A 72,089-nucleotide genomic window follows, 5' to 3' on the forward strand; every position below is an offset into this window, starting at 1 on the left:
TGCAGCTGAAACTTTCCTAGCCCAAGAAAGATGACTAAGGACATTGCAAAGAAAACATAAGAAAAATAACAACTTTATTCAACAATTTTTGTCTTCCGTGTCAGTTGCAAAGATAAACGAGGGTCTTACAGGTTTGGAATGACATAAGGGTGAGTAATTAATGACGGAATTTTTGGGAGAACTAACCCTTTAAGAAAATCATTGTTATGATTCTGATTCTTGTTCAAGATTCTCTGATGAATAGAAAGTTCAGAAAAATAACATGTATTTATAATATAAATCTTCTGTAACATTATAAAAAATCGTGTAGCACTTTATATACAGTCCTGTTCCTCATGTACATACTATGTACTTGTTATAGTAATTACAAAAACTATGTAAAAACTAGGTACTAACCCTGAACCTATCCCTAAACCTAACCCTACCCCATGTAGTAACCTTGTATTACCAGAACTTTCTTAGGAAAGTACATTGTAAGTTCATGTAAGTACTGTAAATTATTATGTATTGTAAAATAAAGTGCAACTACTGTCACTTATGATCAAATTTAATGCATCTTTGCAAAATAAAGTGCAACTGGTATTTTTACTGTCACTTATGATCACATTTGATGCATCTTTGCCATTTGCCATTATTTTTAAATATTACTGACCCCAAACTGTAAGTGTACATTAGGTATAAGCTTTATCTCAAAAGTTTCCCCAGGACAGTGTTAGTGGTACTTGCCAGTGCAAAATTGGTCAGAATGTTAAATGGCTAATTGATTGTTGTTCTGACTATTAGATCTTTTTGCTCACTAGTCCAAGTCAAAAGATCCCAAGTCTCTAACATAATCCTGGCCCATAGTTTCAGTGTGGTTCTGACTGTTGAAATGTTTTTGGTCCCTTCTGGTTTTCTGTAGACTGGGGTAATATTCTCTAGACAAATCTGAGAAGACTGAAGTCACCAAAACTCTCAATTTGTCCTCTACATAATCTGATTTCTCAGAGGAACTATGTTAAAGAGATCGGTGATATTTCTTGTCCAGATTGAATGACAGGTCTCGCTGCATTTATTCAAACCCAGAATGAAGAATGTCAGCTCATTTGCCCCAAGTCTCATAACCTTCACAGAGGACAATCTGAAAACAGCTCCCACACTCCAACATTTATTCACTCCAGTGTCAATTACACGCCGACTAGAACTGTGCCTGACCGACAACTGACATCAGATCTGTTAACTGGCTTTTTCTGGGTTCACACTCTATTTCATTATATTTTATCAATATAAATTTGTCAGTGGGATTTCACATTGATTCAGCGATGTTCCCATCTAGAGCAGGACTTAAAGACAGAAACAGAGAGGACAAAAGCGGCACAGATTTGTATTGCTTGATTAAAGTCTCAAAGGTTGAGGTGTTTCTTACTTAATTCAAAGATAATGAATATGAAGTCAATATGAAATCAAAACCAACAGTATTTACTTTCTTAATGCATGCACTTGGCATATTTAGAACAGTTTCATGTTGTGCATTATTCCAAAGAAATATTTTGCAATCTTTTATCAAAATCTAATAACTTTTTACACCTTAGCAAGTCCTATTACAAACTTGTTTTTTTTATTATCCCATTGTCATGTGTCAGATTATGGTAAATAAAGTATATCCCACTGTGATTTTTATGTCTAAATCTTTTTATGTGGTGACGTTTTCCAATCCCTTTGTTTCCTTGTATCCTGATCTTTTCCAGTCATCTTGAGAACCATTCAAACGCAACTCCTGCATGAATAGGAAAAGATCAAAAACTCTCAAATTGTTGGTCAAGATTACATTCAAATCACATACTTCAAATGAGAAACCAATCAAACTGACCTTGACTTACTGTTTTACTGCTAATGAAAAGCTGTAAGCTTTTCCCCAGACCACATTAACAGAAACAACATGGGAGCTCAGGTTAACCTTGAAATTCAGTTCAGCAGCGAAGTGAACTTTCCGTCCACTGTATCTGTGTGTCCACAGTCGGTGAAACAATCACATTCTGTGAGTTTTAATTTCTAACATCCCTCACTGTCCGAGACTCATGGAGTGAGCGGAGAGATCCATAATAAAAACTTTATTGCTCGTTGCTAAGGAAGGAAAGTCATTACAGGCTTTATAAGGTTATCAATTCCTTGGACCTGATCTTCATCGATCGCTCTGAGGAACATTTTACACTCTGACAGATATTAGGCAGGGCCTCGAGGGTGTGTGTTTGTGAGCGTGTGTGTGTGTGTGCAGACATCTTCTCACATAGAAATAAAGAACTCTTGGCTTTAATCTTTTTTTCTTGACACAGCACTTTTCCTAAGCAGGTGTTACAAATCTCAGCCGTTAATGACTCCAGAGCAGATATAAAAATGTCTGGGACTCTTTAGGTGATTATATCTCAATTAGATAACTGCGATTCAACATCATTCATACAGAAACCTGTGCAACCCGAGGTAAGACTCGTTTACTAAGAATCTAATAACTCCATAATCTTAATAGATGGACTTTTTAAGACATTAAAGGTGAGGTTACACCAGACTTTAAGTCTGTGAATTGTTACACACTAGGAATTCTGCTTTTCATAATAGTATACAAAAGGTTACAAAATATACAAAATAAAATACAAAACCCTGAGCTGGAACCGAACTGTAAAAGCATATGTAACTTGATGACTTACTGTATAACTGTAGAACAAGCGCAGAGTCCATAGTCATTACATTGACGCGCACATAAAAATTTTTCCCTTGACCTTTCTTTTCAATAACTGTGATTTCCAAGATGGAAAAGAAAGACTCTTCTTTGAATTCTGCCACATACATGGTGGTAGTTTTAAACCGTAGTATTAAAAAAAATAAAAATAAAAAATTCATCAAAACCCTAGAGAGTTTTAGCCTTCATAGCTTGGCTTATTTTTGCATTATGAAAGGTATATGCAGTGTCCTCAAAAGACAGAGAGAGAAACAGCAACTCAACTGTTGTTCTTTCAAACTGCACAACACCTTTCCATTTCAAATGACATTTTGAAAATCCCATAAAGGATCGAAAGCAAAAAATTTCAGCAACATAAAGCACTGCACGTGGGGGAAATCACATTTTTCTTTTCTTTTTCTGGCAAACCATGCACTTGGGAGTGTATATATATATATATATATATATATATATATATATATATATATATATTAGGGCTGCTCCGATCACGATCGGCCGATCATTAATGCGCATCTCGTCAGTAAAGCCGGTTCTCTAATCAGCGGTAAATTCCATCAGGAGCGTGATTTCACATAGAGCAGCTGTTACTACACAGAGCCATTGTTAACTGAGAAGATGTGCAAATAAACGCTGAAAATGAACGTGGATTTGCGCAGCTTCTCAGTTAACAATGGCTCTGTGTAGTAACAGCTGCTCTATGTGAAATCACGCTCCTGATGGTATTTACCGCTGATTAGAGAACCGGCTTTACTGACGAGATGCGCATTAATGATCGGCCGATCGTGATCGGAGCAGCCCTAATATATATAGGAGTTTATAATTTATTTATTTGTTTTTCACCCAACAGTGAACAGTCTGTCATCATTTATTCACCATAATGTCTTTCAAAACCTGCATGAACATTTCGTCTGTGAAGCAAAAAAGTAAAAAATTCTTAAAATCTGTTCTGATGAAGAAACAAACTCATATATATCTTGGATGGCCTGAGGGTGAATACATTTTCAGCAAATTTTTCAAAGCAAATAATTCATCAACCACTGACAATACTGAATCACTGAGTCAGGGAGATGAACTGGTTAGATGAACACTAAATGGAAAAAAACTTGGTTTCCGATATCATCATTAGTTCTTACAAGGCTTTTACATCATTTCTTTTGGGGTCACGTCATAAAAAGTTTGCCAGAAAGAGGTAAACCTGAATTTCTGTCACATCAGAGCATCGCCAGAGACCCGTCAGCGATCCTGAAGGTTCTCCTGGAGATCAATGGGATTTGACATGCTGTCTGCGGAATCAAACACTCATGATGGATGACTCCGTTTGGTTTATTGTTTCCAGCTGACGTAAGGCTGAGCGGCTCTCCTCTAGCCCACTTCTTCAAACCCTTAGGGCAACCAAAAATATGAAACAGAACTCTTTCCTTGTCTCTTTTTTTCACCTTATGTTAAGTGTATGAAATCAGCTTTTGTAAAGATGACAGTCTCAGAAGACTTGAGTCATTAAAGACATTTTTGCATTATACTTCATTCATTATACAGTCATTATACTGTACTGTGCTTTCATTTAAAAATGACCATAAATACTTTTATATTCATATATACAATTTATAAATAAATTGGGTGAAAAAATAAAATGGGGTGAGATATGACCCAGATACATTCTTGCCAAGGCACCTTTTCATTTCCAGCCAATGATTTTGAATCAAAGTTCTCATACTGTAAGTTGGAGAATGTTTAAAAAAAGGCTGGAAATAACCAATAATCATTTTCACAAAGCAGCTAAGAAGTTTCCATGGTGGCCTATGCTAATTCTGGCTATCCCATTTAGAAGAGGATATATGGCCCCCTTGACCCTGGAGTGGGACAGAGGACGGTGCAAATTTTAGAACATGGGAATACTAATGGCAATTGATCAAATAATGAAACAATAAAGGAATTACCACATTTTTACTCACCCCCAACCTGTCCTAATTTCTCATTAGCATAAACTCCCATGACAGGAAGAGATCGTTTTGGGGTGAGTTACGCCTGGCTCCAGAGCGCTGGAGATGGAGAAATTGGATTAAATTCATGCCACTCACAACTGCCCTCTGGACTTATGAACACACACACATGCAACTCTGGCATCATGAAAATAGAAAAGACTCAAAACCATGTTAAGCTGCTTTGCTAAATCACATTAACTCATTATTTAAGGCTAAAAACCTTTACCCTTATCAACAGCCCAAACATCCAGATGTTCTGATGAATAAACTAACTTCTTCCCTCAGTAAACTGAAGATTTAAACATATTTGCAGATGCACAACACCTAGCATAGTACACAAACAAATCCTTATTATTTTTATTAACAAAACCTTATGAAAATGTATCATGGCTTTTATTATAGTAACAGTAGAAACCAAACTAGTTTTTGGCATATTGATTACCATTTGTACAACCACAGTTTTACTACAAATACCATAGCTAAACTAGCAAAACCATGCTTAATTTGTAGTTAGTATGGTTACAATATAATAACCAAATAGTGTCCCAAACTCAGAATTTTTGCTCTGCATTTAACCCATCCTAGTGCACACAAATAAATATTTTTGGCCAGTTTGGACCTTGGCAAAAAAGGATACTATTAACAGCCAATAGTGAAAAATGCAAATAATGCGCAAAAAAACATCTTTTTCTGCATCCAGTTGAAAAAAAAGGGTGAGTGAATGATACAGTATAGACAGATAGACTGTTGTTCCCTACACAGCTATTGATGTGCGCCATTATGCATCTCCCAGTCTTATCCTGCTACATTTACATGATATTTGAGAGATGATGGCCTTGGTTCAGACTCCCCTGACAAAGGTCGACCTCTATAAAGAGGGCTGAAAGTCGCTCTGTCATATCTGTAATTTTTATTCCCTGTAAATTATTCCCCTGAGATGAGAAATCAATGCGAATTGACGCTTTTGATGGTGATCTACGTCCAAATAGAGCTCAATCAAACTGGCCCTATTGTGTCATCTTCTCATGGAGAAAAAAAAGGCATCTTTCTGGTTCGTTTGCTGCATGTCCGCAGCAGAAAATTGGGGGAAATTACTTTGAGGATGTTATTAACCTACTTAATACAAATAAACAAATTGGTAGCTAACACCTCGGAAAAGTAAATTTTCGCATCTTGCGAAGCTATTACATTTCTGACATGTTTTTGAGGCATCACATCACCCAGCTGTATCAAACATGAGTTGTCATGATAAGATGCTGATTTTGGCTTAAGGTTTAGTGGTGGTTTGAATGCTGTACATCATAGCATCTCTGGAGAGCCTCAGAAATAACCCGTTTAGTTTGATGTATTTGCCCATCCACTCTTTGTTTGAGCTTCTAAATGCTAAATTGTATTTTGCATGGTCGTATAATAGTTGCAAGCTCGGCTACAGGCTAATTCCCCTAGCGCATATGCTATATTGGAGTTTTTCGTTGAAAGTTTCCTGCTGTTGTTGAGACTTTATTTCAGCTCAACTCTCCGAGGGGGTGACGCTGCTCACCGTTAATTAAAAACTGTTTTCATCTAGTCCTAATCAGGTCACTGGCTTCTGTCGTATAGCGAGATGTACCAGTTTCCACAAATTGCTTTAGACTAAGGGAGAGCTGTGCTTTCGGGGTGTTTGGTTTGTTTTTTGGCTTCTGTGTCGGTACTGAGATGTGGCTTTTGATTTGCGTAGTCGGCTATTTTTGAAACTGTTCGTTTGTTTGCCTTTTGTTTCCTGCATGGACTGTGGTGCACTGTTTACATTAGCATTAGCGGTTCCTCTTAAACATGTATTTTTAGAGCTCTAGCAGGATACTACTGTATCCATATGACATTCAGGTCAGCAAACAGATATCACAGCCTCAGCTATGTGGTTCAAGATTGTGTAAATATCAAGCTAGATTTAAAATGAAGCAAGTTTTATTTCCTTGGATTCTTCTTTGCAATACCCTGAAACTTTTAGAATTTGAGAGTCTATAAAATGAGTGCTCTGTGTACAATCACACACAACTATATGACAAATATAAGATAGCATGGTCTCTGTTTTTAGCCTTATTTAAACTTTACTGGTGTCAGCAGCAAGATCTGTCAAGGATTTCTACAATAAATATTACAAGAATGTTAATATGCATTTACTTATATCTGTTCACATGCAAAATGTTTCAAGAATTAATTTAAATCAATCATTTGCTGCATCACTCATTTTATTCATAACTGAAGCAAAACATACTGTAGCCTAAAATAAAGTGTAAATAGATGGACAAACAAACCACAAAGATAATAAAAAAGTTGTTACTTGGTTTGAATCGGAGAAGGAAGAAAAGAAAACTCACAGTTCAAAAGCTTGAAGTTGGTAAGATTTTTTTCTTTTTCTTTTATGAAGTCTCTTATGCTAACCAAGGGTGTATTTACTTTATCAAAAATATTAAATATTTGTTGGAAACAGTTGTGCTGCTGAATATTTTTGTGGAAATTGTGGGACTTTTTTCCCCAGGAATTTTTGAAGAATAGGAAATTCAAATGAACAGCATTTATTTGCAAACGCAAATCTTTTTTAACATTATAAATGCCTTCACTGTCACTTTTAATCAATTTAAAGCAAACATTTAAAGAAAATTAATATGCATGTATATTTATGTCCTTATTTAATATCTCTCATATTGTTTTTATTTCCATTTTTGGAACTTTATATACATGTTATATTGAACCAAGCAGAATAAAAATTCTGCTGAACGTCTAATGTTGTGTTCCACAGAAAAAGAGAGGAATTGGAATGACATGGGTGCATAAAAAAATGACAGAATTTTCACTGAGTGAAATATGGACAGTTGCCGAAGGCTCTCTCACTCTTCTTCCACCTGTGAATATTTTTTTAATTACTACAGATGTTCCAAAACAACTGGCATATGTGATGACAACCTTCGGAGTAGCTATTGACAACCACCTGGATAATGAATCAAGTGGAGGTGTTTGATTCAATTCTGGTGTCTTAATCTTTGCAAAGGAGATTCTACAAAGAGATACACGTGAACCAGTCACTAAAGTTAGCGTAAATTAACTAATTCATGAAAAACACACTTAATATTCGCAAAGAACTTCACAGTATGTAAATATAAAAGATTCTACATGTGTTCATTCATAAGGCTAAAAGTTTACAGTATAAAAACCCCTCACATTTTAATATAATTTAAGTACTCTTTAAAACACAAAGTTAGCACACAAGTGCTTCTTCACATGGAAATCTGTTTTATTTTAGTAGTGGTTGAGTGTGAAGCTGTCCGAAAAAGGACATCTGTTGGAAAAGGCATATGTAATTGGAGAGCAAAAATGAAGAAGAACCAAGACAGATCCTTCTGTCGCACACAGTGATACATTTCACACAGGAAACGTCCCAAAAGGCTTCCCGCCAGAAGATACTAAGGCTCCTCTGCAAAACAGATTTTTGACACTGTTATGAGAAGTACAACTGCTGTCATTTACAAAAAGTTATTAATAAGTTTTTAGCACGCAGTGTTCAGTTTTCAGTCCAAGCAAGAGTGGGATAATAAGGAAAGTTGAGCAGCCTTTTACCTTTTTCTGGATCTTCCAGGTCTTCCGGATCTTCCGGGTCTTGCTGATTTTCTGGATCTTCCGGATCTTCTGAATTTTTCAGATCTTCCGGATCTTCTGAAGCTTCCAGATCTTCTGGATCTCCCAGATTTTCTGGATCTTCTGGAGCTTCTGAAGCTTCCGGATCTTCTGAAGCTTCCAGATCTTCTGGATCTCCCAGATTTTCTGGATCTTCTGGAGCTTCTGAAGCTTCCGGATCTTCTGAAGCTTCCGGATCTTCTGGATCTTCTGAAGCTTCCGGATCTTCTGGAGCTTCTGAAGCTTCCGGATCTTCCAGATCTTCTGGAGCTTCTGAAGCTTCCGGATCTTCTGGAGCTTCTGAAGCTTCCGGATCTTCTGGAGCTTCTGAAGCTTCCGGATCTTCGGTGACCTCCTGCACCTCAGGGTCACTCTTAAATGCTAAAGCCTCCTCATGGGTGTAATATGTACCTTTCTGATGGGCCATGAAGCGGAGAACCACTGTTATAATTAGCAGTATTATCACAACAACTGCTATTACAGACACTCCTGGGTGAGAGAACAATCACAAGAAGACCAGAAACAAATGAAATCAAGTTGATAATAGTCATGAAGTCCATAAAAAACAGCGTCCACTTTAGAAAGGGTGGGACATGAAGACCAGTTGTGACCCTGGACCACAAAAACAAGTCTTAAGCAGTGTTGGGGGTAACACATTACAAGTCATCAGATTACTTTTTTTCAAGTAACTAATACAGTAAAGCATTACTTTTTAATTTAAAAAGAAAATATCTGAGTTACATTTTCAAAAAAGTAAAGCCAGTTACTTTGTTTACTCATTTATTGACTGACAAGTCTTCTGTCCCCATATTGGGAGAAATATGTACAGAGGCGTTGTGTGCAGTGTGTGAACATGATGTAGTTCTAGACTAAATGTGAAGATGCATTAATTCATCCCACTCGCAAAAAAACAGATTTAGGGTCATCAAAATGAATTCAAACAGTGAATGCCAACTCCGCATATGACACAAACCTGCAATAATTAAATATGTTAAATAACACAAATGTATCTAATCCCATTTTATTAACTAATGTCTTTGCTGCTGACCTTTGATGATCCAGTTCAACCATTCTAATGAGCAAAAATGACTTAAGATAAACTAACTATTGTGCTTCATTCTTTTGTTATTGCTGAAGAGTGTTGAAGCTTCTTCTCCTGCGTTCTACTGTACAGACATGAATTTACTTTTCCTTCAGCCCGAGGTGTATTCATTTCACTTTTTGGTGTTAAAGTGCTTTAACATTTGCAATAAATAGAACTTCTTATAATAAAAACAGTCAAGACCTGCTCATATTTAAAAAGTAACACAAAAGTAACATAACGCATTACTTTCCATAAAAAGTAACTAACATAATTAGTTACATTTTTAGCGAGTAACATAATATTGTAATGCATTACTTTTAAAAGTTATTTCCCCCAACACTGGTCTTTTGTGTGTCAATTTTGAATGTCAATTTTTCTAAATTGAGATTTATACATCATCTGAAAGCTGAATAAATGAACTTTTTGTGGTCCAGGGAAACAATTGGTTGATGGAAAGTGGGCATGGCTGTGAGGCTGACTTTACTATAAAGCTAATTCATCTTCCATCAAGATGCTTATATAATAAGTGTGGCCTTGTAAAGAGTTGTAGATGAATAGATCATCTTTTGAATATGATTGCATTCTTACCCAGTATAATGGTGTCCACTGATTCAATACTGGAAGCCATACCTGAAACAAAACCACAGTTAACAACATTCAGGAAGGTTTTTTTTGTTGTTTGTTTTTGCCCACTGAACTGATGCAATGGTTTTTCTCCCTCTCCGTCCAGAAACCTGCTTTACATGAAAGTCTCACATGCTGCACTTGAAAACACTCCTAGTGTTGTATTCTTAATGGAGGGAGCACAGATCTTGGAGAGGTGCCATGAAGAGGATAATTTGGGTGATGAAGACATTCCATGTAGTGGAGAGCAGCTGTTTGCATTCGGATTTAGATAGACGCCACCTTTCCTTATTGCAGGGCTTACCATAGGACACAAAACACACAAATGTGAACCCTCTAAAGGGATAGTTTACCTAATACTAATTTATTCAGCCTCTTGTCGTTCAAAGGCCATATGACTCGTTTTCTTTGAAATAGTCTTTTCCATAATGTAGATAGGAGAAGTTCATACCACTTGTGCACTACATTCAAGGTCTTCTGAAGTCATATAATAGCTTTGTGAGAAAAACAAGATAAAATTTCAGGTATAATTTACTTTGAAATAATTTTCACTCAGAAACTGCTAGTAAATTTAATGAATAATTGTAAAGAAATTACAAGCACACATTAAACATAAAATGTTGATGTATACTTTAAAAAGAGTGAAATATTTTATTATAAAACTTCAATAACATTAATTATATATATTTTATATTCTACCTTTTTAGTTTTATTTAAACATGGCACATCAGGGACACCAAACTAACCAAAGACGTTTGACAACAAGATGGCAAAAATGGTGCTGATTTGACTTAAACATCTTTTATTCATGCAAGATTACCATATGGCTTGAGCTTACTTGAAAATGTAATATTTGGGTGAACCAACCTCAGTTGTTTCTTCTAGACAGCAATGAGACTGAATGGAAAACTCGTGGAAAAGTGCCCTGATTTTGAGATTTTTTCTTTAGAATATGCATCTACCACAAAGTTCAAGAACAAATCTCAATAATGCCTATGCCCAGATACCAGTCAAAGGTCTCAAAATTAGCTCCAACATTTCTCATCATATTCTTCTACCACCAAATTATCCAAAGTAAGCCGTTAACATTCATTTTAGAGCTCTATATTCTTAAGATGCAGTCACATTTAAGGCCTGTTCACACCAATAATAACTAAGGGTACGTTTAAACGCCAACAATATACTTAAAACGGAAATGTTTTTCCTTCGCATTTTTGTGTACAGGTCACAAAGTTGTCTAAATGATACCTGTTCACAATGCGACTTTGTAAAGAAACACTATGTGCATGTTCACATACCTATAGATTGAACACATAATTTGTGCGAGCATGATGTCACGGTTTTCACAAATTCGAGATTTTGTAGTTTACATTGATTCGATAACGACATCATTTTCAAACCCTGCACTTTGGAACCCATTTTCAAAAGTTTGCATTTTAAGGCCCCACAAAACATCACTGTCATGTAAATGAACAGTTCAGAAAATGGAAAAACGATTATTATTAGTTATTATTAGTTGAATATGATCTTCACACCTGTGTACAATAATGTTCTTTTTATTATAAATGCGCTCTGCAGTTTTGTTGTCTGCCACTTTAAATGCTCCAGATCTTTAAAGTCAGATGGATTCTGATTGGTTGTCAATGTTTTTATCATTCATCAGATTCTAACTGTACATCCCTGTGTTCCTGTGTCATTATAGTTATAGTTGTGGTGTGGGCTTCACTATTCTCATGGTTTTAGAACAAACTTTATGGATATCATCCTTGCTGTGAAAGGGTCTTTACAATTGGCCCTTTGCTGGGATTTGATTGACAGGCAATCTGACCAATCATAACGCAGAATCTGCCATTTTGTCCGACAAACAAGAATATATAGATTAACGTCTGTGGACTTGAACTTGAAAAATGGTGTGTATTGACGTCTTTCCGCGTTTGAATTAAGATAACTTCTGATGTTCATTCAAATTTATTTGGTGCTATAACTATTAAAGGGAAAGAGATGATCGGTTTACGTGCTGCTTGAACTGAGGCAGAATTCCATGACTGTTATGGTGAAAGATTTCCCTCTGCAGATTTGGTTACACAAATTTTCTGCTTTTGGAATGCATTGCTACACTGGTGACAAAAGACAACATACTTTTAGTTTTGGCAACAAAGTTTGGCCAAAATTCCTCTAATTTGACTACACTTTTACTCTACATAGACTATGGTCCTGTTTCTCATATTCTTTTGGTCCAAAGCAATTTTAGGAGAAACATCTGAGACAAGTTTCATGAATGAACCACCAGTGAGATCTCAATTAAGCCTCCTGAGCAATGAAGGAGCAACCTTTGAGCAATTAAAGCCCTCGGCGGTGATGTGTTGTTAAGTGTGATGGAGTCTCTATGTGTCTGAATGCTTTTGCACAGCTCATTAATGCTTAATTACCTGCTACATTTAGGTGTTAGCCTATCATTACTGCTTCATTAATCAGAGCTTAAAATGCACTGACCACTCAAAGCCATTAAACAAAAAACGTCAAAAAGAGACAGAAAGGGGCGGCTAGGAGAGGACATTATGGTAAGCTCCTTAAATTGAAGAGGAGAGAGAGAGTGGCCGTATCTATTTTAATGATAATTTAATGTCATCATTTTGATAAAATAAAGAGAAAGTAAAATTAAATGGTATATTTTTGCTACAAAATCATTCTAGTGATAATCTTGGAATAATTTTAGACTGGAAATGCATCTGTTTTATATTATTTAAATGAAAAAAAAAAAAAAAAAAAAAAAAAAAATATATATATATATATATAAAATATCATTATATATATATATATATATTATGATAATATTTTACTTCGATTCATAATCACTTTTTAAATACTGAAGACACGCCAAAAGTCACCATACATCACTTCAAATCTCCAGCTGTCGTTGAAAACAAACAGCTTCTAGGAACTTAATAAAAAAAAAAAAATTACTGCAAAAGAGCTTTAAAGGGCAGCTGCCTAAATATGCATTAGGCAAGCAGACACATTAGGTTTTGTGTATGTGTGTGTGTTTGAAAGAGGAAACTCTCAAGCTGATTAATTCTGTGAATAAAGAGCACAAATGCAATTCTAAGTGAGATGTTTTTGCCCTCCGTCCACCTCTCTTCCTTCGTTTATCTGTGTATCCTTTTCTCTTCTTCTCTGCTCTCTGTACCCCCCCCCCCTCGATTCCAAGCCTCATTAAAGCTCTCGTCAGCAGCTCTACATCTCATCAGTCACTGCCTCATTTACACACGTCCATCTGTTGGATGCGAGATCACACACACACTCTCTCTCTCTGTCTCACTGCAGAGATGCATTGCAGACTCTGTGAATTGTTCCTGTTCCTTTGGTGTTTATGTTCTGCTAAATTAGTTAAAACTCAGCTGTGTTCAGTTGGGCTGAATGTGAGCTGAATAAATTGCTAAAAAAGGATTTCTTACCGACTGTGGGGTGCTCCATGGTGGCTGTGATGTTACTGGCTGAAAAACACAAGTACACACACACACATTCTGGTTAATTAATAGTCTAATAATTTCTATATGATAAAAATGTATGATAAAATGTATATGATAAAAATTCTTAAATAACAAAAATGTAATAAAAAAATGCCAGAGTTACAAATTATTCCTATATTAATCTGTTTAATTCAACTGTATAATGTAATGAAATGTAATATAATATAATACAATCCATCATAATTCATTTATTAAAATAAACATTTAATAACAATAAAAATGTTATAAATTAATAATTCAACTCTCGTGCTCTATGGTAATATAACAGAATAACTTATTTATTCAAATAAAAATGTTACAAATTAATTCTAAATTAATACTTTGAATTAAACTCTCACTCTTTTTCTCTTTGTGATAATATCCTATAATAATTCATTTATTTAAAAAAAAAATGTAATACAAGTAAAAATGTTAGAAATAAGTCCTATATTAATATTTTTTTAATCAACTCTCACTCTTTCTCTGTCTGTAATAAATATGATCTATAAAAATTAAATTAATAAATTTTATAGTAACAAAATTTACTATTTTAAAATGTTTAATTCAACTAGTTTCCATGAAAAGAACTATAAGCGATAATATAACATAACATAATATAATATAATTACAGCTTATTAAATAAAAAATTTAATAAAGAAATGTCCGAATAAATAAAAGGGTTACAAATTATTCCTAACTTAATCTGTTTAAGAATAGAATAGAATAGAATGGAATGGAATAATACAAAAAGACCTAAATGAAATATGTAGGAATTAGTTTCAAGTTAACCTACAGTAGCAAAACTTATAGTGTATTTTGTTAGCACGCACACACACTCAAACTAAAAAAAAAATCACACATGAAAGCATCAAATCCATGCTGACTTTGAATCAAAGCAAGGCATGACTTTACATATAGAACGTTTGTAATTCAAGTGTTGACTTAAGTTGTTTTGGGAGCCTTTCTTTGATGCGGAGTGACAAACATGGCTCCCCTTGATCTTTCCATGTCCCCTAAAGAGCCGGGGTCCCTCGCTCTGTCAGTCGCTCCATCACTCCAGCCCTGCCCCACATTCAGCCCGAGTTAAACAAACAAACAAACACCTGGAGCAGTTTCGCTCCCGGCTCACCTCTAGGGGCCCCCACTTTCAAAGAGGTCCCTAATCTGTGGGCAATTTGTCAAAATAACATCTTTTGTTTGTCAGGCCCAAACAGCGCTTGTCTCTTTAAGACAGGCGTGCTGACAGACGGCTCGCTTGGGTCCTGATGAACGCTCTCTGATGGATTTTGCCAGATTAATGGAGCTGAGAGGTGGTTCTGTTTGGACGGCCGACAGACAGTTTTCTGATTGCAAAGCCTTTTGGTGGTAATGGACCGGATTTCAAGTGTTTAACTAGGAGGAAAAACAAGCTCTCCCCTTTTTGTGACCCTCCTGTTCTATCCGAATTAAATCAGTATTTGGTTTTAATGCAAACGTTTGCATTGAATCCTGCATTGGTAGGGTGGCCATATGTGCCGTTCATAGGGGAAACGTTGTGGCCAGGATTTTTATATTGCATAAAACATCCAAAGTAGTTTGACCAATAACATGCAGGTATTGTATATAATTGACCAATTGTGACATGTGAGATGTTGAGTTCTACAGAGAACGATCAAAGTGATGCAAATACGCACACGTGTTTGTTCATTCGTTTTGACTTAAAGCGTTGCTGCGCACCGATCATTAAATGACACCAAAGTACCGCGAGAGCGATTCGAAATCATAAGAATCAAAGGCTGCTCTGCTCTTTATAGCTCTCGTGAATGTCTTCCAATGATTGATCTGCACAACTGCAACAGCCAAAATCTGGATATTTTAGGCAATATAAAAATCCTGGCAAGGGTGCGTCCCATAAAAATGGCCAGTATGGCCACCCTATTTTAGGGCAATCAGAATTAACACACACCCTGAGTAGCGGGCAGCTATTTATGCTGAGGCGCCCGGGGAGCAGTTAGGGTTTTAGTGCCTTGCTTAATGGCACCTCAGTCTTGGTATTGAGAGTGAAGAGAGCGCTGTACATTCAGTTCCTCCACCTATAATTCCTGCCGACCCGAGACTCGAACTTACAACCTTTGGATTGCAAGTCTGAATCTCTAACCTTTAGGCCATGACGTCCTTTTTAATTTGTTTTTTATTTATGTTGTCAGTGTTGGCGGTAACGCAATATAAGTAACATGCGAGTTACCTTATCAGATTACTTTTTTCAAGTAACTAGTACAGTAACGCATTACTTTTACAAGAAAATATCTGAGTTACTTTTTAAAATAAGTAACACGTTACTTTGTTTTTCCGTTTATTCAATGACAGCTCTCTTGTCCCCATGTTGAGAGAAATTAAGAGTGAGGTACAAGCACTTCCTTCAGCCTGAGGCTTACTAATTTCCCTTTTGGTGTGAAAGGGCCTTTAGTTGCCAAAAATATAATGTTTGGGCTTTTTGTTATTAAAAATAAATAAGCAAGTCCATCTCAGGTGACAAAAAGTAGCACAGAAGTAACATAATACACTACATTACTTTCCATAAACTGTAGCTAAGTAATGTAAATAGTTACTTTATTTATTGAGTAACGCAATATTGTAATGCATTAATTTTAAAAGTAGCTTTCCCCAAAACTGCACGTCAACCTCACAAGAAAATATATAAATAAATAAAATAAAATATAAATATATATATATATATATATATAGATATATATATATTAGTAAATATATAAAAATAAATAAATACACAAATAACAGAAACAATAGAAAACAAAACAAAAAGCAAAGCAAAACATAACTGAATGGCAAAACTGAATACACACCACAACATAAATAATAATAATAGTAATAAATTGTGTAATATATATATATATATATATATATATCTAACTATATCTATATATATATATATCTAACTATATTAGAATATTTTTTAAAGATACAAAAAAATCAAGAGAGAGAAATAAAATAAACAAGACAAAAACAAATCAAAGCAAAACAAAACAAAAAACAAAGGTAAAGCAAAACAAAGCTAAACAAAAACAAAACAACCCGATGGCCAAAATGGAAATAAGGGATAAGAAAATATATATAATTATAATAATAATAAAATCTATATAAATTATTTAGCAATTTTCTTTCAATTAACATTAAATACATGCTAAACCATAATAAAAAAAATCTAAAAATTATCATATTTAAAAATGCATTAATAAAAAGAGATAAATAAAACAAACAAAAACAATGTGAGTCTAAGCAAATTATTAAATAAAAAGCATAGAAAAAAATTCAAAAGCAAAGAAAACAAAAATAAACAACAGAATGGCCAGAATGGGAAGAAAGGACGGCAAACAAACCTAATTTAGGTACATCAAATTAACACGGAACAACTAACAAATCTAACTAGTTTTCAAGGTAGGTTAATTGAATGTTAAAATAGTTTAGCAAACATATTTAACAGGTCTACCAGCAAATAACATGGGTATGTTTGTCACATACAGAACATACTCTGTGCAGCCCAGTTTATGATGACTGAGAGATGATACTGACAAGCTAAAGACAAACTAGCGTGTGTTTCTGTCCTTACAATACATCCCTAATGAAAAACCCCCATACATCCTTATAAATCGTCTACAAACCCAGGCCTCCAGTGTGCATCGTATTGTTTTATCCTTGTGTTTCATTCCTAGGAAGTTAGATTTTTTTCCCTCAAGTTCTGGGTTGGTTTTTAACGGCCCATCAATATAAAATGCCCCAACATTTACAGAATTTGAATCCTCTGCGCTGAAACTGGTTGTATTGGTTTTTTAAGGCTTTGTTGTATTATTGATGTATTTTTTCCCCGTTTTTCCACTTTTAAGCCCCGCTGTCTTTCCATTTCTGGTTATTCCATTTCTTACATAAGAGTTGAAATGGAAAGATGAGAAAAACATATCTCTTATTTATAAAGTGAAGTAGGAATTGATAGATGTAAGAAATGCGAACGACAGTGGCTGTATAGCAAGTACACACACACACGGCCGGAGTTTCTGTCACTTAACAGAGGTTGGCTAACATAAAAATATCATGTTCCGGGACCGCTGAGCCGTATGCAATCCAAACCTGCTGGGAAAAACCAAAAGAGAGCTTCTTTCCTCGTTAGTTTTTCTTGCTAAATGCACTATTTGGATATATCTGAGAACTTTCCCATTCAACCTTGTTTTTATTACTAGCTAGTCATTTGAGGTTGCAAGAAAGTCATTTGTTTAGTTCTTTCTGAGGATAATTACAACTAACAACCATGCTTAGATGTTTATACTGAAGTAAGGGGTTACAGTCATTGGTACACGTAGCTCCTAATATCGAACTGCGAACCGAGTCGATGCTCCAGGTGTACTGAAAGTACAAAGTTTTTACTTTGAATTGTTTTGTATAAACGCAACAAGAAGACTGTGGGCTGCTTCTGCCGTGAGATCACCACTTCTCTGACTTTACTTAATGAGCTCAGGGACGCAGTGTGTTATGGGAAGTGGGTGATGTTAGCGGGAGGTTCCTGGCACACAGGTCGGTAACCGCCTGTTATTGCCATCAGTGGTAATGGAAGTAAACAATCACCCATCAGGAGCACAGAGAGCATTTTAATGAATATGTGTATTAGAGCGAGATTGTGTATGTGTTTTGAAGCCTGCGTTTAAAGGAACGATCTGGGTTCAGTACAAGTTTAACAACTGATAAAAACAAAAAAGCGTTGCAAGTGCAGTAATACATTAACAATTGATGTCGATCAATTAAGTAATTTCAGATAGTTTTGCTTTGTTGAAAAGTGCTAATTCAGGTAAAAAAAATTCTGCATGCTTCAATGTTTACCTAAAAATGTGACTTAAAATAAACCTAAAAGATATTACTTAATAAAAATGTTATTTGAACTGAAAAATTTAACGGCTCCTGATCAGGTTAACTATTGACGTGCGGTGCAAGTGAGCACCAAAAACCCACTCAAGCATTACATTTAGTTGTTTATTAATCAATTAATTTAAAAAAGTTTTTTTGTGGTCGCCCCTGTGCAAAATGCCGCCCTTAGCAGTTGCCCATGTTGCCCACACCTAAATCCACCAGTAGGCTAAAGCTCTTTTGCCATTATTTTAAATAGCAGATTCAGGTGTATATATATATATATAGTTCACCCTTGCAACAAGATACTTTTGTAGACAGGTTAACTTTGTTATACCTATGCAATATAATTATGTATTATACAAACGTTTGCAGATTTACATGGTGGGTCATGACAAGATATAAAATATATTGGGCACAACTTTGCACAGACAATGCTAGTTAGCAATTTTAAAATAAAGTGTCAAGTTTACATAAGCAGCTTAAGCACTGTGGCTGTACATTCAAAATAGCGTAGGGGAAATTCACTAAACTGTCACTCATCTTTAGCATGCAGGATTTAAGTACTAAAACCACCAACAATATAGCTTAGAGAAAGATGCTAGCTGCACTAAATCAGGAGTCGAGCACACGTTAGCCATTTTGAGGAGCTGATTCAAGTGAATTTAATCTGTACTTCAACATTTACTTGATACAGTTCCTCGCCCCATTACACTATAAAACCCATTTTAGTTTGATTTCGGTAAACTGAGATACAAAATTCAAGACAGTCTAAATGATTTTTTATGGCAATACAGCTTAACTTGTATTAAACCCGGAACACTCTCCCAAATCACTGCATGAAAGTGGATTTCGGGTGTAGCGAAAAGAGCAGTCTATAAACGTTTACATTAGCATTAGCATTAGCCTCTAAGTAATGGACCTGCATGTGGCAATTGTGGGGTTTACTGTGGGGTTTACTGAAGTTGCTGATATAATTTCAAGTGTATTGATATGCAACTTCCTCTCTTACTCACACAGTGAGAGAGATAGTGAGAAATAAAATAGAGCCATAAGACAGAGCCATAAGTTCATCCCCCATGGAAGTCGTTTGTACACACTCCGTTCTCCTCATAAAACCATCACCTAATAGTCTCTCGCTCTCCCTCTCACACAAACACACGCAGGGAGATACATACTTTAGATAAATCAAAATGACAAGATGATTGGTTGGGGAAAAAAGTTTAAAGAGGATATAATATTTTCCTCAGAGAGCTGAAAGTGACTTTTTCTTTCCACGCTATAGCGCACATACACAACAAAACAACGGTATTAACAAACGGTATTAATCTTCTGGCAAGTAGGGTGCAAAAGGCCAACATTTTACAATCATAGCTACTTATGCAAATATAGCAATACAATGAGATGGGTTTTTTATAAATTAAATTTATGCATTTAGCAGACGCTTTTATCCAAAGTGACTTACAGTGCGTTCAGGCTAAAAATGTTTACCTAACATGTGTTCCCTGGGAATCGAACCCACAACCTTGCGCTTTTAACGCAATGCTCTACCACTTAAGCCAACGGGTTCATTGGAAAATCTATTATTTCTGAAAATGCAGGGTATGGTAACATGTTACTCATACTATTTTTTTTTGTTTTATGTATATGTGACAAATAAATTATAGTAGAAATTAAATTAAAATATCTAGAAATGTGTAAAGAGAATTTTATAAATTAAGTATAAATTAATTAATGAAACATTTATTACAAAATAATGAAGAAAAAATAATATTGTAATAACAAGTTTTGAACTACAGTGTCCTACTTGAAACAGAAACGCCTGCGCACTTCCAGCATATTTGTTGCCAAACGCTTCCACAAACCTCACCATGCTGGGTTGGTTTATCTGCCGATCACAGCATGGGTTCAAACGCTATTATTTTAGTCCTCACAGGTGTGTACAGGAGGTGTACACACGCTTTAAATATGCAGTTGCACTGCAAGTCTCGACAGGAAATTGAGCGGAAATGGTATCTGGTTGGAATAACTGGCCAGGTGGTGAGCATGAAATTAACTTATTTCGAGATATTTGGGGGCGGTTTGGGCTTCTAGAAACCATGGATGTTCTGACCAAGATTAGATCAAGACTAAAGTCATATTTGTCAACAACATTTTTAGAGAGGTGTTGCTTAATTGTTTACTTCAGTAACTTCTACAATTATCCGAAAGCACTGAGATACAAAGTCAGGGGCTATTTTCAGTACAGCATATCTACAATCACTCACAGAAATATTTCACCCAAAATTTAAGATTTATGTAATTTTATTACATAACAAATTCCCATTTATATTTTTTTCATAATTTTAACACAAATCTACCAAATAAACTTTATACGATTTATTTTCATTAGGATAATAAAACCTATTTATTTTAAATGCATAATCCTCCGGGTTTATGTAATTAGTTTATGTAAAGTGTAATTATTCTTAATTAATAATAAAAAGTTTATTTGTTTAAAATACATAAAGTTTATTGTATAAATTGCATAATAATCAAGAGAACTAAATCAGGATAATTAAAAAAGTTAAATAACATTTATTTGAATCATGTTTAATGTATGCTTATATACTAAACCAAATTAAACAATGCATCACATTTATGCAATTGTTTCCCCATCTTATAAAAAAAAATAGAATTAGACAAACACAAAAACAACTCTGTTAGGTTATTTGTGAACTTACCCACTGTGCAAAGTTACGTCCAGTGGACGTCTTTTTATGTCTTTGCAGACGTTGAAAAGACGTCCACTGAGGAGCCAGAATGAAAGTTTTTATGACGTCTTTTTTGACGTCTTCTGTACGTCTGATTTAGACGTTCACAGAACCTCCTTACAAGGTTAAAAACTAGTTCAAAAGTGGTCAGTGGAAATATTTCAACATCATTTAAGGTTCATTTAGACATCATTTATAATGTTTCTGGACCAAATCAACACTCTCAGGATGCATTAGATTTAGATGTTACTTCAATGTAATTTCCAGACACTGTGTTTGTCCTAAAATCAAGAAAATAAAATAATCTTCATGAAATAATGAAATAACTGACGATTGAGCTTGTGGTAAAATCAACTGCAAATCAAAGACATTAAATCTCTGAAGATCTCAGCAGAGGATCAAACATCTCCACAAACATGGAGTCATTAGATTGACTTTATTTCTGTCAGACATCTAGAGAAGCTCTTATTGAGAATTAACAGAGGTTTAAATGTTGATATTTGATTCATTTGAAGTCACCATTGTGGTGGAAAGTGTTTGGTTTAGTTGGGATCTTGGTCCTCATTCTTCTTGTGTTAGCTTGTCTCTGGCTCTTATAACTGTGTGTTTGTGAAACACTGTTGTTGTAGCAAAGAGCTCAGGTGTTATCAGCTCTTTGTTGGTGATGATAAAGTCATCACATTACAAGTATCTGAGGTCATGAAATAAGTGTTGTTTTGTTTGTATATATCTCCTAAACCTTTTAACTCTGCAGTACAGGCACCAAGAGCAAAATACTTATTTTGAAGTTGGAAAACATGCATGCGTTTGAAATATTTGGAGCAAAAGCATCATGTACTCACACACAGACATCTAGATTTAGCATATGCATCACAACAATGGTGACAATCAAAACAAACAAAACGGCTTCATAGCACAAACTCATCCTTATTTTCCAGACTTTTTAGTTTTAATTGTCACCATTGATGTGATGCATATCCACAATCTTGATGTCTGTGTGTGACTACATGATGTGTTTTTTAAAAATAAGTACATTATTTCTACAAAGTGTCTGTCCATGAAAATAAATACATAGTTGCAACAAAACATTAATAACTTATTGTGCTATAGTTTAATCACCATTAAAAGAAAGATGTTAGCACTTGATCTCACTGCTCTCTGCCACAATAAGAGTGTTTTATAACACACAGTTATAACAGCCAGAGACAAGCTAACACAAGAAGTATGAGGACCAAGATCCCAACTAAACCAAACACTGTCCACCACAATGGTGACTTCAAATGATGTTGATGTAAATGATGTAAATTGATCCTCCTCTGCTGAGATTTTCAGAGATTTAATGTCTCAATCATCAGTTATTTCATTATTTCATGAAGATTATTTATTTTCTTGATTTTAGGACAAACACAGTGTCTGGAAATTACATTGAAGTAACATCTGAATCTAATGCATCCTGAGAGTGTTGATTTGGTCCAGAAACATTATAAATGATGTCTAAATGAACCTTAAATGATGTTGAAATATTTCCACTGACCACTTTTGAACTAGTTTTTAACCTTGTAAGGAGGTTCTCTGAACGTCTAAATCGGACGTACAGAAAACATCAAAAAAGACGTCATAAAAACTTTCATTCTGGCTCCTCATTGGACGTCTTTTCAACGTCTGCAAAGACATAAAAAGACGTCCACTGGACGTAACTTTGCACAGTGGGTAAGTTCACAAATAACCTAACAGAGTTGTTTTTGTGTTTGTCTAATTCTATTTTTTTTTATAAGATGGGGAAACAATTGCATAAATGTGATGCATTGTTTAATTTGGTTTAGTATATAAGCATACATTAAACATGATTCAAATAAATGTTATTTAACTTTTTTAATTATCCTGATTTAGTTCTCTTGATTATTATGCAATTTATACAATAAACTTTATGTATTTTAAATAAATAAACTTTTTATTATTAATTAAGAATAATTACACTTTACATAAACTAATTACATAAACCCGGAGGATTATGCATTTAAAATAAATAGGTTTTATTATCCTAATGAAAATAAATCGTATAAAGTTTATTTGGTAGATTTGTGTTAAAATTATGAAAAAAATATAAATGGGAATTTGTTATGTAATAAAATTACATAAATCTTAAATTTTGAGTGAAATATTTCTGTGAGTGATCATACTACTCTTTCTGCAGTATGTACTATGTAAACTGTGTGCAATATGATAATATGATATCCAGAATATTACAGCAAATTGTGCTCAACTTTGAATCCCACAATGCAATGCGTACAGCTTGCAATAGAAACCCATTTCCACAAAGAAATAAAAATGTAATTGTGACTTTTTTTATCTTACAATTCAGAACCCCACCTCACAATTTCTGAGAAAGAAATGTATACTGTAGATATAAACTTGCAATTGTGAGTTTTTTTCACAACATTGCAAGTTTACATCTTCCAATTCTGAATTCCCATCCTAATATAAATTCCAATTTATATAAAAAATCTATCAAAAATTTAAATCAGTTCTAAGGAAAAAGTCAAAACTGCTTGTTAAAAACTCTCATTTCAGATTTTCTCAGCATGAACTTGGCATGTTACATAAATATCTGCAAACATATGGAATTTTTTTATGTTTCAGTACAGTCAAAGATTTACATACAGCATCTTTAAGTGGTATTCCCAGTGACTCTTATTTTGGTTGCACGGGGCACACACACACACACACACACACACACACACACACACACACACACACACACACACACACACACACACACACACACACACACACACACACAGAATCAGTCACTTAAAAAGGCTGTTTGCACCAGTGACATCACCAGAACACAACTGTTCACTTAGGTGAGTGGGAAGCTCTGCTGTGTGCCAAAACGCTTTCTCCAGTGCAGGAAATGTCTTCAGAATGTCGTACTTCACGACGACTCCTGCCTAGACTTCAGCTGCTGTCACATATAACAATATAATTTTCCTGTCTATGTCGACACTGTCAACAGTTGAGCTAAAAGACGCACTGTGGCTCAGTAGCTCACAAAAAAAATAAAACATAAAAAACGAACCCGGCGGGGATCACAAAACTGCTGGGCTTGGATTCAATCAACAAAGCTGCAGCATTTAGCAAACATTATTCAGAAGGTTTGAAAACACTGCATGCCTAAAATCAAACTTTATTTTATTATTATTATTATATATATTTTTTTAAGTTCAGACTGCTGCGGGTGCTTTAATTGTTGTGGCTGGTTGCCAGTGTGCTGCTTTGCAGTTGCTAGGATGTTTTGAATGGTTTTAGTAAACTGGTATATGGTTACTATAGTGTTTTTAGTGTATTACAATGTGATTGCTAGAGTTTTCTGAATGGAATTAGTGCATATGTAGTGTGGTTGGAGTGATTTCACGCATACACAGTTGCTAATGTGTTCAGTGTGTTCTTACTATGTTTACAAAACTGATGCAACACGTTATTTCAGTGCATAGTTATGCAGTTTCTACTGTGTTCAAATTTAAATTAGCACATTGTGGAATGGTTTATAGTGTATTCTGATTTTTTTACCACAATGCTATGTAATCTGTAGCATTTTCTGAGTATATTTAAAGGACATAGGTGGTTGTAAAGGTGTTTTGAGTGGTTTAAGCACATTAGCTGACTCCTCCATGGTTGCCAATAGTAATTTCTCACATAAATCATGTTCGTTGTGTACACTGTGAGGACGATTCACCGATGCCTTACTGACAGTTCTTTCTGAATATAGTCCCCTAGCATCAAGATGTTTGAGCCGTCTGAGTGTCACGAGCACAATGTGTCATATTGGCGAGATCTAATTTAACACAAAGAGCTGTGGCAGGAATCCATGTTTTGAGGTTCCCGACTGTTCGCTCTAGCTAGTGCTAACAATGACTGCTCGGCTCTGTTTTGACATGTTTAAATGGGAAATGACAATTAGAGAGAGTCGGTGAACGTTCTCAGTGTAATGAGCTCGATATGAGACGGCAAGAGTGCTGAGAGATTTCATCGTTTATTCTGAACAGCATCCCATAATTCCTTGCACCTTGCAAGAATCACTGAAAAAGTAATGTCTGTGATTTCTCACAGATATGAACCCAAAACTACCACAATCATGGTTCTTGTTACTGCCTGCTTTTAATTAAGCATATAAGCTCATTGTATGAGGCATGGCCTGATTTAGATGCATTCTCTTTCTTCTTGCAGTTTATTAATTTATCTGAGCCATCATTTTCTCAGCTGTCACTGTGGCACACCGAGGCGTCTCATTGACTCTCCGAGGGCCTCGTACAGTAGAGACCTTGAAATCTACAGCTGGTCTTTTTGGTGCACAGAGTTTGAATGGGCAAACATACTCTTTTACACATACTGGCGGTACTTCTGGGGCACCGAGCTCCACATATCTGACAGATGCTCTCCTTTTTCTCATTAACTCTGGCACAATGTGAAAGAAAGAGACAGAATGACTCACTCATGCTTTTTTTTAAGTGGGTTTACTGTACACACGGCCCAAATTATGACAATTATTTCTCAAGCAGTTCAATTAATAATGAGACACAATGGGTACATTCTCAAATAAGCAGATGTGAAAGAAAAGGTGTTGGCTAAGCTGTTTTACACCTTAAAGTGACCTTGAAATGAAATTGTAAAAAGTGTCCTGAACTTGCTGCCATTAATTGAATGAAATGACTCAAAGCGACCACCTTAAAATAATAACGTGACTACCCTGAACAACTCAAAATGCCTTTATCAAATGATTCAAAATGACTCCATTTCAATGGCTCAAGGTGACTTTATGACTTTTACAGCAGCCAGCCACCAGGGGGCGATCAAAGAGCCGGCAGCTTCACTTTTCAGGACGTGTGAGGCACACCCGGTTTGGCCGCATTGAAAGATTCAAATCGGCCTCCTTAATTGCCTCAAAACGACAGCCGATCATTTTGACTCAAAACAACCACCTGAAATGATTTAGTATGTTCACCTTAAATGATTCAAAGCGAACATTTAATTGACTCAAGTGATTCAAAATGACCACTTTAAATATTTTAAGTCATGTTAAATGATTCAAATAATCTTTAAATGACTCAGTGACCAAATTAACTTATTCAAAGTAATCATCTAAATGATTCAAAGGGAAGTTAGAAGATCTTAGAACTCGAGGGTGATTAAAAACAAACTGTTCCTTTAAGACCACAATTAAAAGTCCCTCATGAAATCAAAATAATTTTTTTTGAGTGTTAGTATCAATATGTTAGTCTTAAGGTTGTCTATAAGGCAGTGTGCTACAAAACAGTGACACAATTTGCATTTAGAAGATTTAAGCATTCAAAGCTTGTAGTTCGTCACTTCCACAACAACGGCATCATTTAATTTAATAAGAGCCTGAAACTTGATACATTTCTGCACTTTTATAAGGAAATAGCCAAGCAAACAAAACAACATAAATGTTATAATAGGTAAATGAAATGTTCAATGTGCAATGAAATGTGTTTTAATTTTATTGTATCTTCACTCAAATTAATGAACAACTCTACATTATCTCTATAGCCTGGGTGTAAGACTCGAATACAATTATGAAGTAACAATTGTAGGACAAATAAATATTTCAGTAAGCCAAATTGGCTGTGTCTATAGTAGGCTATTATGGACTACACGCAGGGGCGTCATGCATTCATGATTTTTGAGGGGGCACATTTTTGGGGGGGGGGGGGGGGGGGTTCGGGGGTATAAGTCATTCTACGAAAGCACTGTATAACTGATATAGGCTTATTTTTTATCCTTTTTATTCAAAACAATTCCAAACATGCTTAATATATCAGGAAATATCTCGTTTCTCAAATATGTGTAGGTAAACGCGTTTTGCACCTTTATAGATTGCTATTTGATCAATATATGGAAATGTAGTGTAATCTATTAACTACACATAAAAACCTGACTTTTTACTTAAGTGCCATATCATGCCATAAAATATTTTTAATACGACTGAATTTGCATTTAATGTAAATTTTAATAACAATATTGTAAGATACTTATTTTAGAACTTTCATTTTACAGAGAGTAAAGAACATTTACATTATCAAAAAACATTTTCATTCAGTCTAGCCAGAGTTCAGGCACTCTCAAAAACTCCCATTAAAATCACTGAAGCACTTTACATTATGAAACGAATATCTTACTTACATTCGTACGCACATCTGCACTTTTTGTTGTTTCTGATGAGAGAATTCGCTAAATAATTCAGTCAGCGAGCAAGTGAACAAAACACTGCGTTTCAGTGTTGACTCTTCTGGACATCTCTGATTGGCCATTGCATCCATAAGCGCAACAGAATAGTTTCTGATTGGTTATCATGAAGCGTTGTACGAACGCGTCTGTCTCTGGCTCAGCGCCAGCCAGCGAACGCAGATTTGAATTTAGCAGCTGATGCTGTGCACTGAACGATCTAATCACACCGCTGTGATTGTATCAAATATATAAAAAATATTATTCTGCAATTTTTTTTTTTCGTTTGGAAGCTGCATTTAAAATCCACTTGGCTCAGAAATCTGAGGGGGCACGTGCCCCCTCACTTCGAATGGGCACGACGCCTCTGACTACACGACATTATCGACAACTATCTTTAAACACATTTTCAAATTAATGTTATCTGAAATTATTGTCTGGATCATAGGATCAGTAGTATCTTGTAATAAAGTAGCGGTGGTAGCAGACAGATTCTAAGGATCAGTTCTGGTTAAAAAGTTGCGATCTAATCCAGTTAACGTGACTATATAAATAAAGGTGACTTGACTTGACTATTTTAAAAAGGGGGTGGGGCTGCTAGATATGTCCCGCCCTCTCTTCCTGTTTCAGATGAAATTACGTCACCACATAGAATAATGCTCCGTGTTTCAAGGCACTTCAGCAGACCTTTAAGTCCCAGAAATTTAGAAAGGACATCGTTAAAACAGTCAGTGGTTCAAACTTACTTTTATGAAACTACAATTATACATTTTAAGAGCAAAGAAAACAAAAAATAATGTCTTGAATCTTCTCTTCCCTGTCACTGTCCGACCCCATTCACAAAAGTACCATGACGCATGCTTGTGCATTCCTCTATGGAACTGTTTCTTTAATGAGAGAGCACTTCTTCTATGATAAATCGCAGAATGACTCAGAGAGTCTACGCCTGCATGTTCCGCCTGTCAAAGCCCTTCCAGCCTGGCACGAAACACGGAACGTCTCACCAGGAGGCACAGCACTTCTCCAGACACCTGCCCTGACAGAGCGGACACACCAGCTCCAGCTTTCATTACCGAGCTCGCACACGCACATGTAGACGCCGATCAAACACATGATTGCGTCTGAGATGTCAGATGTGTTCGTCAGCACTGACGGGCATTACAAGCTTTGACTTCAGTAGGGTGCTATTGTAGTGGAAAGAGAGAGACGGAGAAAGGGTAACAGGGCAGAGGAGGTTTCAGGTGGGTTATTTGGGAATTTTACGGTATTACAGCATTACTTTTGGCTGCCTTTGACAGATGATTCCTGTCAGATGTAACTGAAAAATTCTCTCATACTGAAGCTAAGCATGTCAGACTGTCTTATTCTGTCAAACAAGAACTATGTTTCTATCAAAACTACTAGCTATAGTTACTCTCATTTTATGAAATGTAAGTTTTATATTAAAAAAAAAGTTAACTTTCATAACAGGCTTCATATTTTCTTGAAAGAAAGAAAGAGAGAGAAAGAAAGAAAGAAAATAAAAAATGGATAAAAGATAATGAAAGAAAACCCTTTAGTAAATAAAACTATAAACATGTATATAAATACATTTTAAATAATCTAATATATAAAATTAATAAGTTCTAATAAAAAAATAAAATAAAATAATAAAATAATTTATGTGTAATTATTCTATTATATTCAATAATTTATAAGTATAAATAATGTTGAATACATAATATATTAAATTATGCAAAAAAAATGAAAGAAAAACATTGAATGAAATAGCTACACAAACACAACATTAAAATACAATTATGCATTTACATTTTTTATAAAATCCCTCCTAAAATGTGAATAAAATTATAAAGTGTAAACTTTACTACTATTACTAATAGATTATTAAAATGATTTTATGCATTTTATGTTTAAACCCATATATGTAAATATGAAGTAATATAATTGATATAAGAATTCAGTGATAAAATTGTACATGTATATTATATTGACATTATATATTATGTATACACACACACATTATTATTATTATTATTATTATTATTATGTATTTCATTCATTTATTCATGTCTTTCTTTTTTTTTTTTTTTTTTTTAGAATAAATATATTTCTTCTAAAAAAACAAACAAACAAAAAAACAGGAAAGATATAAATAAATGAATGAAATACATAATAATAATAATAATAATAATAATAACCAACGTGGTCCTTGGCTTGTTTTATCAAAGCATATTTACAAATTTGCCAACAGATAATAACAAAACGAGCTTTTGAAGTGCATATACTGTTGCTCTTCAGACATTTATGTTTTACATGTACATTTATTGTTTGTGTCTATTTTGCAACAAATGAAAATATCCACTCTGACCACCTAAATTTTACATATCTACTCTGTATCTATATGTAAAATAAAAAACCTATTTAAAATTGTTTCAGTGGGCGGCCGAGAGCGTGAACACTACATAAAATTACCTTCCTGCAAAACTAGTTTTCTACTGATAAAACAAAACAGAAATCTTCATGCCTGATAAGAAAACGTGTCATCAATTTTCACTCAACACATCCGCTATAGGGAAGAAAAAAATATATTTCTGAAAGAATGGGAAGATAAAATGTATGTTTTCCAGAAGAAGTGCTTTGACAATTTTCCATTTTCTCAGAAACTTTAGAATAATAAATGAAAGGAGAAGAAAAAGTTGTGTTCTGACAATTAACATATTGCACAAATAAATAAATAAATAAAAAACTTATACTTGCACTAAATGCAGGGAAATACCACAGACAAAAAATATAACATAATTTTCAAATGATATTTTATCATAGTATTATTATTATTATTATTATTATTATTTATGTAAGACTAAATTATATAAAATCTTATTTTGAATCATATTATTAAATTTCTTAAAATGTATTTAAAAAGGTCATTTGGTCATGAAAGGTGTGTACTGTATTTTCCGGACTATAAGTCACACTTTTTTTCATAGTTTGGCTGGTCCTGCGACTTCTAGTCAGGTGCGACTTATTTATCAAAATTAATTTGACATGAACCAAGAGAAATGAACCAAGAGAAAACATTACCGTCTACAGCCACAAGAGGGCGCTCTTTGCTGCTCAGTGCTCCTGAAGCCTACCCCTGAGCAGCGTAGAGCGCCCTCTCGCGACTGTAGACGGTAATGTTTTCTCTTGGTTCTTGGTTCTAAATAAATGCGACTTATAGTCCGGTGGGACTTATAGTCTGAAAAATACGGTATGTTCTTACAAAATAAATCAAAATATTATTTTGCTGGAGGCATTTCAACAATATGTAGTCATTTTAGTGCCATTATATCTTAAAAATAACAAAAGACTTGTTCTTTTACTACAACAGAACATTTTAAATATTTTGTTAAATAAATAAACCAATATTATTATGTAAAATCACATGAACGCACTAAATAAGGAAAAATAAATAAATAAAATATTCCCAGCGAATAAATTGGAAGCAAAAGGTGAAGAAAGGTTTTGTTTCCTGTGTGAGAACATTTCGATTCATTTGATAGTGAAGCTGCAGTTGGACCAAACCACACTTGTAATTGCACATTCCATATTTAGCTGATAAGACAAAGAGATTGAAGGAGGGCTTTTGAACTTTTTCAGTAAGGAATTTCTTATGCAGGAGATTTAATGTACACCATGTGTCTTTATAAAACACACATGACAGCTATTCTCAAAGATCCCAAAGACGTCATTATATTTTGAAATCAGTGTTGCAGGGATATATGTAAGTGAAGCATTCGGCTACTAGTAACAATGTTTATAAAAATCATCATTAAAATGAATTCAATTCTATTTTGTTTTTTAATAAATGTCCCTGGCGTAATCCATCAAAATAAAATTAAATAAATCAATAAACAAACAAACAAACAAACGAAACAAAATTAGTAAAACAAGGATCAAATAAATAATAAAATGCATGCTTCTAAAGAAAAGGCCTGTTGCCCCATTTTTTTTTTAAATAAATAAATATGATTAAATGTGTTGCAAAAGTGTTTTTTTTTGGTTTGTTTTTTTAAGATCCACCAGAGCTTTGGCCCTGCTGCTTGAAGATGTACAGCACAGTTGAACTGAAAATTACTCCAAACACTCCTGTCTACTCGCATCCCAGAATGCAATGGAAATATGCCACTGTCTCTTTCTCCTGCTGCCCCTGCTCATTGACTGAGGAAGACAAGAGGACAGTGGGATTCTGGGTAAAGACTCTGAATCCCGTTCTTGTAGGCACAACAGTGACAGAAGGGAAATTAATGCACATACTCATTCCAAACATCTGAGACCTTATTAAAAACACTTTTTTCTTAATCATTCTTTGACTTCTTCCGTGCCTTTTTGACTCACTGAATTGCCGTTTAGTCAGTGACTCATTCAGTCACTTATAAGATTTGTTAAATTAAAAAATGTCACTTATATGTTCACTTAAAATAATTATTAGCTTATTAAAATAAATAAATAAGTAAAATTGTTTACAAGCTAACAATACCATGCTGTATTTATGTTGACAGTAATACTGGATAAACTGGCATACAAAAAATAGTGGTGCGGATTTTGATCAATCTTTTTGAATCTTTTGAAACGATTCACTAAAAGGATTCATTCAGATTTGTTTGATGATTCATAAGGTGAGTCAGTGAATCACTCATTAAAATCTATGACTTGTTCAGTCACAAAATATTCATTCAACTTTAAAGATTTCTCAAAAAGTAAATAAATAAATACATTAAATAAATAATAATAATAATTTGTTTAGAAAGTAACAATTCACTACACTGAGCAATTAAATATGTTGATAAATTATAGACAAAATGGCATGTAAAAATTATTGTAGGGATTTTAATGCATCTTACTGATTTGTTTTAACCATTCACTAAAAAAGATTCAGCCATATACAGTATATTAGTACTTAAGTAAACTCTTCTGTGTTTTTTTTGAGTCATTGAATAACTCATTCAGCCACTTTTATTCACTTAATAGATACATTCACTTAAAAAAAGACGTTTACCTAAAAGATCTGTTGATTTTAAGATTTATTCACCTAGAAGATCTGTTCACTTAAAATATTAGTTATATAGTTATATAAAATATAAAAATAGTCAAAATGTGATATCAAACTGACTCATTTAGAAATATAAGACAGGTCAAAAGTCATCATTCTTAGGGGACAACATTAATCTATAAGCTAAATATAAACAAACAAACAAATAAAAAAAAACAATAAATACAAATTCCATACAGTGTATATATACAAACAAATAAAAAAAAACAATAAATACAAATTCCATACAGTGTGTATATATATATATATATATATATATATATATATATATATATATATATACAAACATACACACACACACACACACACACACACACACTGTATGGAATTTTATGTTTTTTTTTTATTTGTTTGTATATATACACTGTATGGAATTTGTATTTATTGTTTTTTATTTGTTATATATATATATATATTTATATATATATATATATATATATAAATATATATATATATATATATATATATATATATATATATATATATATATATATATATATATATATATATAAAGTAAATATAAGAAAAGTTTATTAAATTAGACAAATTCAAACAGAAGTGTTAATTCTAGTGGTCTCAGACTCATGGACAGTAAGACACGTAGCAGGGAGGACGCTGCTATCAGGCCTGCAAGACACATTTTGTGAGTCCTCCAGCTCAGCGTCCATGACTCCCTGAGAGCTCACGATAAACCACCACTCCCACTTAATCTAACGCACACAGTGTGTGTGTATCATAGAGAGAAAGACCACACACTCTTACAATTCAGTCCCGTTTGCTCTAGCAGCATGCTTGAGTATACACTGTACATCACACTTTAGGTTATTTCCGAGCTCCTAGGCTATTATTGTTCCTGCGGTAATGTGAACACACATGCTGATTATTTTCTGCCTGTATGACAACTGAAAAATTGTGACTTTATACCTACTTCCTGTCCCTGTCCTATCTCCTTTTCACTCAGGATCAAATGTTTCCACTGCTCTTGCTCTAAGTGAGAAGAAAGTGCCAACAGGAGAGGATATCTCACCCCACACCCGAGTTTTTAACTTTTTTTTTTCCATCGAGGATTGTGCTAAAGTGTATGCTCATGTCGTCTAATGCCTCCGGTCTTCTTTTAGCGAATGTGTGAAATGCTTTGCTGTGTTCGTAACCCTACCTCAGGCTGTGTCATTCCAAGTTCATGGAAGTAGTGGAAATGTTAAATTCCTTAAGTTTTTTTTCCTGTCGTGTCCTTCTCAGTGGAAACATTTGCAGATTTATCGACATTGGTCCAATGACAAAGTAAGTTCTCAACCTAGGTCATGGCTTTCAGTCTGGTTTTTAGAACATGATTAACCATTACCAACTTGACCAAACGCAGCCTAGCAGGTCAACCAAGAAGGTTTAAGGTCCTCCAAGTCATTTGCTATCTTGAAGTGTGAGGTCAAAAGCCAGCTTAAGTTCTCAAGAAAATTTGTCACTGGAAAACAAATATATATATTAACAAAATGTGGCCACATTTCAATAGAAGTCAAAGGAGAAAGGTGCTTTTTTGTAGTAGATTGCTAACAGGAGCATGCTAAACAGCGACCCTTTGAAATACAGTACCTTGTAGTGCACTTGATTAACCTTCTAGAACACCTTAGACCAGTAAATACCAATAAATGCCATTAAAGTCAATGCAATGTGATCTTCTTGTGTGTAAAACAGAACATTCAATGAACAAAAAAACTTTTTGGATCATAACAATGGTCTTAATATTACAAGTCATTAGTAACAGTGACTAATTTGTGAAGAATCATTTATTTAAGTCTAATCTTTTCAGTGAATCAGGTTCTGGTCTGAAAGATGCATTAACCCAATGAACTGATTGATTTACTCACTCACAAACTGGACTGAATACTAGTTCACATAAATAATAAAACAAATTCAAAGAACTGGTCTGGATGAACCAACTGGTCTGGATTCATTCACCCATGAAAATGGATGACTGACACATTGGACTTCACAATGATAAATGATAGAATGATTCAGAGAAATGATCTGAATGATTCATTTATCAAACGAAATGATTAATTCACTCTTAATTTGGACCGAATTACCTGTTCACAAAAATGATACAACAAGTCTAAATGATTCACTCGCCAAACAAACTGGTTGACTCACTCACAAATTGAACTGAATGACTTACAGAAATGATAGAATGATTCATAGAGCCAACCTGAATGACGAACATAATTGATTCAACAAAAGAAATGATCAATTCACTCACAAATCAGAAAGAATGACTTGTTTATCAAACAACTGAACAATTCGTTCATCAAATGAACTGACTAATACTGTATCACAAACTGTTTTGAATAATTCACAAATCGGACTGAATTGGTCTGAATGGGTCTCGAGTTGATAACCCACTGAATCACTTAACCTTTATCAGTGACTTCACATTGTGTAAATGATTTTGAGGATTTTATAGAGCCAATATCTACTCGCATGTCGTCTGAACCTATATCAGCAAGGATGCTTCTCTCATATGGCGTCTCCATGGAGACGGCAACCATGGAAACCGTGACATGCCCCATTGACTGCAATCCCACAATTCCCTGTCCACTCGGTATGTACTTTAAAAGCTTTCATCTGGAGGGCTTCTTAATTCAGGTAACTTCAAAAGTGCAATCGATTTGGCATTCGGGGAAATGACGGGGATGCCCTCCGGATCTGAAGAGGCACAATAACAATAAATCTCAAATCCATTTTAACCTCAGCCTGGAGATGAAACATAGTTTGTTATGAATTCCAAATAATGAGAAGTATCATTACATGACATCTCAGGGCAGGACAGACAAGAGAAAGATCTTGAAAGCTTTCTAGCCGTTAAAAAATGGACATGAGGTAATTTACAACTTTAACAGAAAATATTAACAGTAAAAGGTTCGACTCATTTAGTATGGATTGTCAACATTTCAAACAATCCATTTCATGACTGAATTGTACAGTTTTTGGACTAATTGATTTGTTCAGACCTATTCTGCAAATCTGTTCAAATAATTGTCTGACAGGATTTGACTCAAAATAATGATTCTTTAATAAATTCAACTCTGATACAAGTAAATTACAGGCTTTTTGTGACACTTTTATCATTAGAACTTGGGGAATTAAATGATTTCATGAAAAATAAATGATTGATTCACTCACAAATAGGACAGAATGATTATGAAAGTTAATGAAACCAGTTGAATGATTTGTTTGTGAAATGGACTGACTGAAAGATTCACAAACTAGGTGGAACGAGTTTGAGGTTCTTGAGTCAACAACTCACAACTCACAACTCATTGTGTTTTTAATTTGCAAGACATAAGGCAACACAACTAAATCTTCCAATTTACAGCTCATCTCATTCTTTACACACAAGAATGCAGGCATTGATGGTTTACCAAAAATAAAAAATAATGGGAAATAATAATAATCAGCTGGGATTTTTTCTCCAGGACAATGAATGAACAACAATATATTCATCCAATAAATGACAAAACAATCACTGCCTGAATAGTGCCTTAAGGTTTTTAGCTTGTTCAGCATCACAAAGTCACATGACTGGACTACATGTGAAGCAACTTTACTGGACAACATTTTTCCCTTGAATTAATTACTAGCTGTCAAAACGCTTGAGTTTTATCATGAAAAAGCTATGCAAACTTTATTTTACAAAAGCACCCCAGAGAAACAATTATGGGCCAAATGGGTTTTTGGTATAGACTGTTATGGTCCTTTTTGTGAGCACACAATAACTGTTGTACAATCTCTCTCGGTAAGTTACCGCCCGTATGGCAGCCCAATAATCTCGAGCTATCAAAACATTGCTCGCTCTACGCTGGCCCGTGTGGTACAGTGATGTGCAATTTGTTTAGCGAGATGCACTCTATAACGGCTAAAGGGAGGAACGCAACTGGAAGAAAAGCCTTTTATTGCTCCAACATGGAGATCTTTCAGACAACAGCAAAATATACAGGCACTCCACTTTCCTGCCAGTCAGAGCGCAGGCCAAAGTCCTTCTAAAGCATTGGCTGAATATGTGCTGTTTGCATGAATAGCATGTGGACCGGTATTGAATCAGAATCTTTGCCGTTTATGATGACATAAAGACATTAAAGGCTGCGGAGAAATGCAATATATTGATATACTGCACAGCCATAACCTGTCAGATATACATATATTAACAGAAAGTTATTGAATGTTTATCCATATTACAAAAGTAGATCTGTTTCATGATCCAGCCTGCTATATCCACAAACAAGGAGTCTGAAGAATCAACACACTTTCCTGAGTAACTGAAATGTGTGTTGGCAGTGTGTGTACACAACCACCCTATAATAATAAAAATCCACCCAGTGTTTTTTTTCTAAATCTACTAAAATCTTGACGTCACAAAACAGGCCCCTCCCATGGTAGTTTGATTGACAGTAGTGTTTTAGCACAGACTGGACTGGCGTCTTACCTAAGATCCGCCCTGAGTGAGCTGTCATCAGTCCGCTATTGTTTCACCACCGGAGTAGATGTAGACAAGAATGTTTACGCAAATCATTTGTGATCCAGCTTCATACAGAGAAGTGAGTCTAAGGTTTTTTTAATGAATCGTTGCAAATCGCCTTTCCTAGTAATGTGCTAATTAGCAAGTTTCACTATGAATGCAGCTAAACTAAACGGTCCCTCAGAGAGCAGCTCGGAAGAGAGGGGCGGGGTCAGCAGAGCTCATTAACATTTAAAGGAAAATGCTACAAAATGGCTTACTCTGAAAAGAGCTGTTTTTTAAAAAAGACGTTTTCCCTACGATTGAGAAATTGTAAACAAACTATGTTAAAGAATTTTCCTTAAGACCCATATCAACTTGTTATAAAATAGGCACCCGATTACCCCTTTAACATAAAGAGTGACAGCATGTATAAACTGCCCCATGGTTATTCAGAATAATGAGAAACACACTTACGGGTGTCATTGGGTAAAATCCTTGTTACGGTCTGTCGAGCTGGATAAGTTGTGATGCTCGGGACGTGTCTCGGGACAGTTCTGGTCTCCATGACTTACTTGCAGGTATGTAGTCTGACTGTAAAAGTTCCTGTATTTGTCAAGAAACATTGGGATATCAGACTTTCAAATACAAATTCATATTAGATTGTATGTTTTGTACACTGTATTTGCTTCTATACTGGTTCATCTACTCAAAAACGGCTGCATGAGACTCTCGGCTCGCTCTGACACATCAGTTGCGATCAGAAAGTGCAGACAGTCTTATATCACATTATATCAGACTGTGAAGCTGTTGGCTGTGCTACAGAATCTCCAAGCCAGATCTGGTTGCTGATTGGCTGCTGCTGCACACATACAGTATATGTATATTCCATACATATATGGAAATGCCTGGTATAATTATAATAAAAAAAAAAAAAACTATATATTTTTCTCAATTATTGTCTGCGTTATGTCAGTCTTGTGCTTCTGTTGCAACACGTTGTGGCAAAACCTTTGAATTTGTTCAGTACTGTAAAATATTCATTGGAAATCTAGTTTATTTAAAAAATAAAAAAAATCTATATTTGTGTGTAATGTCCTTCTCGTGCTTCTATTGTGACAAGTTATGTGGAAAACAACAACAACAACAACAACAACAAGGAACTCCACTAGAAATTCACTAATTTAATAAATAATAATACAAAAAATTTAATTAAAATAGCAATATAAGTCAAGGTCTAATAAAAATACTATTTATGCACATTTTTGCTTGTTAGCCTAGCAACAAACTAAAACCAAACTCTACTGGAATCAGCTGTGAGCATTCGTTACAATGACCTCAATGAGTCGAGAGAAATGCTAATTACATGCTTCTAATGTGTGAAAATGATCAATAAATAATACAAAATTTACTGTTTTACTCACAGTATACTCTAAATTAAAGAAAAACATTTAAACCTCAAGTCTAATTAAAAAAGGACTTATATATACAATTGCTATGTCATTTTTAAGCTAGGAATATCAAGCGGCGTGCTAATGCCAAACTCTGCTGGAATGAGTGGCGGGTTCGCTGCATGTCGAGCGTTCCAAATCAGTCACTTATGAGTCATCTGCTTACGTAGGCAGTGAACAGCAAGTTAACTTCAGCTTCAGCAAACTTCTTAACATCAGCATAAAGAGGAAATGCGTTTGCTAGGCAGCTAATTAAGGTGTTGTGGATTATTTCAAAATTTTCCCAGGAAAAGCCAGAAATGACACTGAAGACCAGGCGCCTGTGATGAGTCTTATTTGTCATATTTGAAAGCTTTCTCTGACAGAATGAGACCGGCTATTAGTTACATTGCAGGTGCTGCCTTGCAGCGGGGATCTAATGTGCTCACCTTCTGTCCCAGCGAAACGGCAGCGTGTCCTCACGAAGCAACGCAAGGGTCTCACGACAGCAAAAACCCAACAAAGTAAGTGAATGACAGAGCTGAAACTTACCAGGCCAACTGCAGCAGGTTGCCTCGCTTGGTTTGCCTAGATGACGTCCACCGACTGGTGCTCTGTGGCAGTTATCTCGACTTTGACGTATGGCTACAGGGCCATGTCTGTCTATCTGGATGGCTCAATCTCTCTGGCGTTTTTCACATACAAAATGTTTGCTAACTGAATGTGTAGCCCCACCCTTTGAATTCAAATAAGCTGCAGATATGAAGAGGGGCTCCAGAAAGAAAGACCCACACCCATAAACACATGTGTTTGGAGGAAGTTGGCTGTGGAGGAACTGGTGAAGTCAGCACGCAGATGTTAGGGCCTTGATATTGTTTCTGCAAGTAACTTGAAATCAAAATACTTTGCAAATGCATTTCGGGTCTTGCTTTGCACAAAAAAAAAAAAAAAGAAACAAAATGTGGTCTTTAAACAAAAGGCTTTTCTTTTTTTTGGCTAACATCCATTCATAATAAGTTGCCTTCCAAGAAAAAAATTAGATTGTATAAGTAAAATGGGTTGCGACCTCTGGATAGCTTGTCTTGGCACACTACACTGGACAGGAGGTAGAATTTTAAGTTTAAAAAACTTTTAAGCATGACGATTCAACACTATTGATCATTTGATCTGTTTTCATTCACATCTTCCAAATCATCTAAGGATATATTCTTCAAACCCAGGATTCATAATACAGATATTCACACTTTCTGACAGCCTGAGCCTTTAGATCCAAGTTTTCATTAAGTGTTCTTTTACAATCCCTCTGTTCCTGTCAAAACACTTGGCTGTACAAAGTTATATTTGCCATTTCACACAAAAAGCTATACAAAAATCTATTTTTTATATGCATTGTGGCAAAACAAATTTTCAACACTTACTCTAGAAAATGGTGAGAAAAAGAAAATGTCCTTGCATGAAACAAATGTGAGACACAGGATCTCAGGAATATCTTAATTTAAAATTTAGAATGATTAATTTACAGATCATTTCCAAAATACCTCTTAAACGTACAGTATTGGATTTTTGGCCACCAGGGGTCACTCAATCAAAATAATAACATAAGACGTACTTTGATGACGTCGGGAAAGAGCGTAGGCTCATGGGAGTTGTTGTTCATTGGAAAACGCGCTCTGTCGCTCCCCACATTCCTCACTCATTTTAACTGAGGCCGGCGACACACTGGATGCGTGGCGTGTCAGTTTTTAATTCGGCTCCCATGTTAATTGGTTAGAGCTTGCAGACTGCCTGCGTGAGACGCGCGTCTCAGGGGAAAACAAGTGCATGCTAGAAATAGTACCGACGCCTATTTTTCACGCGACACGCAAGCGTGTTGGAAGCGTTTCCAGGCAAAATATAATAGGAAAATATGTTTATATGTAATTTTGTACACAAATACATATTAATGACAGTTTGATGTTTGAAAGTCTATAGGTTGACATAAATTCAGATATAAATGTAATTTAAAAAATAAATAAATAATTATCGATTTTCAAATATTGAACCTGTCAAACATAGTCTATTTTGCCGTCAATACTGTTTACGGTGTCCTTTATCAGTAGGCTTTATATTTATGTTCAACATAAAGTATAGATATTGTTGTCATGAAGACAAGAGCCTGGTCTGTCAGCGGTCTCCCTCTATGTCACCTCACGCATTTTCGAACGGAGAGATATATGAATTATCAGACCCCTATCAAATCAATATTCCATCTAGCTAGTAGTAATATATGTTAAAAAAACACAGTTGCCTTTCGTTAATAATTATAATTACTTTTATACTATGATATCGAACAAGATAGTGAACTGCATTTGAAGCTACTTTATCCAGCTAGATATAGAACACATGTAGGTTTACATTATACTCTACATGAGAGCTAGTCCGTTTAGGTTTTACACAAGACATCATCGTTTCACAAAATATACGGATAGATATAGTTAGCTGAATGGATGCATACCTTTTTATTAGAATGCAAGCATCTCTCTGTAGTTTCAGCTTGTCACGAAGCTCTCTCTATCTTGGAAATGCAACTCCAATATTTACCCGTGTCTCGTTTCTTCTCTTGTCCCAAAACCTTCTCAGGTCATTTATTTCACCCGTATGTTTGCGCTTCACAGAATGTGCAGGCAAAGCATAATCATGATCCATAACTAAGTTATTGATTGAGGTATAAATACTAATATAAACAATATAAATATAAAATATAATAGTCTCGATCAAGGCTAGCTACTACTTTTTCTTCTTCGTCTCTCCTTTGCTTCTGTTCACCTTTGTATTTGGCGGCTCCGCCGGGTTCCGCAGGCAGTTAGATAAACTAGAGGGGTCAAAGTTTATATGACGCCATAGACGGGCGACAAAACGGAAATAAAGAAACGTGCCGTGTCTTCTAATTAAACTATAATTTTCTCCGGATTTGAAAGTTCGTGGAAACTGTCGGGATAATGTAAGTACACAACTAAAAATATATATATAACATAGATATAGTGATATCTGCTATTTTTAAAGCAGAAAAATTACATATTGCGCCTTTAAGTGTAAAAGCTGATTTTTATATATAGTTTAATGCAAAAAAATAAAAAAAATACTTTGTAAAAAAATTTTTCTTTTTTTTTCTTTCCGAGTGAAAGTATCTTAAAGTCCTTCAAACTAGATATTTAGATAGCAACATAGAATTTAAAGACTTGACGTTATTATATTATTGGTGATTTCATAAAACTTGCAGTATGATTTGCACAGAAAATAATGATTTTTAGGAAAAAAAAAAGTATGGTCAATGAAATGTAAACAGATTGTATGAATTTTAAATTTTTATGTTTTTCGAAATTAAGTGAATTGCATTGCCTGCACACAACTCTGGCTATGATATTGCAGATGTCTTGTACAAGATTCAGTCCCAACTTTAAAGTATATAAAAGATGCATTTGAGAGATATACTCCGAATGAAGAAAGAAGACATCAGCTTTCTGTTTACGGCGCTCATTCACACTATTTCCCTCAAAGGGGAAGCTCTTGGCGGCGAGGGGCGGAAGGCTTCTGAAGGGATCCAGAATGGCTTTTTAATTACAGCCATTTTCTGCTCAGAAATGAACTGATGCTGGCTGTCAGCAGCCACAGATGCTGCTCAGAGCGAGGGGACTCGGGCAGCACCGTGACACCACCCGCCAACTACATCTGGATCATATAGTGAGTAAACTCATGTACTGACCTGCTGCATTCTCTGTGACTTACAGAAAGGAAAACAATGATCATAGTGACTTTATTTTATGACTTGCTAATATTTGGTGCAGTCTTCACTAATTGTGTTTTCAAGCAAACGTATTAAAAAAGAAAAATAATTAGCATGGGTGTACGTTTCTCAGTGCAACTGCCAATGTTAAGATGGACAAAAGTACATTGAAACTCTAATGTTAGCAAACAGTACAGCCACAAATTCAAATATTGTCATTATTTACTAACCCTCAATCTTGTACAATGTTCTTGGTTCCTTAGCTGTTTTGGTTCAAAAAACATAAAGAATGATTCATATGTATAATATGACCCCTAAAGTACTTGGTATTTAAATGTTGCAGACAAGCCTCATCAGTTTGTAGTGGATGCTCAGTGAAATATCAAAAAGGAAAAATATGTTTAGTCTGAATAGAAATGAATCAAAGAAAGATTATGGAAGACTTCAGGGGTTTCAGCGACAGAATGTATTGATCTGATTTCAGTCTTGTCAAAATCAAGCATGTCAGACAATCTCTATTTTAAAAAAATAACGAAGCATTTATTTATTTATTTATTTTTTTGGCTAATTCCGGTATCCTCTAAGAAATTCAATACAGTCTGGATAGGAATGTCTATATTATCTTTTTCACATTACTTCTCCATTTATTCTGACCTTCTTTCAAATACTGTAACTACAGCTAAATTTGTCACTGCACTGGACCTTCTTTATGTATTTAGACCTTTTTGCCAACTTTCTGATTAAAATAACAGCTGCTAAGTACTGCTGTAATCTAACTTAGCGTAAAAAGAGAGATAAATCAATAAGGAGAATCAGATCTACTTAGAATTGGCACTACTGTAGCAATGTCATTTTGCTCTGGTGCTCTGTTTTTTTTTTTTGGATTAAATATTGTGAACCAGATTGTGCGACATCAACAATATGTCAATATGCCAGATTGTATGACACACATTTGCAAAGATTATGATCACAACTGACAGAATTGAAGTTCTGGGCGATACAGATAAACCAATAATTATTTTCATGCTGTGGCCGATAACCGATATTGGCCGATATTAAAATACGGAACTATTTTGTCTAAATAAATTAGTAATAAAACAAAAAAGTCAAATCAAGCTATAATCACAACATTATGAGGTACAGTATGAAAAATGAAAATCATATATATATATTGTTTTATAACCAATATGGCAACCGATATATCATCCAACACTAAACTAGTTAACATAGGCTAAAATTCACTGCAAAAGCAAATACTTGTCAAAAGACCACTGATTTTGTTTCTACAACAAAACTTTCTTTGATCCCTAAAAAAAACAGTCTCAAATGCCATAATAGTGGCACAAATTGGCTTTAGAAAACGAATCCTGCTTAAGTCAGTCAGAGAAAGAAGTGGGAAAGCCTCTCGACAATAAAATACTCTCTGTCTCACATGCTGTCAGCTATGTTCCACATTTCTGCCAAAATTTACACTGATATTCAGGGTGTGTATGTGTGTGTGTGTGTCTGACACGACTGTCCAAAGCTTCTAACGATGCCGAGCGAATTAAGAAGGGAGAGATGGGAAAGAAGGGAAGATGTAGGAAAAGGTGCGATGAAGGGAGACATGTGACAACATTTAACGAGGCAGACACTCATTCCGAATTTGTGCGCCCTACATACTGAAATGGCAACATGAAGCTGGAAGGGAAAGAAAGAAAAAAAGACAGATAGTAGAATGTGAGTAGTAGAATAAAAGAAAGTAAAAAGAGACCATGAAAATTAACCACTCTGACTTTTTAAGAGCTCTTGAAAGAACCAAAAAGAAAATACGTTTCTCTCAGACAGCAACACGATTAAATGTAGAGCAAAAGCCAGAAATCTCAATATGAACTTAAATACAGTTTATGAAATTTATAAACCAAAATTTAAGCTATACTATTCACATTGTTATATATCTCGACACATTTTTGCAGAATCTTTGAGACACAGATGATACGCTAGTTGCGAAGTAAAACTATAAAAGATTAATGTTGAATTATATTTTGGTTGACCTCAATAATAAACAAGGTCTCTTTAAAATTTCAATAGTTTCTCTTAGACAGCAATAACATTAAAGGACAAAAAATGGAAACTTTTGCTTCAGATTTCAGAAAAATTCAGAAGAATCGGTATGTTTTACACTTTGCTCAGTTCTGACAAGATACCAATACCTGCAAATAATAATAAAAATATAATTATGAACTCAATAATTTCTCATCAAATTCTCCCAACACTATAAATTATCTGAGCTATGTGATCCCACTTTATTTTAACTCTATACTCTTACTTTACACCAACAATGCTCTCATCCAATTTGAATGATACTTTTCCCGAAAAGATTTGAGGAGAAAACCCTGGGACAAAGACAATAATAAAGGAAACATTAAAAAATTTTAAAATTCTTTTAAATTTGTAATTTTATCCATTAAACTGGAGTGATTCTCTTCTAGGACGATAATCTAAGTAGCCAACATCTAAATGAAAAATCACAAAATCTTTTTAATGTCTCAGTTGTTTCTCATTAACGGAAATAAAATTTAATGGAGACTAAATGTTCTGAGATATGCTAGCCACATTTATATAAACTGGATCGCAACTGCATGTCAACAATTGTGTTGTCTGCCTCAAAATTCCTCAAAAGGAATTTTAGGAGAAACATCTGAGACAAAAATACTTGAAATAGAACCAGGCACTAGGTTAAAAAAGAAATAAAAGAGCAACATCTGAGTTTCCTCCGGGCTGGGGATACATGCTGGAACGCAATATCTCATGTTTCTCTATCTCTGTGTGTGTGTGTGTGTGTGTGTGTGTGTTTGTGTGTGTGTGTGTGTGTTTATTAGCAGAACAACAGTGTGGTCACATCTGACCCACATCATCATCAACCACAACCGAAAATCATCAGAGAGCCATACAAGTTCATGCCAAACCACACACACACACACACACACACCCACACACCCACGCATGCACACACACACCTTGCTTGTGAAAATCCATTTATTTATAATATAATTCATTTGGCGTGTCCTCCACCACCCACGGCCCCTTCATGTGACTGCTGACTGCTCATTACCACATCGCGAACAGCCCAAATGAATAACGAAAACAGACAATTACGAGGAAAACGCAAATTAGCTAACGAACAGTGAGCCAATTACCTCTCTCCCACACAGTGGGCCAAAACTCAACGGCTGCGGGGTCAACCCACAGGATCTTTTACAGATTCAAACATGTCGAGTTTTTCCCTCTTTCATCACTCCGACGAGGACAGCGGCGCTGGTTTAATTAAACGGAAGCTTGAGTTCGCCTCTGAAGTGTGAAATTTAAACCAATCGTTGTTTTTAAACCGCCGTTGTTGCACGCTGGATAAATATTTTTCTTCTCAAGATAAAAGGGGATTGCATAAGTCGGTTTAATGCTTGAATAGCATGCAAAAGAAGAAAAAGTCCAAACGTAGTGTGTCAAAACAAAACTCCCAAAACCTCCAGTAGGTGGTGCTGTTGACATCTCACCAGAAAGACCAAGTCTCCAGGTTAAAACAGACATGTATCACTACACCCTTTCTTCTCATTCACTCTCTCCTCACCACTTTTTCTAACCACATGGGCTCCCGTTATAATGGGCGATGTGTTTTATGGAGGATGCGCCGAAGAGAATTATGAGGACAGACAGGAGTGGCTTGAATACGACAGTTTTGGGGGAGAAAGGACTGGATTTGGAGACGCGTTCCTCTGTGTTTCCTTTGTTCTGTCCATCAGAGCCTTTCTACTGTAATAAATCTTGGTTACTAGGCCCCACTGTTTATTTCTTTTTTTTTTCAGCTCTCTCCTGATAAGAGAGTAATATCTCACAGTTGATCTCATCTCAGCTCCTCAAATCTGGTCATAGGATGAGAAGAGTCTCTTTATTTTTCTGCTAATAAAAGCTATTTGACTAACACTCTTGTCACCTATCGTCTTGTCTCTTCTCTTCATAGAAAGGACAACTTTATGAATTTTCTTGTCTCAGTCGTACTCTTCTCATCACTTTTCTTCATCCCTCTGTTAATAGCTAAAGTTAACTTCTCTGTTATTCTCATTTCATCATGTCTTTTCATTGCTCTGTGAATAGAAATTATAACCCTATTGGTGTAGTCTAGTCTTTTCATTGCTCTACAACAAGAAAAAGAAGAGAACACAGGATTATGACTGAAATTACACATACAGTAGAAGAAATCTCATTTTGTCTCTTGTCTTCTCTGAATGATTCTTCATCATCCTGCACAGATAAGGCCACAATCAGGAGACACACATGCTCAAGTCTGAAAGGAGCGAGAGCGATCAAAAGGAACTTCTGGAAACTTTACATGCCTGAGCTATGTGGAGGGATACAGGGAATACAATGATATTCTCTATTGATCGCGAGGAGGAGAACAAATGCTGGTATTTACACCGCTGACATTTCCATCCAGCTCACTTGCTCTCTAAGTTCCAAACAAATATAAAGATGCATTTCTCACAGCTCCTCACATCTGAATATCAAAGATATGAGGAAGGAAAAAAAGGAAGAAAGATGAGCGGTTTCTTTGATGGTGAAACCGAATGAGTTTAGGACTTCACCCTCAAGAAGTTTTCTTTTTCCAGGCTCATTTTCTTTTCGATTTTCCTCTCTTCCAGACTGGTATCAGATTTACCTTGGGGTTTTCAAAGATACTAAATTTTAAACAGCAAGCATATCCTTTTAGAATAGCTTGACCTTTATAACAACCAACACATTACCTTTAGCCGTAAATGCTAATGATGTCAAGCTACAATTAGCATCAATAGCGTTTTGTAACATTAACATTTTTAGCTGATGGCTAGAGCTAAAGTGCAGTTGTTGGAGAGGACCCCCTTCGGGTTGAACCTCAATGGTCCTCTAGGGGTGTGTCGGTTGTCCCTCTTGGTTGAAATTGCAGTCTAAAAAGATTATAATCTCACAGAGTTTCCAAAGAGATCTCAACAAAGTTTGCTCGGATTTGTCAAGATACTGAAGCTCATCCAAAGACCTCACTCATTGCCTCATTTATTTTTCACTTGTATTTTGCCAAAGAGTTTTCAGAGAAACATCTCAAAGTTAAATATCAAGTTAGATACTGTATTTCACATGTCCTCAAGATTTTCTGCAGAGATCTCAACAGTAAAGAGATTTATTAGAGACCAAATAGAGACTTTTGCTTAAATCTCCAGTTTCTTAGATTTAAACCCTAAAAAGATGCTAGTAACTTCACATGCTTCTCCTTTAGATATTGATAAGAAATCTGAGACAAAGTTAAATATCAAGTGAGATCCATGAGTGAGGCATAACTGTGAACTCTCCTGAGCTTTAAAAGAGAAACCTCTGAGAAATAAGAATTGTCTTCCTGTAATCAGTATTATACATTACATTTAGTTGTAAATGTTATTATTGGCAGCATTAGCATTTTGTAGCATCGGCACCCTTTAACTCCTCCAGGGAAGTTTAGAAGATTATTACAGTCAACATATATAGTTACAACCAAAATACAAAGAGTGATAACACATTTAAGCCACGATTTCTTTACTTGAAAAGCTCAAACATAGAACCTCTGTGAATTTTATTTTTTTTCCCATATGGAGGTACATGTGGATTCTTCATGTAAATGCAATAACTCAGACATGGCTTGAAGGCAGCTTTTGAACAGGGGATATTTTGGTCTTGGTGAGACTCTGAGGTAAAATATAACCATCTGATATAATGAGAAACCTCAGCCTGGTCTTCTCACAAGGCAATGGCAGGAAGACTCACAGCGGGCCAAGAACGGATGGATGAAGGTGATTCTCTTTCATTTATCTCTCTTTCGCTGTCTTCCTGATGGTCCTCCTCTCCTCTTCCTTGGGTTTTTTCTTTCTTACTCTCTCCTAGTGCCTGTCAGGGGGTTATAATGAGACGATGATAACTAGAGCAGCTCTCAGCCCCGATCAGTGACCACCTGTGGAATCGACAGGGGTCTTATCAGCGAATCTCATCCTCTGGCACAGGCGTGCACCTTTTTCCATCTGCTGGTGTCTTTTTCACACTGGCAAGCTGATGGGAAACCGAAAAGAGACGAGCATCAACCCACAAAGGCAGCTGGAAAGGCTAACAGCAGTGGGATGGAAATCCATGTTGCTTGGTTTTGCCCCAGAGGTCGGGTTGCTGCAAATACCAAAGCCGTTCCTCTAAGACAGTCGGGGCATAAGAGGAGGAGAAACATGGTTAAATAAAAGGAAAAATGCAAGCTGAGATGGTTGAAAGAGGTGTCTCTGTTTTTGATAGGTCCAGTCAGGCATTAAGAAAGGCTTCACACCATGGGCCTCCCGTTGGGAGCAAACGCACACCTGCAGGGGATTGTGATCCAAGCCAACAGGGACCAAACGGATCTGTGTGTGTGTGTGAAAGAACTCAATGAGGAAGAGGCATTGTCCTTCGGCAACTTTGTAAAGGTGTCAGAGTCATATTTCATTTACGATATGTCAACTGAAAATAAATGAGAATTCCTCACATTTTACTTAACTAATCATATCCTTATAACTGGGATAATTTGGATTTTCTTATTACTAACATGAAAAAAAAAATTACCTAAATATTATATTATATTGGAAGTTTGTTGCACTGCCTATAATGCTGAATTAATAACTCTAATAATTATTAATGCTGATTTAATAAAAATCATTATATTGCAGTATTCCTTACTGTAAAACAGAAAGAAAAAAAAACCACTATTCTATTTCAGTAATAAAAATTAAGCTTTTTGGGAGCATTTTATGCAATTTTCAACACTTGTTTACAATTATTATTCACAATTATGAATAATAAACTATTAACTATAAATATCCACAATACCGCAAATAATTAGATTGAGATTAAATTTAGACCTAATTATTATTATTTTTTAATAATAATAAAAAATAATAATTAAAATGTTAATGATTGCTTTGCAACTCTCTGTGCATGAAGACACACAATGTGTAGGAGCAAAGCTACACACACACACACACACACACACACACACACACACACACACACACACACACACACACACACACACACACACACACACACACACTAACGAGGCTGCAAAATCTTGTTACATAAATAAACAAACTAATGTTCATCAATTAAAATCACTTATGCTTAAACAATCAAAACATGAGCTTAATTATCCTCCTGATACTCTGCCCATGATTCTGCAACAGTGACATGTATGACTTTTTAATTAAAAACTGATCCAGTGACAAGAACTTGACCCCAAGTCTTTTCTTTTTTCATCTTATTTGACCCAAATGTGAATCACTGTTTATTTCTTGCAACTCTCATAACTAAATTTATAAAATGAAAATAGTTATTTGGATCTAAATTGGAAAAAATGCATTACAAGTTTAATGCATTACCCATGATAAGGTATCTAGCTCTTTTGCAAGCATTGTCAACTCTGTAAGTTAAAATTAATTAAAATTTGTTAGATCTTGGCAGAACGTGTTTGTTTGTGTACCATCTGGATCTGTGATATTTACGGGGCTCATTTTGTTCTCACAGAGGAAAGCAGGAGCTCACATTAACCTTACCAAAACAAAGCGCACACCTTTTCCTTTCCACTCTGGGGAGTTTTGACAAAACAACCACAAGTGCATTAGGTGACTGGGGTTCACACCTGGTATCCTCATTCATCAAGCTAAAAACCAAAATGTTCCTCCCTAGAAACTCTCCAGCGTGTGTTGAAGTAGTAGATTGACAACAGACTGATTTCAAGCTGCTACTAACTGACACTCAGTGGTTGGTGGCATGACCCTAGTGGTTTCCACTTTCTGTTTCTTTATTTCAATGGATGAAAATCACAAAAAAAAAAAAAAAAAAAATAGATCCAAGCCACATTTCACCTTAAAAACATGATGAGGAATAAAGGAATAAAATTCTAGAAAATAAAAATAGCCCTATATAAGGGTCATTAAGACTTTTTGCATAGCAATTAGAATAAATGTCTCGGTTACGTATGGTAACCCTCGTTCCCTGAAGGAGTGTAAACTAAATGAGCTAATGCACATTGGCATGCAATTATTGCATCCAGCTGCCGCTGATCACTGCGTGAGTATAAGAGGGCAGCAGGTGCAATGCATACCAGTTTTTCGCTGAGGAGCCGAGCCGGGGACCCGGCAGCTCAGCGGCGGTACAGCAACCATGGCGACGGGACGTGGCGTCTCCGTTCCCTCCTTCAGGGAACGAGGGTTACCATACGTAACCGAGACGTTCCCTTTCAGTCGGTCACTCTCGACGCCACGTCGGTGACCGACGAATATGGGATCCCTATCAAAGCGCCATGGGTGCTGCCCCTTCCAGTGCCCTGTGCGAGCCGCCTGCGCCCCTATTAGGTGTAGGCCGGGGCTCAGAACAAGTAGCTCCACTCACCATTGTCAAAGCACTACCTCACTGGGTGAGATTGGATAACACTGGGAAAACGTACCCGGTCCGCTTGGAGCCGGGACGCTGCGGAAGCCCCATCCTTCCTGAAGGAGGTCTTGGAGGCAAATACACATATAGCATCCGTTTAGGAGTATACGGAGAAATTTGAGGTGATTAGAACCCTCTTGGGGAGGCAGAAGTCTGCCGGGGAAACACGGGCTCTAAGGCTATACCGTGGACTATACACATATGAGTACCGCTTAGGTCTCAATATGGAACCCACCCTTCCATGGTTCTCACAGATTCATCATGAAGGTCTGGCGCCGGACGTTCCGCTGCGTCCAGCTGCTTAGGGTGATGGAGGATCTCAACAGGGTCTACAATACGGACACTCTGGAGCGGTTTAAGCAAGCCGACACTAACCGGGGCCTCTCAGTGCCACTACCCGTTTGAGGTGAGAACACAGGAGGATACCGGCTCTACACAAAGGCTATACAACCTAGCGAACGTGTTAGGGGTCGCCCAGCCCGCAGCTCTACAAATATCTGTCAGCGAGGCGCCACGAGCCAGCGCCCAGGAGGATGCAACACTTCTAGTTGAGTGAGCTCGCAACCTGAACGGGCAGGGCACATCCTGAGCCTGATAAGCCAGGGTTATGGCATCCACAATCCAGTGGGCCATCCTCTGCTTAGAGACGGCACTCCCCTTCTGCCGGCCTCCGTAACAGACAAAGAGCTGGTCTGAGGTCCTGAAGCTTTGTGTCCGGTCTACGTAGCACCTTAATGCTCGGACGGGACAAAGCAAAGCCAGGGCTGGGTCTGCCTCCTCCAGGGGCAGTGCTTGCAGGTTCACCACTTGGTCTTTGAAGGGTGTAGTGGGAACCTTGGGCACGTAGCCAGGCCGGGGCCTCAGGCCCAAACTGTAGGCACGAATCGTCGACCGAAAATGCATGCAGGTCCCCTACCCTCTTGATGGAGGCCAGTGCAAGCAGGAGCAGAGTTTTCAATGAAAGAAACTTTAGCTCAACTGAATGCAAAGGCTCGAAAGGGCCCTGCTGTAGTGATTTAAGCACTAGAGACAGGTCCCAAGAGGGTATACAGGGGGGGGGGGGAGGATTTAACCTCCTGGCCCCTCTAAGGAACCTGACGATGAGGTCATGCTTACCCAGAGACTTCCCATTCACGGGGTCATGGTACGCAGCAATAGCGGCAACCTGGACTTTGAGGGTGGAGGGAGACAGCCTTCGCTCCAACCCTTGCTGCAGAAAGGATAGCACGACCGCAATCGGGCATCTTCGGGGGTCTTCTCGACGAGAAGAACACCACTCAACGAACAGGTTCCACTTCAAGGCGTAAGCGTGTCTCGTAGACGGTGCTCTCGCCGAAGTGATGGTGTTCACTACCTCTTGGGGTAGGTCACCTAGAACCTCCGCGTCCCGTCCAGGGACCAGACATGGAGTTTCCAGAGGTCTGGACGCGGGTGCCAGATGGTGCCCAGTCTCTGAGTCAGTAGATCCTTCGTCAGAGGAATTGGCCAAGGAGGGGCTGTCGCGAGGAGCACTAGTTCGGGGAACCAGGTCCACATGGGCCAATACGGCGCTACTAGCAAGACTTGCTCCTTGTCCTCCCGGACTCTGCACAGTGTCTGTGCGAGAAGGCTCACTGGGGGAAACGCCTACTTGCGTAGGTCCCGAGGCCAGCTGTGTGCCAGAGCGTCCGTGCCGGGAGTTCCCTCGGTCAGGGAGTAGAACAACTGGCAGTGAGAGGTCTCTGGAGAAGCAAACAGGTCTACCTGAGCAGCTCCGAACCATCTCCAAATCAGCTGGACCATCAGGGGATGGAGTCGCCATTCTCCCGGGAGCATTGCTCGAGACAGCTCGTCGGCTGTACGACTGAGCAGGCCTGGAATGTGAACGGCACGAAGTGACCTCAGAACCTTCTGACTCCAAAGGAGGAGGTGGCGAGCGAGTTGCGACATGCGACGGAAGCGCAGACCACCTTGTCGGTTGATGTACACAACGGTCGCAGTGTTGTCCGTTCGGACCAGCACATGCTTGCCTCACAAGAGACCTTTGAGACGGTTCAAGGCAAGGTTTACTGCTAGCAACTCTAGGCAATTGATGTGCCACTGCAGCTGCGGGCCCGTCCAAACCCCTGAGAATGCATGCCCGTTGTACGTGGCCCCCCAGTCGGTGGTGGAGGCATCCGTGTAAACCACAGCATGCCTGGATATCTGCTCTAGGGGCATCCCTGCCCGGAGAAATGCAAGATCTGACCACGGAGTGAGGGTTTGGCGACAGGCCGGTTTAACTTTAACCCGTTGAGTGCCGCGCTTCCACGCCCACCTCAGGACTCGGCCATAAAGCCAGTGCTGGAGCGGGCTCATATGTAATAGTCTGAGCGGTGTAAGTGCCGCCACGGCCGCCATATGCCCCAGGAGCCTCTGAAAGAGTTTCAGTGGGACCGCTGTCCTGCTCTTGAACGTATTCAAGCAGGCTAGCACCGACCGCGCACGTTCCTCTGTGAGGCGTGCTGTCTGTTCGACCAAATCCAACTCCATATCGAGAAAAGAGATCCTCCACGGGAGTTTGCTATTTTCCGAGCTGACCTGAAGGCCCAACAGGCTCAGGTGCCGGAGCACCACATCCCTGTGCTCGCACAACTGATCTCGATACTGTGCTAGTATCAGCCAATCGTCTAAGTAGTCGAGAATGCGAACACCCTGCTCTCTGAGAGGAACGAGAACTGCCTCCGTGACTTTCGTAAAGACACGGGGAGACCGGGACAGCCTGCAGGGCAGAACCTTGTACTGATATGCCAGTCCTTCGAACGCAAACCGCAGAAAAGGTCTGTGGCGCAGAAGGACAGACAAATGAAAGTACACGTCCTTCAGGTCGATCGCTGCAAACCAATCTTGGTTCAGACGAGTGCCTACAGGCCCGGGAAGGAAGCACCGGGTCTCCACGCCAGGAGGAGGCGGACTTAGGACACTGTGTCTATGAGACGCCCGCTCCACCGACGGGATTCCCGAATACCCCTTCGCTGCACCGCCAGAGGGCGGCAGCGCAACCGAATCTTCGTCCGACAGCTCTCCCTCCGATGCTGAGATCGACATCCGGTCGGGGGGAGGCCCACTGGATACCACTGGTACGCTCGCTGTAGAGGGCCCAGTGCGTTCCGTGGGTTGCTCCACTGGATCGGAGGTGCAAGAGGAGTGGTGGGCCCCAGAGGGTTGGTTCCCTGCGGGGTTTGCCACCACTGTGACCCTCAAACCATCCGCGCTACTGCCGGAAGTGGTTCTCGTCTGTCTGCCGCCAGAACGAGCCCCAGATCGCGGCCGCGGCAGCGGGACTCCGCCCCCCTGAAGGTAGCGGAGCCTGGTTCGCAGCTCCGAGATGGTCATATTCCCGCAGTGAGAACATGACTCATCCACGAAAGCCACCTCAGCGTGCTCGACGCCCAGACACGTGAGGCAGCGATTGTGACCATCACCCGTTGCCAGGTAACGACCGCACCCAGAAACGCACGGGTGAAACGGCATCCTTACAAGGACGATCCGTCGTCTTTACAAAGACGCACCCCTGAAGCTCTTTTAGAGAAATTTGCTCTTTAGGAAATGCTCTTTCCAGTGCTGAGGCGCACAGGGGAATTGGCCGTTTGCAACACGACAGGGGTAATGCAGCCTGAAGTGTGCAATCCACTCGACACAGGAACGACCGCCGCTGAAGCGCCGTCTCGCCAACACACAAAGCTTCCGAGAGCGTGCTGAACTCGTAGTTCACAGCAGACACAGTTGAGCAGAGCGATACTAACGCTCGGCTCCGAAGCGAAAATCTGGTATGCATTGCACCTGCTGCCCTCTTATACTCACGCAGTGATCAGCGGTAGCTGGATGCAATAATTGCATGCCAATGTGCATTGGCTCGTTTAGTTTACACTCGAAGTAGATTGGTCTATCGAAGCGATATCCCATATTCGTCGGTCACCGACGTGGCGTCGAGAGTGACCGACTGAAAGGGAACAATCATTATTATAATGTGCCCATACATTTTACTTTGCAGTTTTCCAAATTCTCAGTATAAGATTTCTCAAAAACAATGTAATGTAATGTATGATTTTCTAATTTAAATCTGCATAAATTACTAAATACTTGCCTTTTTTTGCCATCAAAGAAATGAGTTTGAAAAGAATTGGGGTTCAACCAATTCTACCATATTTATATACATTAATTTACATAAATATTTTCCATATTTTTAGTTTTATACATTTATAAAATAATATATTGTATAAATTATTAATTTATTATGAATTGTATACTATTAATAAATTATTATTAATAATTACAATGCCACTAAAATCACCATCACGAACACACATGCAGGGATTCCTTAAGACTCTCGGAGTCAGAGGCCCCTAGCTGCAGAAGGCCCTGAAAGACCTGGCGGAAGAGGCAGAGCAGGGGAGCTTTTGGCTCTGGCTATGCAGAAAAGACAAGGCTTGGAGGAGAGACCACCTAGAGATGTTACGGGATTAAAAGAGCAAAACAACAAGGATGGATGGCTCCCAGCTGATGACCCTGCAGCTGCCCAACCAGCACTGGCGGAAGTGCGTCTGGCAGAAGTAAGTAAATAAGTAATTTGTTGTTTTTTAGTAACTTTTTTTTTCTAGATTACTCGGTGGGTAAAGAGGACACAACCTTGAGATTCACTCCATTTCTCCCTTCCACATGGCTCTCTTAAATATGTGAAGTTGTTTCTGACAACTGAGGTGATTGCAGCACTAACCTGCAAAGCAAAAGTTGTTATAAATGCAGACAATAAATGCAGTCGGAACGGAGTGATGCCTTACAGATGTGGCATCTACAGATACCAGAGGTCAAAGGTCAGGCAGTCGGTGGATTTATGAAAGGAGAGATAAAGCTGCAGCTACACCCTGGAGTCTCTCACGGCTTCCCTCCTGTGGGAAGGTGTATCAAGGGTTAGATGTGGTATGTTTCCTACTGACTGACAAGCCTGTCTTGGTGTCAGATCTTCAAGGGATCCGGAGAAAAAAAAGTAAAGCGAGAGGAAAAGATGCGATGAAGTTAAGCGACGGCACTTTTTCGTCACACCTGCTGCATGTGCATTTATTTGTGAAAGCACAGTGTATGAGATTTTGTGCTTCAAAGTCAACATGAAACGACATTTACAAGCCATATTATTTCCGTAATGTGACAGAAAATGATGCATCAGGAATCAGGGAGGTAAAGCAAATCAGGTCAATTGGGATTTCACGCTGACTTGAAATGTGTTTGAGAGTGTGTCTATGAGACTGTGTGAGTTTCTGACCTCTCCACTTCCACTGACCTGCAGAGTCCGTCATCTGGGCTGTGTTTGATCAGCCTGACCACCGTGAAACCGTCTGAGCGAAAAGAATCAGAAATCTCGGTCTTTCTCTTTCTGACAGGTGAATCTTTCATGCGAAGGGATAACAGGAGGCAGAAGAAGAGTACAATATACAGTTTTTATAAGGGTGCTTTCAAAGTCGAATGTCACAGTTATGACACAGTTATGCCTCAAAAAATTACGAAAGAGAAAATAAACATTGGTACTCACCTGCAGTCATCATGGGTTAATCTCTAGCATACATTGGGGGTCAAATGCTCATAGTGAAAAACACAAACACACATACTGTATAGAATACTGTACACAAACTGGTACCATCGTGTACACACTATGGATAAAAAGACCAACCAACCAATAACAACAATAAATAATCATGGTGTCACACACACACACACACACACACACACCAATACACCAAAAAATAAACCATCATGACAAACACAATCAAGTGAAAATGCTTTAATAAGCATAAATTTATGAACTCTTAGTCTTTGGTTTGTCAGCTTTGATGACAGTAGCGCATGACATGAACAACATCTGATAATCCATAACCCAGCATGATTAAAAAATGAACAAAAGAGCAACTTGAGCTTTAGTAGAAAAACATTAGAAATCTCAACAGCTTTTTATTTTTTTTTTCCAAGTATGACACCATTTTAAATGCCTTGTTGCCACGGATACACTCACATGAGATGGCATTTGAAAGCGGGAGGGAGTTTACGTTCTGTCAGCAGCTCTGTCAACTGTGCCAGGAGCAGCTTGGGTCATGAATATTAATTCTGTTGAGCAACATTCACTTGAGTTACTGAAATCTGGCAGTTGAAGGTGAGGACTAGCCATAGCAGGGTTAGTAGGGTCGAGCAAATACTGCCAAAGAAACCAACAGCTTGTTACGAGTCGTTACTTTATATGATCGTCTACATTGGCTATGCATAATAAATCTCTTAAAAACATACTGATCATCTCCCAAAAGGACGGATTTATTTATTTCTAAGGGTTCTTTCACACTAGCACTTTCGGTGCGCACCTGGGTTCCATTGATGTCAGGGTGCTTTCACACTTGGTTCACTTGCCTGGTCCGCACCCGAGTTTGATTCAGTGCGCATCCGAGTACGGAAGACAGCGTTTGGTTCGTTTGGATGATGTGAACGCTGTCTTCCGTACTCGGATGCGCACCCGTGAACCGTACCCGATTTATTATTATTATTATTATTATTATTATTTTTATTAAACATTAAAATTGAGTGAGGAGTTGATTTGGCACAGTGCACGGCTTGATTACAGTCTTTGACTTTAACCTGGCACAGTTTATGACTAGCTGTTTCTTAACAAAAAGATGTGGTAATATGTATGAACAAGCAAACAAATAAACAAGGAAAAAAAATTGCCTACAATATTTTTCCTTGCACTTTTTGGTACTTGCAACAAAGTTAAAAAAAATTATACTGCACAATTTTATTTTAGAAAAAGAAAAAAAATTAATAATTTTTTTTTTTTTTAAATCACAGAATATACAGAATTGGCATAAAATTCAAATGCACACACACAAACTCTAAAAATAGCTACGTAAGTGTGCTGTTAAAATCCTCTGCGTAATCTTTTGTAATCTATGTGTCTTTTGACACGTGGAAATCAATGACCCGTCACTGGGTTTAATTAAACTGTTTGTCCTGCAGTAGCACATCCATTTGTCCCACTCACACTTATCAGGCGACATCCCAACAGAAGCCATGACCACGTCAGCTGGATTTCCAACGGATCCATATCGATGACATGATAAAATATTGAAGCTTGATTACTTGACTTAGTCAGGTAGATAGAGAAACAGACAAAAACGGGTTGATTCCTGAATCGATATCTAAGCTGAACCAAAATCTATTACAATGCTGAGCGATTAGAAAAACACAACCAAAAAATGACGTCCATGACAGCAAAGAAGAATTGTGCGGGTTGATTGGTATACCAGTTTGCTATAAAGCATGACTTCTACAAACAATTGTCTTTTATATGATATTATTTTCTATAAAACCAGTATGCAAACCTTGAAGGCAGACCTTCAATGCACGTGAAATGTATTTATTTATTTATTTAATTCTGAAGCAATTCAATTTCTGCTTTCTTCAGGGAATGTTATAGGAGAATACCCCCACAAACACAGGGTCGTCACTGAGACACGAACCGGACAAAACTAAGAAAAAGAGATACAGAGAGGACATTCAAAAACAAAGATACGAGTCTCTTAAAAACATCACATTTCAAAATCAATCAAAACCATATTTCCAATAAATAAATGCATAATTTTAGGACCACTACTACTAATTATTATTGTTGTTGTTTTGTAAAACCCATTATTCCTAATGGCAATTCTAAAATAATAATAATAATAATTTAATAAACCAGATTACTAAATTAGTATGGAGTCCTAAAAATACACTATACATTTACTTCATGGAAAAAAAAATCATTCTTCATTTGCATCACAGTGCACAGCTTGATTACAGTCTTTGTCTTCTTTAACTGGCACAGTTTGTGACTAGCTGTTTCTCTAACTAGACTTGTTAAAGTCAAAGGTCATTTCGGGTGTGAGTCATAGTGTAATTATAGTTTGCATCATCTCTGCAACGCTCCCTTGCTCTCCTAACACATGCACACTTTTCCCCAGCTGCTCTGTACCAGGGCTGGAGACCCTCAAATAGGCCATGACAAGCAATTTGCCGCATGGAGATGATGAGAAATAGAGCAGAATATGATCAGTTTTGCACATGGGGGGGCAAGCACAGCTCACAAATACAAGGGGAGGTGAATATGGCCAGAGTTGGAGAGTAACTGCTACTTATATAGAAGACCTTGAGATCCCGAGAAACAGCAGCAGGGAAGCCAGTCATTCAGAAACACCCTCTAAGAAAGTATGGGAATATGCAAGTGTCTTACTGGAATGTTCAGCTTACTTCCTTCTGCTTTTGAAAGTAGTATGCATACTGTGGACTGTATGCTAATATTCTTTATATAGAAATAACGATTGCATTATTTATGCATAGAAAACCCTCGTGTTGCTCATTTAGCACTCACAAGATTTAATGGAGATCACATTTACAGTATGTTTCATTTAAGTATCAACACTGCCTCAAATGTTGCTCCTAAAATCCTCACGAGTGATTTTGTTATGAGTAGACAAAGGTTAAATATTTCCATTTAATCTCATTGCTATCTCAAAGAAACAACTGAGACATAAAAGAGATCCGAGTAATTTCTAATTGGAAGACGAAAAGTCTCCATTTGATCTCAAAATCATCTCCTTACTATCTCAGAAAAACAACTGAGATATAAAAAAAGATCTCATAAGTTATTTTGTATGGGAAGACATGCAAAAGTCACAATTACATCTCATTGCTACCTCTGAAAGTCAATTAAAGACATCTTTAGTCATCTAAAAGACATCTCAACGATTTCTTATCGAAAACATGCAAAAGCCTATATTTGAGCTTCATTTAATCTCTGTGCTAAAGGAGATCTCCTTAGTGATTTTATGTTGAAATTTTATGCTAAATTTGATCGAATTTTATTCTTATTGCTTTCTAGAAGAATTTAGATCTTGGGATTTTTTCATAAATGGGATGTGACATAACTTCATGTTCTAATGTTTGAAATTTGATCGTAGTACACTGTATATTGTTTCACATGTTATTTTTAATCTTTTTTTATTTTATAGAATGCAATAAGTCAGTATTCCTTTCTGAACTTAGCCCACCTCTCTCTCTCTCTCTCTCTCTCTCTCTCTCTCTCTCTCTCATTTGCTTTTATTCTTTCTCTCTCTTTTTGTTGTTTGTTGCTTCTACAGTCTCTGTTTGCCTCCAGACACTACATCTTTGCGTTTCTCAAGGGAGTATTCAACTGAACCGAAGGGTCTGTTGTTCATAACTCCTCCTTAGTGCTAGCACATTTACACTTCGGCTCTTTTCAGCTGCTAAAAAACACACAACGCTTCACACAATCCCGCTGCACATACAACAGAACACACACAATCTGCTGCAAACGCTCCCTGTTTTAATGACAAAATGGTGTACAGTGCAACGCCTTCAAAGCTTTGTATTTCCAAAACCATTTCCTGCACAAAATCAGCCGTGAAAGGCAATATATTCTGATTTCCCAGGACAGAACAAGCTATTAAAGAGCAATGCAGACAAAGTTTCTGTAATTTCAAGTTTTCCCCAACATATTCAGGCTTATCTGAGCTAAAAAAATTCCCTTTAGTTTGAGCATGTGTGTTTATATTTGTGTGTATTGCCGGTTCCATGTTAAACGTCTGCCAATTTAAATACAACTTACTTTTCTCCCAAGAGGAAGAGAGAAGCTGTGAAGTTCAAACCGCTAAACCTCTGCAAAGCCCTGATGGGTTGCTTATCACGAGCCAAAAGAGGAAAGAGTGACACTGTGCACTGGCTCCGAGTGTGCGTGTTACCGTCTACAGAGATATTTTCAGGAGAAGGGGTGCCTGGGAGATTTACAGCGCTCACTCATGGGGATCTACTCCAAATTATGAACAGAAAGCACTGCTCTCCAAACAGCTCAAAACCTCTTGAAGTCTCTGAACCACTAGCAAAACAAACGAATAACATAAGAAGAAACTCCAATACTTGTTTTATTGTCCTTTATTCTTCTTTACCTTCTTATAGAAAGGCTATAAGAGTTAATTTTCTCATCAAAAGTGAAAAAAAGGACCCAAGATGCTAAATAATTGTGGGCTTATTCATTTCAAGCCAAGAGGCTAGCGATATGCTAGCGAAATCAAGGCTAAGTTTATTTTTATGACAGATAAAAAAGCAAAAGAAAGGACAAACGTCTGTACGTAGTATGACCTGCTGATACATCTTACTGTAACTCTGTGTTTTGGTACTGAAATGTTAGCATGTAGCATTACTAGCTAAAAATATGATTACTTAGCTCCCTTTTAGGTTCAGTCATATATACAGTATATATATATAGGCTATATATATATATATATATATATATATATATATATATAGGCTATATATATATGAATATTTTTTCATTTTTTTTTCTTGTAATATGGATTCAGTAATGGATTACAATTTGTAAGTAATCTACACAGCTCTGCATGCTACCATGTTTGTCGTAATGTTGCTATTTGTGTTTTAGCATGAAGCTAAATTCACAACACATAATATAGCATATCTGTCTTTTAACACTTATACTAACATTCTTTTATATAAAAAGTATTGATTCCACAGACCAAGCTTAGCATTAATATGTTTGTACAGGTATGTAAGTTTTAGCATGCAGCTAAATTCATTGTAAGCTTTAACCCTGTGTCCAAATATGCCTACTTCCATAGTAGTTGAAAAAAAAAAACAGTACATGAAAAGAATAGTATTTCCTAATTCATAAAAGTATGCGGATGAATTACTACTTTATTAGATGGGTGCTTCATAATCTCAGCTGGACATTTTACTATCCCATAGAGCAACATAAGTCGTCACTAGACAGGAAAGCGACACACATTTCAATAACATGGTGAATATGGTATTGTTCACATTCATAATATATCGAACAAACTAGTATGCGATTTTGGATGTAGATTAAGTTCAAATAAAACTCTTCATTTTTTTACAACTGTCACAAAGTCCACCGTTTCCATAGGAAGGGATCATGAGTAAAATCACATTGGTTGAATCTTCTCTTTGGAATGCCATGCTGTGCAGAATCAAACACAATAAGACCAGGAAAAGTGTGCTATGAAAGAAAATAGAGTTTTCCAAATTTGATTTCCTGTTGATTTTAAATACATCTTACCTTGCTGAAGGGCATTCTAGGATAGTCTCACTCAGGAACTTCCTGTTAAGGTAAATACCGAGAGAGAATATGTTCTAGCTCCGTTGCTGAACCATTATCAGAAGTTTGCAATTTTCCCACCAAGGTTTTGGCTCCCGGAGGGTACCTAGAAAATTGACTGAAAGCCGAAGATAGGCCCTTAGATGGAGTAGAGCTGTCAATCATCCAGCCCAACCAATCAGTTCTTACTGATTAAATTCTGATCACCACCCAGTCACTTCACATTCCCCCTGTCTTTCTGCTGGACTCCAACCATTTCTCAAAAATTCTATGCTGAGAGCTATTTGTGAGTGTGAATCATGTTAATTCTCCCTGAATTAAAATTTTTAACACCAATTAGCATAGCAGAAGTTGCCTCCAGCATTGCGTTTATGTCTGCATCCTACACCGCTAATTATCATAGCTGACAGTTTTTTTCCCTTATTAACCAGGCTGTCAGCGGCAACTCCATCAAACCAGAGTCAATAAAACTGTTATCCGAATTATGTAAAAATATTCTTCTTCTACAAGATTTTCATGATGTTCCTCTTCCACTTCATGCACTGCAACAAAATAAGCTGCTACAATATTGTAACTCAATTTTTCGTCATTTGCTCCATGCTTGGAGAGCAGGTTAGCCAACTGATATTCAATCTTGCTAATCAAATTAGCCAAATCAAATCTTTCCCTTTAATGGCCGTATAGAACAACCTCAGGCTAGTTGTTTTTGTATGATAAGCACTAGAGTGAAATAAATAAAAATGAAGAAGAAGATACTGCTCTGGAGGCGACAAAATAAGATGGAAAATGAGTCATTTTGTCTTGTGAACAAAAAAACTAGCACCATCTTGCCTTGTTGACTCAATTAATATTAGATCCATCGATCAAATTTCAGTGTTTTTCCACACTGAAACATTCATTAAATCACACAGGAATTTGTTCTGTTTTTCCATATATTTAAGCAATAAATTTGTTCTTTATCATGAATATGGTAATGGCTAAAATACATTGTTAGCTATGCCACTAAATGGTTTTTCTCACCAATTTTGTTTGTAGTTTTCACTCCATTCCCAATACAGAACAGCCATAAATGCCTTATTGCTTTTATGAAATAGTAAAAGCATAATAAAAATAGTAAATACATTTTATATTAGGCCAATTAAATGCCATACGTTAATTAGCAGAGGGTCTGTTCCAAAATATATCCAAGACAGCATCTAATGGAAACAACTCTTGTAAGTGACATATTTTGAATATAAATAATAAAGTAGCACAGGGGGGCACAAATCACAATTGATCTCAATATAGCTTTCTTTTAGCATGTTGCTAAACTAACACTATTGCTGAGTCCCAATTCGCCTACTTATACTACGACCTAAAAGTATGTACTTTTTTGGTGAGGAAAAAGTACGTACTTTTGAGTGTGTAGCAAAAGAGTATGCACGTTCTGGGACATACTTCGATGACGTCATGCAACGTGAACGACAACGTGGTTGCCTAGTTACGCACACCACAACTGTTAACGTTTCATTCATTCTTGTATGTCCAATACAATTTTATTTACTATTCCCATCTTTTTTTCTCATCGTTTTTTTTCACAATACATTTTACAATAGGCGCATCTCCGCTGCTGCATCCGGCTGCCATGTTTACATCACCGCAAAGCCATCGCAAAGCTCCTCCCTCCCGCAGGCAATGGGTTGTGGGCAATAATAGCACTTAGAGTGTGCATTGATCTGCACTTCGAATTCTAACCGGAAATAGTAGACCATCCGCGTATCTTTGGAATACTCTTTTCAACATACTACGATTTGGGACGTACTAATTCTAGTTTCGCATACTATTTAGGACGGATAGTATGCGAATTGGGACTCTAGCGTAGGATACTATAAATCAGGGGTCTCCCTGCTCCTGGAGAGCTACTTTCCTGCAGAATTCAGCTCCAACCTCAATCAAACACACCTGAATCAGCTAATCAAGGTGTTCAGAGCTACTTGGTAATTACAGACAGGTGTGTTGGGGCAGGGTTGGAACTGAAGTCTGCAGGATGGTAGCGCTCCAGGAGCAGAATTGGAGATCCCTATAATAAAACTTCATATTTTCATAAGGGAAGATGATCTTGCTACAGTAGGTCGGCTACCTTGGATGCTTTTTGTTGTTGTTGTTTGTTGCAGTGCATATGCAAACAATACTTTCAATGTTGCCTTAGAATGTGGCCAAAATGGTATCTTATACTTAATCATTCATACCTCCCGAGACAACTCATAATTGATGTCAAGAGTATTCTGTTAGCATGCTTGCTAAGCTAACAAAATATACTGTAAGCATAAAACCAAAAGCATACACACATTTTGGCTAAATAATCAATTTTAGATTAGAATTAACATTTATTTAATCTATAATTTTAAGTATTGAGAAAATTATATATAAATCTAAACAATTTACCATACTACCATAAGTTTTCCATCTTAGATGGGTTTCCCCTCTCCCTCACTGAGCGTGTTGTAGTGCATTATGGGGCCTTCTCTGCAAAGGATACATGTGGATACACTGCTTTATAATGAACACAAATGGTAGCTTAAGTTATATTTACACTTTGTTACATCCATGATGTTCACTGGGTTTCGGAACACATTTTCTCAAACAAAAACTTGAGGTCAATTGTTGGCCACTATAGGAAGTCTCCAGCAATCCAGAAAAGGTGAACTCTAAACATCTCATGACTCAAACTAATTATCTGAAGTTTGAAATGGTTTCAGCTGTTTAGCAATCTCCAGTCAAGAACATGATTTAGAGTGGACTTCTCGGATGGAGTAGATCTGAGGGGCGATCTTGACTACACCCTTCAGAAGGACCTGCGGTTCCCCGGGGTCTCCAGTGGCAGCTGGTAATTGCATCGGCCAAGCTGTCTTCTGCTTGACCCGTCTTCTTCTCTTACCTCATTTTTCCCTCCTCTGTCTCTCCCTCGGCCCGACATGTTGATTTGTTTCCTCCTTATTTTTAGCCAACATATCTGATGGCAGCGACTGTGCCATTCGTCAGTGTCTCTGAACTCTATCGTTTTATCATCCATCCCCAGCATCCTTCTCTCTGAGGTTCATCCCTCTAAACTTCCATCATGCCGATTCTTGTGGTGTTTTTCCTCGCAGTTTGGCGAGAGTTTTTTTTGTTTTCAGACTGCTTATACCAATACAGACAAGGACTCTCGCTGTCTGCCTCTCTTCTCTGATGCATATGAAAGGTTAAACCATGTTAATGACTGCATGGTGCCAATGGGAGAGTGCAGGACTGTGGGTAAAGGTCAGGACTGCATACAAGCTGACTATAATAAATGCAGGCTCTCTGGAGGTAAATGTTACTTTCTGTACTGCACACACGTTTATAAATCCTTGATATGTATTCTAGATGCCACCGTTTCTGCTTTAGAACTCTTCTTGTAATTAATTGTTGGGAAATGAATTAATAAGTCATTGTCTGGTAATGTAACCTCGGGTGGGATTTCAACTACAATAGCATGGTCCGATTCCTAAATTATTCATTATTTTGAGTAAAAAATAAACTAAAATAAATTGAACTCCAAAACTGGTTGAAATAACTCAATGAATTGGTAAAACGATGTGAACGATTCATTCATAAATCTGGCTGATTTGTTTTGCATTGCCTTGTTGAACCAACACTGTCTCTTCCAGTCAAGTCCAAAAACAATGACTTTTCTAAAAATGGCAGATGACATGTACAGCTCATCACGGTAGATTTTCCGATTCCCTTTCATGCTGTTCAGTTTATATTTAGGCAAGGAGATCACTTTACATCAAAATCCTGCACAGTGTGGGGCTGTAGCATTTGCCTACACTTGAAACGCTGTGGAAGAAAAACATGATGAGAAAAAAGCACCTGCCAGGTTTCACAGCTGGAGTGGTGCATACTGGGATTTCTAAAATGGGAAACGAAGAGGTCATGCGGTTTACCTGATAAATGAATCATTAACAACTTACTGAATTATTCAGAAACAAACCACACTACAGTACCATCGTTTTGGACATGACACGAAGCTTGTAAAAAAAACCCAATTTGCTTCTTTTAAGTAGAGATGAAATTCTTGATATGGTGTGACAACTACTGTGAAAGGCATGGTAATCGTATGCTAACCGGAGCAAATGCTAAACCGCATTATTTACAGCATGACGAGATGGACAGATGGGCGCCTTGGTTCCACCTTTGTGTCACTGCGGCTGATAGCGAATCAGAGCATCTCAGAGAGCGTTTGATGATGTGGAGCTCAGTTGGAATTAGTCATATAAGGCAGAGGGATCAATATGTCTCTTTGAATCAGTTTGATGGACTACAAAGAAAGAAGGGGGAAAGCCACCGAAACTCTTAAAGTTAGAAGGTTGTAACTCTCGAGTCACCAAAACTTTGAAGAGTAAAGTAAGAAGCCATCAAGGTCAAGACTGATGTGGGTTCAATGCTGAGGTTCATGGACCATCACAGATTTTCTAACACTATTGTATATGAGATATTTAGGAGAGAGAGAAGAATCTGTAACATCTCGGTTGTTTCTTCTAGACTGCTGTAACTTGAGGTGGATAGCAAATTGGAGACTTAGGAGAAGACTCATGTTTCTTATAATATTCTTCTGAGAAAAAGTCCCCAGTAATCTCACAGGTGTCTCTTTTCGAAAAGATCGCGATGCCTTCAATCAAAAGTAAGAGATCCCAACATAAACTCAAAGGTTTTGAATGAACGAATGAACTCTATTAAAAATACCTGAGAACGAACAGCCTCTGAGTGATAAAACATTTCTCTGGGTAAATGAACAGGACAGAAAAATCTGAAAATGAAACCTTAATAGTTTCTCAGAGACAGTAATGAGATTAAATGTGGACCAAATTGAGACTGCTTTAAGGAATAGTTCACCCAAAAATGAAAATTACCCCTTGATTTACTCAACCTCAAGCCATCCCAGGTGTATATGACTTTCTTCTTTCAGACATACATAATCTGAATTCTATTATAATGGCAGTGAATGGTGTTCAAAAGTGAATCAATGCATTTGTGCATCCACTGGAATGCCTCTCTTTAGTGAACACACGCATGGTAATTAGCAGAAGCAAGAGATTACAGTTTATAAAGTTTTAAACATGGACATTTTTCTTACATAAAAGTATTGCCTCGTTCAGAAGGCCTTTATTAACACCCTGCCATTATAAAGCTTGGAAGAGCCGGGGTATTTTTTAATATGACTCTACTTGTATTTGCCTGAAAAAAAGTCATATACACCTGGGATGTCTTGAGGATGAGTAAATCATTGGGTAAAGTTTGAGATAACTATCCTTTTAAATTACCGGCTTATCAGATTTTCCTCTCAAGAAGAAGAGATCTCAAAAATATCTTAAAACGAGATGCCAAAGTGTGCAATCAAACAACATCGATCTCAGTATGAACTCAAACATCTCTCATCAAATTCTTCAAATAATTAATTATCTTCCCTACACCCTTCACATTTATTTTCTAGCTCAATTTTGAAGTTTTCAAAGAAATCTGATATATATCTGAGATGAAATTGATAATTAAATTGAGAATGGGATTAAATCGCCTTAACTTTGAAGTAGCACATTTTGAGAGACACAGCAATATACCCTTTTGAAACTGCTTTGGATTATGGGCCACAGTGTAATTATTATTATTTTTCCTTTACCACAGAGCTTATCAACATTCAGACAATCATATTAGAGCTGAGGTGATTCCACAGACACAGTACTAGCTGAATAATTACATCTCACAGCCCAAACTCTAGCCTGAAATATGATGACCTGGAAGCATTAGATTTCATAGGGATTTGTATCGCTGTGAGCTTGCATTAAAGATACCCTTCATACAGCTGTTCCTGGGAAAAGAAGCTGTCATGCAGATTTTTCTGCAAGAGGCTTTGAGCAGACAAACAGAAGATGCTGCCTCCTCTGTGGAAAGTCTCTGTATGGGGGAAAAAAAGGTGCAAACCTGCAAGAGTGGAAGAACAAAACAAGCTATTTTAATGAGACTAACAGAACTGTTCCCAACTGTAGATGTGTAGCTGGCTTTGAGGAATGAGTGTTTGTAGTTTGAGACCTATAGTATACATAGAAAATAAAAAAAAACCTTGAAATGACATCTCATTGGGATTTATTACCGTAGGGGCAAAGACCTGACTGCATTACCAAAAACAGCGAATGTTTTTTTGGATTATTCAAAGTGAATGTGCAATTACAATAATATCTTTACTTGACTCTGGGGAAACTCTGTCATAGCAACTAATACTAAACATTTTACAAGTCAGGTGGAAAGTGTTTCTTTACATTGATGAAAGCTTAAGAAAACAAATACTTTTAGTCTAATGTGCACAGATGAATCATTCAATGCAAAAACAGATTTATTTAGAAAGCAAATTGAGTTCAAATTGTCTTTTAAAGTAATTGAAAATGTTTTTCACTGTGAAAACAATCATTGAACTACTGTAATATTAATCTAAAAAACACATGGAGATAAACACTATATTGTTATGAGCAAATGGTAAAACATGCAAAGTCGCAATATTTTAAAATAATAAAATTATTCTCTCATATTATCATATATCTCATAATTTACCAATATAAATATGGTAAAACTACACTCAATTACTTGTTCAAATTTACACATTTGTGTACTTAATTATATTTTCATATTAAATGTATTATATTAATTTAATTGTATAAAATTATATATAATATTCAAGTATTGTCGAATAGATACTTTGACTTAAAGCAAAATTTAGACAAAGTCTGCATACTTTAACTTAAGGAATGTTTCTCAGTTCTTTTTACAACCCTGGAATCCACTTGTATTCAAAAAAGCTATTTCTATATGACAAGACGCTTTGGTCATCCCTTGAAAGCTGAAGTGCTTTTCTTTTGCCATTTTGTGGCTGGTCATGCATAAATCAGAGTAGCGTATTCATCTGTTGCACAAGAAAATAAAAAGCAGGCTAAATCGACAGAGAACGGTGGATTCTGTGAGATGGCTGAATCGAATCTGTGTGACTGAACTGCCGAAGCTTTTCAAAGTCTCGTGTAGGAAAACAAAGGAATTTTAAAGTCTCTGTAAGGGATGATCTCCTTTGTCCTTGTACTAAAAAACTTTCTTTGTAACACAGACAGGAAATAAAGAACATGCAGGAGTCAAAGAAACAAAGTTGAATGAAAGAAATGTAAATAAGTGTGAGTACAGTATGTCAAATTCTTAGATTCAAACTTTTTGATTGAACCTTTCAGAAACCCAGAGCAAAGATCAGTATTAAACATTCTCGAATGCGATTTCAAAGAGATGCTTCCATTCTTATCAAAATAAATGTTATCTTTTAACTATAAATAAATGCGCTGCAGGGCATTTCTAGACAATCTTTGTGAAGTCTCACACGTCAAGTCTTGCGAGAAGAGTGCAAAGTGCAATATAGGTTGCATTTAAATAAATCAAAGCAAGCTTCTATACTTTTCGTCTGAGACGTGGCATCCAAAAAACAAACCTGGATCAATGCAGAGAGAGTGAGAAGCTTGGCAAAAGAAGAAAAGAATATAAAAGAAAGATTATGTGCACACTGCTTACCTCATCCCAGGGGTGCGACTAAATGATCTCGTTTTCGGGAGTTTCAAATGAAAGAAAACGTGCCTCACTTTCAGTGTTTTTATTCATGAGAGCAAAAGGAAAAGATTTCTCGCCGTGCTTTTAAAAAGTAAATGGTTTTTCTGTCAAGATATCGAGCAATTTGAGTTGATTAAGTATGTATGAGTCATTCGCTGAAAACACAAGCCTGCTTTGTGTTGGATTAAGATTAAGAAATTATAGACACAGTGAGAAATAAACAGGAACCCAGCTCGTACCCAAAATGTACTTTAAAGCTATGAAACTCAAAGACCAATCAATAGTGGTTTGTTTGTTTTACTATTTTTTTTATGTCAAGCACCAGAAACGTATTACTTAACAAATATTTAATGAAGAGTCCAAATAGCTCATACAAACATCACAGTAATCCACACCACTCCAGTTCATCAGTTAACATCTTGGGGAGCGAATGGCTGTGGGTTTGTAAGAAACAAATCTATTATTTAATTGTTTCTAACTTCAAACAGTTTTTGTTTTCTGGCTAAAATACAAGTCCTCTATCCATAACATTGCTTTCTTCAGAAAAAAATAGTCATCTCGTCTGAATCAGGGGAGAAATATGCACAGATCAAGCACCATTTATGAGCAAAAACAATAGTTCTAAACGAATATGTTTGTGTACTGGAGATGGACTTTTTCATTGAAGAATGCATTATTATGGACTTGGTAGAAGTTACAGTTAAAATTGATGGATTTCTTTATTATAAACACACCGCTTTTCACTTCACAAGACATTAATTCATGAACTGGAGCAGTCGTTTGGATTGTTTGTGTTATTTTTATCAGCTGGTTTAGATTCTCAGTCTGACGGCATCCATTCACTGCAGAGGATCCATTGGTGAGCAAGTGATTTAATGCTATATTTCACTTCTGATGAAGAAACAAACTCATCTGCATCATGGATGGCGATGATGAATAGTTCATTTGGGTGAACTATTCCTTTTAATATGGCTCTGGATGGTCTAAAATGGCTCATTGGAATTTCACTGTAAAACTTCACCTTTATACTAAATGAAAAGTAGATAAATTGAACACTCATACCACCACGCAATAAATTTTTCCAATTTTCTGGGATGGTAATGGAAAAAATGCTCTGGGACCAATTTATCATAGGGGGCAGCAGAGAACAGAAGGCACCCCTCCCCGCTTAATTTCCTTATAGAATAGACATAAACCATAAACAAAAGTCATTTCATGGGGAACAGACCCTTTCAACTTAAATATTTTATTTGCCCACTAAGAACAGAATTTTTTTTTTTATAAAATAAATACAGTTTTGCCACTGGTTATCTAGAAATCAATTTATTCACAGCAGAAATATTATACATTTAATAAAATAACAAAACTACGACAAGAAGTACACAATTTTCTCATGAGCAAATCTACAATCAATACAGGTTCAGTACTGAACAGATACTGTTACGGTACTTACACAATATGCACAAATATGTTGCTGTTAGCTTTCAGATTTGACTATGATGGTAACTTGTATACCCAGAGTAAAGAGCAAAAACAGAGAAAAAGTTTCAAATTAGAACCAAATTCACAGTGTAAGATATAAAGTCATCATATAAACTCCCAATTAGAAATTGTGGGGTATATAAAGTCACAACTTTGAGACACAGACAAAACTGTAAGATTTAATACCACAGATATGAGGAAAAAAAGTTGCATGCAATAGCTTTACAAAAGTCATGCAAAAACTGATTTTACAATCTTGGCTTTAATCATACCAACTGCAGGGGAAATGTGGTTTGCTCATTTTCATAAGGTTGTCTAATGCTGCTGGACTGCAATATGAAACTCCCTGTTGGGTCATGTTATTGCTTTTAATTGGCTAATTCATTTACATTAATTCACTTACACTACCGTGGTATTCTGTAAAGTCTACACATATTCGCACGGCCGCACACACACACTCTGAGTTGAGTGAAGCCCTGTGTCGAGACTCCACAGCGACTCTCCTGAGGGCATTTTTACCCAAGAGTTAATTATACGTGCACTCCTGGGCTGAATGTTAAACAGCACTCCTTCCTTGGCTGGAGTGTTTAGTTTGTATTGCCAATCTATCTAAAATGGGGCATGTTTAAAATCAATAAGTCCCAGTAAACCCATACACGACTGCCCCATCATGTTAAAACGGATGTCCAGTGGATAACTATAGAGAGCCAGCCATGTGTCAAACTTGTCGGCTTAGCTTAGCATTCCCCTGTAAAGAATCAATAAAGCAAACCACAAAGGAAGATAGTTTTTAACAATGTATATTAACTTGCACTGTACAAGTGAAAATTCACATGCTAATTGAAAAAAAAACATCAATCAGCAAAGCTCTTGCAAACTCCAGCGCTTCAGTTTGAATACAGCACCACCGTCGTAATTTCCATTTCATGAATCATTTTAGAATCGTCCACAAGAGTCTTGTGTTTGTGACAAGCTTTTTTTGCTCGTAAATCCTCGACTGGTTTGTTTGGGGAGAGCAGTTTCATATCATCCCATTGTTTAAAGAGCTCTATGTGTGGTAGTCTTAGCCTAGCTATAAGCAGATTAAAC

At 36.8% G+C, this 72,089-nt stretch overlaps 1 protein-coding gene across 3 annotated transcripts; it reads right to left on the reverse strand.

Annotated features, from left to right (window-relative positions):
* Window positions 1-7,595: 7,595 nt before the first annotated feature.
* LOC132131711 (opioid growth factor receptor-like) lies at window positions 7,596-39,207 on the reverse strand. Of its 3 annotated transcripts, XM_059543798.1 has the most exons (6): window positions 39,007-39,207; window positions 37,502-37,630; window positions 13,510-13,548; window positions 10,019-10,060; window positions 8,290-8,835; window positions 7,596-8,146 (listed from the first exon to the last, which is right to left on the reverse strand). In XM_059543798.1, exons 2-6 carry the CDS (start codon window positions 37,590-37,592, stop codon window positions 8,136-8,138), a joined length of 729 nt encoding a protein of 242 aa, XP_059399781.1. In that variant the 5' UTR covers window positions 37,593-37,630; window positions 39,007-39,207; the 3' UTR covers window positions 7,596-8,135. The 3 variants fall into 3 exon arrangements, with proteins under 3 accessions (XP_059399781.1, XP_059399782.1, XP_059399783.1); XM_059543799.1 differs by lacking the exon at window positions 39,007-39,207 and having other exon boundaries at window positions 37,502-37,784; XM_059543800.1 differs by lacking the exons at window positions 37,502-37,630; window positions 39,007-39,207 and adding an exon at window positions 37,013-37,082.
* Between the last annotated feature and the right edge of the window lie 32,882 nt (window positions 39,208-72,089).

This window comes from Carassius carassius, chromosome 48 (genome assembly GCF_963082965.1).
Source record: "Carassius carassius chromosome 48, fCarCar2.1, whole genome shotgun sequence".
Classification (NCBI taxonomy): domain Eukaryota; kingdom Metazoa; phylum Chordata; class Actinopteri; order Cypriniformes; family Cyprinidae; genus Carassius; species Carassius carassius.

Bases quoted from the DNA above. Each gene is read 5' to 3' on its own strand.
- LOC132131711 (XM_059543798.1), bottom strand. From the start codon at position 37,592: ATGGAGACCAGAACTGTCCCGAGACACGTCCCGAGCATCACAACTTAT. The intron at 13,549-37,501 runs GTAAGTGTGTTT...TGTGTTTTTCAG, and splicing joins GATTTTACCCAATGACACCC to CCAGTAACATCACAGCCACC. The intron at 10,061-13,509 runs GTAAGAAATCCT...GTTTTGTTTCAG, and splicing joins CATGGAGCACCCCACAGTCG to GTATGGCTTCCAGTATTGAA.